We start from the raw sequence: 71,666 nt of genomic DNA on the forward strand, positions 1-71,666 counted from the left end.
TCTCCGCTGAGCGATTCGGTCTCCCGCTGAGCATAAATGTTTTTCCACATACTTTGTTACCCAAAACGTGTTTGTCCCATGTTTGACACTCGCTCTGACCTTCCATCCACAATAGCTAACCCGACATGTTGCCACAACGAGAGTTTTCGTTGATTTGTATAATCTGAAAGAAAACTTACCCCTCACTGCTGCCAACCGCAGCTCTGAAAGCAGTGCACCCTTGCTAACAAAACTCTGGTTGACATAGATACTGGTACCATTCGATTTTCCTCCTTCAATAGCATTTGTCTTAGCATATGTCTTTTGGATTTCTTCAAAACAAATATTATCATCATCTTCCTCGTCCTCATCTGGAACCTTTCCATAAAGACTGTAATCCCCACCATTCTGATCCGTTTCACCAACAATAGAATTATCAGCATCCTCCTCCCCATTTTCCTCCTCCCCATCTTGATTTTCATCTTCAACAAACTCATCATCACCAACATCTTCTTCCCATTCACCATCTTCATCATCATCACCAACATCTTCTTCCCATTCACCAGCTTCATCATTATCACCAACATCTTTTTCCCATTCACCAGCTTCATCAATATCCCTTTTCTCTGAAACCGTTTCGACCTTGCTGCGGCTTGATACACAAAGACATACTCTATGGGTTTTGAGTATCTCCAGCAAGTTTCGAACTTGTCTATCACTTGTAACATGAATGGGAAGACTGCCTGGAGCCATCATCATTTCTGCTGGTAATGAGTAGCTAATCTCCACACTCACTGTTCTCATGTCCAGGTTATAATCTTCTTGAGCCATTGCAACAAGTTCAGCATGTGTTGAATCTTCATTCAATAAAAACAATCTTGCTCCTTTGAGATCATCAACCACAAAATCCCAACGGAAATCTCTCAACAACCATTCTCCATACACTGCATGTAACTGAAAAATCATCTGCAAATATTCAAAATAAAACACATTAGTAAACATAGAGAAAATGAAGAAGTTCAATAAACATTGCCGCAGACGACTTAGCATTAAGTCGTCCAGAAGACTTAAAGGTAAGTCGTCTAAAGAGGTCACTTTTGCAATTGAAAATTAAAAGGGACGACTTAATTCTAAGTCGTCCGGCTTTGTTTGTTAAAAAAAAAACTTCAGACGACTTATATATAAGTCGTCTACGAGAAACGGGCTAGTTTTGCATTTGACCGAATCGTGTCAGATCTTTGACTATTTCTGGACGACTTATAATTCAGTCGTCTCTGGGAAAGTTAAAATTTCAATATTTTATGAAAACTTGACGACTTACGTGTAAGTCGTCCTAGGTTAGTTTTGTAATTGAAAAATAAAACTTGAAATTTAACTTTCTCCAGACGACTTAGATGAAAGTCGTCCAGCTAAACGACTTAATTTAAGGTCGTCCGGGATAAGCAAGGTTTGACCAGAAAATTGGGAAAAATTCTGGACGACTTTGCTTTCCCCGGACGACTTTAAATTAAGTCTTCTGGAGGGACGACTTTATATTAAGTCGTCTGGTTAAAGTTAAATTATGAAGTTTTATTTTTCAATTACAAAACTAACCTAGGACGACTTACACGTAAGTCGTCAAGTTTTCATAAAATATTGAAATTTTAACTTTCCCAGAGACGACTGAATTATAAGTCGTCCAGAAATAGTCAAAGATCTGACACGATTCGGTCAAATGCAAAACTAGCCCGTTTCTCGTAGACGACTTATATATAAGTCGTCTGAAGTATTTTTTTTTAACAAACAAAGCTGGACGACTTAATTTAAGTCGTCCGTTTGACCAGAAGACTCATCAGTAAGTCTTCTACATACAGATGACTTACTAGTAAGTCTTCTACGCGAACAGATCTTGAAAAAAAATTCAAATTCGTACCTTAAACTAGGTGAGATGACTTCGTTTGCACACAGGATCTTCTCCAACCACCCAGAACCTCAAACGAAAGCAACCGTAAGTCAAAACGAAAGAAATATGGCTCTGTCAACCATAACCCATATTTTGAATCAAAAGCTTGAGTTTTTTGGATGAATATAGAGAGAAAGTGAAAGAAATGTTGTTTTTAGTTCATAACAATTGAAACAGAGAGAGTGTAAAGAGATTTACGTGCATTAAAGGGCATTAAAAGCTCCAAACAGTTCGTACAAGGTTGTTGCCACTATTCATTGCAGTGGCAATATTGTAAATACTTGAAGAAGATGAGGTTGAGACAGTAAAGAAGCCATTTTCAAAAAAAAAAAAAAAATGTTAATGGCATTTTCGTAGATAAAATGCAGGTGTGGGGTTAAAATCTCAAAAAAAAGGAGTCAAAAGAAAATGTTAGTTTTCTGTTTGACTCCAAGTTTTGAGTCACTTTTGCAAAAAGCCCATGTATATATCCGATTAAATTAAGTTCCTTGCGTCATATGGTTATGGTTAGATTAAAGGACATACTCATGAAAGAAAATTGTAGCAGAAACTATAACCATCAATATTTGTAAATAAAAAATAATTTCAATTTTTGGTTTGTGAAGAAAATATAAAGATGTAAATGATATATCAAAAAACATACACAAAATTTGGGTTGAAAACAACGTGACTGAAGAGAAAAAATGTACAATAGAAATGGAGGGCAAATACTTTTGTATTCAATTATGTTTTATAAGAATTTAGAAAATGAAAACGAATACAAAACCAGTAAAAATGAGCCAATATGTATAAAATTATTCTCTTTTCACTCCTTTATTCCTTTTTAGAAAAAGGGCTATCACTCCTTTTTTTTTTCACTGATGTTTTATTAAAGAAAAAAGCCTAATCAAACTTAGTCCAACATAAGAAACAAAAGACCCAACAAAACGGGCAAACACTATACAAAACCATTTGGGCCATAAGTCCAAAAGAAACCCGATGAGGAAAGATGTGACAGCTGCCCACCGCGTGTACGAACGCCCTGCATCCTAAAACACGTGTCAAGGCGAGAGTCAACCATCTTCCACCGGCGAAACAGAAGAGAGGCGACAGATCTCCGCCGTCAGCGGAGCCAAAGCCGTTGAAGAAAGATGCTCAAACAAAGCCATTTTCACGGTTACTCAAGTCCCTCACCGGACCAACGTTTCCACCAAAATCAATCGTCTTCAATCGTACCTCAACCATCGATCTTCCTACATGCAAATCAGACATCTTTTAAGATCTGAGTAAGCCTGAAGATGAAGCAGCTCTTGACGAGGACGGAAGAGACAGACGAGGCCGAGGAAGGAGAGTCGATTGTGAAAGTTAAGAACATAAACGTCAATCAACGAACCCGGGATAACCCCGGTGAAGAGCCGCCGTCGACACCGAAGGAGCGCGACGCGGAATCGTAAGCCGGCGAAGCGGAGCTGAGAAAACCACCGCAACCCAGAGACAAAAGCCAGTCGTCCATCGTCGGAGGAGAAGGCGAGAACGCCGGAGTCTGAAGCCGGTCAGATGAAACCGAAGCCGGAGAACAAAAACGACGGTCTCTCCAACTCCCAAAACAAACCCTTCCCTCTCTGAAAGATTTTTGATTGGTAAGAGAGGAAGAGAGTTCTCTCTCGAACTCTCTCTCTAAGAGAGGGGAGAGACCCCATGGGCTATCACTCCTTTATTCTTTTATTTGTTTCATAATTTTTTAAAAATATTGATGTTTCGATTGGTCTTGTTGAATTTGACAATAATAAATTCCTTAACCATTATTTGAAAAGTGATTTTCCACATATCTTTTCTACAATTACTTTCACAAAAACATGTGACATAACTATTAAAATTGATTACATGACTTATGAAAAATATGACATGGACAGTTACATTTAATATTAATTTATATTATTTATAAACAATTTAAAATATAGTAATAACTCATACATTATATTTAATGCTGATTTATATATTTTGTAAACTTTTTAAAATATGATAATAACTCATACATCATCATCAAAATAAATATATTGAAATATGGCATTATAAATTTTAAAATATTATTTAATTCTATTTTTTATAACTATAAAATTTTATTACTAAACTTTTCAAAAATTTCTACAATTTCTAAAATTAAAAACATTTAATATTACAATCATTAGTTTCTTTTATATATCTTCAAAATTTACAAATACTGTTTAGTTTTAATTTTTAATAATTATAAAATTTTATATCAATTTTTTATTTATTTTACACAAGTTGATTTAATATATTTAACAAAAATAAATAGACAATAATCTACTTGAAAATATAATTTAAAATATATAGATAAATATAATTCATAATCAACAAAATTATTTTATCTTAATTTTATGTTCAAATAAATCCAATTTATATTAAAATATTGGGAGGAAAATAATAAATCTACAATATTAATACATTTTTATTTTAAAATTTAATTTAAATGTAGAAAATTTGTTAAGGAAAATACCTAGTATCAATTATTTTGGTGGATTAAACTGTTAATCAACAAAACAGAGTAATTATTCTCTTAAATCATCAAATCAACAAAACTCTCCTACACAGGGAGTCAATCATACTCAATTATCTCCTACACAGGGAGTCAATCATACTCAATTATCCGTACCATCGATAGTACTGGCTATACCAGGTAGATGGTGCTTTACGGATGGATCTGAAAGAAATCAGGATATATTTTTAGGGCAAGGATGGTATAATACTCTGGAAGGTTTTGATGTATTAATGGGAGCAAGGAATATAAGAGCGAATCAGTCGCCACTACATTCGGAGATAGAGGCTCTCATATGGGCAATGGAATGCATGAAAAATCTCAGACAGTTCTCGGTTACATTTGCAACGGAATATTCTCAGTTGGTGAATATGGTTTCGGAACAAGAGGAGTGGCCAGCATTTGCAAGTTATTTGGAAGACATAACATTTTTGAAGAGAAGTTTCAACAGCTTAGAGATCATTCATATACCACGGACACAGAACTCAAGGACGGACAGCATCGCACGTAGTGCAAGGAAACAACTGTCTTTTATTGTTCATATGGATGCAGAGCTACCGGTGTGGTTTGCAGAATCTACGTGAAGCTGCTTATGTTGCTGACAAATAAAAAAATAATAATTAGTCCGCTCTAGAATTGACAGCAAATTTTATTATTATATTTTGGACCTGCTGCTTGATATGTGGTATTCACTTTTGACAAATGTTTTTAATTGTATTTAGGGATTTTTGGTCTGCATTTCAACGAATCTAAATTATTATTTTTTTATGAAGTGTGAAATTTATTGATCAGAGTAAAAAAACAAGCATTTACAAGTGAAAAAAAAATTCTAAAAGCTATACACAGAAAGTAAATGCTCGTATAAAACTATGTATAATCGAAAATCTCAAACCAGCGTTGCATCAGACCTGCTAGCTTGTGATCCGGCTTGTATCGAAGGGAGCTGATTCTGTTTCGTATGGCCTTGTCTATATTCGGACAGTTTTCTCTGTTGTCTGGTATTCTTTCTGATTCCTCCGATCGTCCCTCTCCTTTCACATGTAATATATACATGTCTGAAACACCATTTTGACGAGAGTCTTGTCCATGTTGCTAAGAGTATTGCTAGTAACAAACTGCAGGGTGAGAGACCAGTCAGGATCAATCCTACTGCCACATAATCTGCCTGTAAGTATATCCCAGACAGTATAGGTAAAAGGACAAGCAAAAAATATATGATCTCTCATCTCATCCCTTTCTCCACACATCACACAGCCTTGTTGAATACCCCAAGCCCTCATACGAACCCCTGTCGATAGTCTATCTTTTATTGCCAGCCAGACTATAAAAGAGTACCTAGGTATTCCTTTGGGAAACCACACGCTCTTGCTCCAAACCACTTTGTCTCTCCTTACCCGTATTTGATCACATGTTTTACTAGATGAGAAGTGCGTCTTATAAGTGTCCTCCGCATGCTTCCATAAAACCTCATCTCTACCATGCTCGTCGAGTGGAACCTTTTCATTCTGGATGCGATCATGAAGAGCATGAAAATGCCTAAGAGCATGAAAATGCCTAGGGTTGGGCAAAAAACCCGGATCCGAAAAACCGAACCGAACCCGATCCGAAAAAGTAGTACCGAACCCGAACCGAAATTAATTAAATGTCCGAATGGGTCTAAAATTTTGGTATTTAAAGAACCGAAATGGAACCCGATCCGAACCGAAATGGAACCCGATCCGAACCAAAATATTTCGGGCACCCGAATATATCCGAAATAGATTTATAAACCTATATATTAATTATTTTTTAGATTTAATGTATATTAAAAAATATCCAAAATATATTTGATACTTTTAACTTATCCAAAATATTTGAAAATATATACAAATAATCAAAAGTAAATGTCTTAAATAGTTAAAGTATACTCAAAATACCAAAAATACTTAAAATATTTATTTATTCTCTATCCAAATATTCAAACCAAACCAATTTATATGTTAAGTTTAGGTATTTTGACATATGTTATTCAAATTTATATGTAATATATTATTTTGTTTATAGATTTTGAGTATTTTAAAATATATAATGAATTTTAAATTTTTAAAAATAATTTAAATGGGTTATCCGAACCCGAACCGAACCCGCAAAGATCCGAACTGAACCCGAACCAAAAATTAGAAATATCCGAATGGGACTGAAATCTTTGACCCCGAAAACCCGAAACCCGAATAGACCCGAGCCGAACCCAAATGGGTACCCGAATGCCCACCCCTAAAAATGCCTACTTCTTTGTCCCTTCCAACACAGCTGTGTAACTGCATCACTTACTCTAGCAGTACGCGCAACTCCGAATAGTAGGTACCAACTGCACCCGTTATATCCATAAGCCTCCCCATCTGTAGCTAGTCATCGTACCTGAAAAAAGCAGTGTGACCATCATTTATCTCAAACCAGATGAATTGATACGCTAGTGGTCTCAGTTTTAGGAGCTTCCTCCAAATCCAAGATCCTCTCCCATCCTCCTTTATATCCCCAAAAGAATTCTGTCGCAGCAAGTAATGTTGTATCCAAGAAACCCAGAGTGATTGTGAGTTCGAAAAGATCCTCCAGATTAAGCTCCGTGCAAAGACCTTGGACGAGACACGCAGCTTGCGGATGCCAAGACCACCCTCGTCTTTAGGGCAGCAAAGATCCTCCCAAGCCACCTTAGCTTTATGAGTCTGAGTAGGGGAACAAGGCCACAAGAATGCACTGCACATACTTTCTATTGTATCCAAACAAGCTTTAGGAAGAATAAAGGCTTGACTCCAGAAGTTTACAATACTAGAAATGATTGATTTGATCAACTGTAACATGCCATCATAAGATAAGTACTTATTCCTCCAAGAAAATATTCTTCCCCTAATCTTGTCTATCAGTGGCTCATAGTGTTGTTTTGTTAACGCTTTGGTTGTAAGTGGCATGCCCAAATATCTAACTGGCAGACATCCTACTGTGATCCCAAGACGCATAGCTTCACTCAATAGATCTAAAATTTCTTTGACAAGATTTAACATTTCATCAAAAAACTTTCATAGATTAGTCTTATAGAGGTTGGGATGGACAAAATATATGTGGAATTTGCTTTGATCAATTATTGTTTTGATGTGAACCAAAAATTCTGGATTTCCGTAATTATATGGAACAAATCCAATTCAAATATTTGTTATGAACAGAGTAAATCACAAATATTAGTATTTAAAAATGAATTTTTGTTCCGATATATACATCCATAAATACATGTATATAAAATATTATAATATTATATGATTATAGTTGTTATATTTCTTTGTAAGCTAAACAATATTTTATTCACTAAATTATTTATTTAATTATGAAAGTTTATAATGTCAGGAAACTTGTTTTTCAATTGTGAAATATTGTTATTTTGTATTAGATTTCGTTTTCCTTGATCTTTTATATATATATATATATATATATATTTAGTTAAAATATATATTCATTGTATATTCGGTCCTTGAATACTCGGATTGTTACAAAAGGAATAATATCGAAAAGATGATGATTCATTCGAGAAGGATTGATCACAAATACATTTTCTGATATCCTTCCCATGGCCACCCTACTTTTGAGAACTATTAACCGGTATACCCTAAAAGCCTAAACCATGTTTCCACCTTGAACTTTAGTTAGATGTGATAGAGTATCTCTCTCTCTCTCTCTCTCTCTCTCTCTCTCTCTCTCTCTCTCTCTCTCTCTCTCTCTCTCTACAAGCTTACCCTCCCGCCTCTATCTAAAAGACTTCAGAGTAGATCTAGGGTTTCCCAGCGGCCGCCGCCTCGTCCCTTAGGCGGTCGCTGGAGCTACTCCTCCATCTCTGTTTTCCGCTTCTCCCTGTCATCTGTTGTAGTCTTTGCTTTCTCGTTGAGGCGAGGTTGGCCTCAGCAGTGGGCTTGAAAAATTCTGATCCGGCGGTTCTTGTAGAAGATCTGGCGTGTTTCTGACGGTGGGTATGGGGTTTGAGGATGGCTTCTCCTCCCGCTATGTCCAATTCCATTCTCGCTTCAGGATCTCTGTCTGGTGTGTTTTCTCTCCCTCGACGGTGTTGCCATCGCGCTTAGTGTTGTGTGAGATGCTGGGTAAATCTCCTCGGGGAGTGTGGCTGCAGGGTCGCACTTTCTCCATTAAAGATCTGAGGTCATGGGTCTGTGGATATGTGGTCTTTCAGTTATGTATTGGAGACTAATACTAGTTGAACCGGTTTCCTTTCGCTGGTTCACTCTAATTATTGAGAATTGGTTTAGTTTGGTTTAGTAGGAATACTTGTATATATACATTTGTAACGTTGACCGTTGAGACTAATGAGAAATATCTACATTTCTTAACAAACTCTTTCTCTTATCTTCTCCATCTTCTCTCTCAATCCTCGATCGTAATATGGTATCAGAGCCATCGAGCTCTTCTTCCGCTTGATTCTCCGTCCGATCTACTCATCTCCGATCATTTTCTACGATAATCATCATCTCCGATGGTTTCGGTGAAAAAGATTCCTCAAAGATCGACTCAAACACGAGCTTCTACGAGCTTAGCTCACAATCCAGCTCGGATCTCCTCTCGCACCGGCACAGATGTCTAATCTCCTCTGCCTTCTCCTCCGATCGCAACTACTCAGCCGATCGGAGCTACTCCAACGATATATGTACCTGTCTCGACCGATCCGACTCAGTCTCCTCTGTCTATGCACAACGCCGATCATCCTGGTTTACAACTATTCTCTCTTTGTTTAGATGGATCTAACTATGATGATTGGAATGCTGCTATGCGTATTGCCTTAGATGCAAAGAATAAGATAGGATTCATTGATGGTTCATTAACTCGACCTGAGATCTCAGATCCTTCTTTTCGCTTATGGTCGCGATGTAACAGCATGGTTAAATCGTGGATCTTAAACTCAGTCTCTCAACAGATATATCGTAGTATCTTGCGCTTGAATGATGCTGCAGATATATGGAAGGATCTTCATGGCCGTTTCCACATGACGAATCTCCCAAGAAGATTTAACTTGACGCAAGAAATACAAGATCTTCGTCAAGGATCCATGTCTCTCTCTGAGTACTACACGAAGTTGAAGACACTATGGGATAATCTGGAGAGTTCTGACGAGCCAGATCTACCTTGTGTTTGTGGAAATGCTGTGAAGATACAATTGAAAGCTGAACGTGCCAAGATAGTAAAGTTTTTGGCTGGCCTTAATGAGTCTTATGCCATCATTCGGCGTCAGATTATCATGAAGAAATCTCTGCCATCTTTGGTCGAAGTGTACAACATCCTTGATCAAGATGACAGTCAGCGGGGATTCTCTTCTGTTGTATCCCCTCCAGCAGCATTTCAGGTCTCTGAAGACTCCTCTCCTTTGATTGATCAGTCTATCTCTTATGTTCAGAATGGTCCAAACAAAGGTCATCCTATTTATTCCTTCTGCAAGCGAGTTGGTCACATTGCTGAACGTTGCTATAAGAAGCATGGATTTTCCCTAGGATTTGTCTCTAAATTCAAGCCTTCTGAGAAAGGTGGAACATCTACTAGAGTTGCTGCTCAAGTTTCTCTCTCGAACTCTCCCTCGTTAGCTGCTCCAGATCCAACTCACACAGTTGAGAATATGATTGGCAGTCTCAGCAAAGACCAGATACAGCAGTTTATTGCCTTGTTTAGCTCTCAGCTACAGGCTCCTTCAGGTTCTCCTCAAACCGACGCTGTTGCTTCAACCTCTGGTATCTTCTTTTCTCCTCTGACTTACAACTTTGTTGGCATACTTAAGGTATCTCAACATCGTCTATCCAAGCAGAAATGGGTCATTGACTCTGGTGCAACGCATCATGTTGCCCATGATAAGAACATTTTTATCTCCTTGAACTCTTCTCTTACGAGCTCTGTTAACTTGCCTACTAGTTCCACTATCAAAGTCAGTGGTGTAGGAACTATCAGACTGAATGATCACATTTTACTCCATAATGTGCTATTCATTCCCGAGTTCAGATTGAACCTTCTCAGTATAAGCTCTTTAACTGATTATATTGGTTCTTCTGTGACATTTGATCCTTCTTCTTGCACGATTCAGGATCCTACCAGGGAGTTGACGATTGGTCAGGGTAAAATATTGGGGAGCCTCTATGTCCTGGATACTCAAGCATCACCCATCTCGGTCCATGCAGTGGTTGATATTGGTATTTGGCATCAGAGGTTTGGTCACCCGTCTTATAAGAAGCTTGATACAATCTCTGGAGCTCTAGGAACTTCAAGATTGAAGAATAAAGGCAAATCTTTTTGTCATACATGTCATCTTTCGAAGCAAAAGAAGTTGTCTGACATCTCTCATAACAACATTTGTAAAGACAATTTTGAGCTTTTACATATAGATATTTGGGGACCATTCTCAGTTGAGACAATTGAAGGTTTTCGATATTTCTTAACAATTGTGGATGATCATTCCAGAGCAACATGGGTTTATCTACTCCGAACTAAAGATGAAGTCATACAAGTTTTTCCTGATTTTGTCAAACAAGTTGAGACGAAGTATGGAATCAAATTAAGATCAGTACGTTCGGATAATGCGCAGGAGCTGCTATTTGCTAAGTTTTACAAAGATCAAGGTATTACTGCATATCACTCCTGTCCAGAAACCCCAGAGCAGAACTCAGTTGTTGAACGGAAGCATCAACATATTCTCAACGTTGCTCGGGCTTTGATGTTTCAGTCTCACGTTCCACTTCATTTTTGGGGTGATTGTGTACTCACTGCAGTCTTCTTGATCAATCGAACACCTGCTAAGCTCCTCCAACATAAGACTCCGTTTGAGATTCTTACTGGTACGTCTCCTGACTACTCTCAGCTCAAGACTTTTGGTTGCTTGTGTTACGGGTCTACATCACCTAAGCTCTGTCACAAGTTCCTTCCTCGTTCTAAGGCGTGCATATTCTTGGGTTATCCATCTGGTTACAAAGGGTACAAGCTTATGGATTTGGAAAGTAACAGAGTGTTCATCTCTAGGAACGTTCTGTTTCATGAAGATTTGTTTCCAATGAAGAAGAACTCCCCTCTACATGTTCCTGAATGGGTCACACCACACTCTGAGCCTTCAGTTCGTAATACTACTCCATCATCACATACCCCTCATTCCACTTCTCATCTTCCATCAGAAATTTCTAAATCCCGTGTTAAGAAAGTTCATGTTCATTTACAGGATTATCATTGCTATGCTCTTGCATCAGATACTATTCATCCCACTTCAAACTCTCTTTTACTCAAAAATCTATCCTCTCACTTCGCATACATCAATTCCATCACTAAAATTCTCATTCTTACTTCATATGCTGAGGCTCAGAAAGATAAAGAGTGGTGTGATCCTGTTGATCTGGAGTTTGGTGCTATGGAGTATACTCACACATGGGATGTTACTAGTCTACCGAAAGGGAAGAAGTCAGTGGGTTGTCGGCTTCTCTATTCTCTGAAGTTTAATGCTGATGGAACTCTTGATAGAAGAAAGGTTCGTCTTGTGGCTAAGGGTTATACACAGAAGGAAGGGTTGGATTTTAATGAGACATTTTCACCAGTCGCAAAGATGGTAACCATCAAGCTTTTGTTGAAGATTTCTGCTTCAAAACGTTGGGTTTTGCATCAACTTGATATCTCTAATGCATTTCTCAACGGTGAGCTTGATGAAGAGATCTATATGAAGTTGCCAGATGGTTATGCAGACAGACTAACGAAGAAGGGGGACTCTATTCCACATAATGCTGCCTTGAGACTTAGGAAATCTATTTACGGTGTGAAACAAGCTTCACGTCAATGTTTTCGTAAGTTCTCTGACTCGTTGCTTATGATGGGGTTTCAGCAGTGTCATGGAGATCACACTCTGTTTGTCAAGAGCCTTCATGATGAGTTTGTCGTTGTGTTAGTCTATGTCGATGATATAATCATTGCTAGCACGAGTAATGATGAAGTTTTGCGTTTAACGAGTGATCTTAAGAAGTGTTTCAAGCTTCGAGATCTTGGAGTATTGAAATATTTCTTTGGTTTGGAGATAGCTCGAAGTGAAGCTGGTATTTCTCTGTGTCAACGTAAATATGCTTTGGATCTGTTGACATCTGAAGACATGTTGGCTTGTCGTCCATCTTCTGTTCTAATGGTGGCTAATCTCAAACTCTCCAAGACAGAAGGTGACCTTCTTGATGCTCCAGAACGGTATCGACGACTTGTTGGACATTTGATGTATCTTACCATCACACGTCCAGACATAACTTTTGCTGTTAACAAGCTTTGTCAATACTCATCTGCTCCGCGTCTTCCTCATCTTCATGCCGTTTACAGAGTTCTTGAATTCATTAAGGGAACTGTTGGTCGGGGATTGTTCTACTCTGCTGAAGATGATCTTACTCTTAAAGGTTTTGCGGATGCAGATTGGGCTTCTTGTCAAGATAGTCGTCGCTCAACTAATGGGTTTACGATGTTCATTGGTTCTTCCTTGATTCATGGCGATCGAAGAAGCAACCTACAGTCTCACGGTCCTCGGCTGAAGCTGAATACATAGCATTGGCGTTAGCAACTTGTGAAATGATGTGGTTATGTCAATTACTTCGTGACTTGCGCATCTTTCGTCTTCCTATTCCAGTGCTCTACTCTGACAGTACCGCTGCTCTATACATTGCCATTAGTCCCGTCTTCCACGAACGAACGAAACATATCGAGCTTGATTGTCATACAGTTCGTGAGAAGCTCGATAAAGGTGTCCTTCGAACGCTACATGTTCGTACGGTAGATCAGGTGGCGGATATCCTAACTAAACCATTATTCCCTCATCAATTTCAACATCTTATGTCCAAGATGAGCATGATTGATATACACAGCTCATCTTGAGGGGGACTATTGGAGACTAATACTAGTTGAACCGGTTTCTTTTCGCTGGTTCACTCTAATTATTGAGAATTGGTTTAGTTTGGTTTAGTAGGAATACTTGTATATATACATTTGTAACGTTGACCGTTGAGACTAATGAGAAATATCTACATTTCTTAACAAACTCTTTATCTTATTATCTCCATCTTCTCTTTCAATCCTCGATCGTAATATTATGGGTTCTAGTATCTCTGGTGGCCTCTGGCGGTAGTGCGTGGAGTGCTTCTGCGGGTGAGTTTTCAGCTCGCTTGTTGACAGCTCTTATGGCGGTGAACGGTTTGGTAGTTGTTGGCTATGTCTGCATCTGGTTCATCCGCGCTTGGGGATGTTGACTCCTTCTTGAAGTCGTTGCGGTGCCTGGTGTGTGGCGTTCCTTGTCACCAACTCTCTCTCCTTGGGTTTCTCAGCGGTAGTTTTTTCTCCGAGGAAAGGGCTGTGGCCGTCGATAGGAGACTAGTGTTAATTGGGCCTTCGGTACTCTTGCTGGTTCGAAGGTTACTTCGTCGGATGAGGTGTGTCCATCCGGTCCCATTACTCTATACGGGTTTTGGATTAAAAGAATGTACACGGTCCCGGTTTCTGTTGGTTGGAGGCGACATTATTCACCTACTTTCCCGAACAACGGCATTGGTGGTTGCAAACTCCTCTTCATTTCGCCGGTTAGGTAATGTTGGACCGGTTTGCAGGTCTGAGATTGTAATTCTTTGAGCAGCTGTTGATAATTGGGTTTCTCGGAAGTTCTAGGAGCCATATCATCAAAGTTTGAAGGCACCTTTCTCTCGGTATCTTGCGGCAACCGGTAGCTCGTTCTGCTTATGTCTATTCTTCAGGTCCTTCACTGTCTCGTTGATGTCTGGTTCTCTGTCATGGTCTCCTCTCCTTTCGATTTGTAATTTTTCACTGCTTAAGCTTTGTGTTTAGCTTCATTTCTTTTTTTGCTACTTGTTTCTATGTAACTTCTCTGACAAATCAAAAATCTGGTAATAATATTTAATATTTTACCTCCAAAAACTTTCTTGTTTTATTTTGATGACCCAAGTATTCGAACGCCCCCGAGAGAGACCAGACTAGCGCCTAATGAACGTCCATCGGAAATCTGGGCATAGCTCGCCGGGGAGTCCGCCGAAGGCATTCAAGGGGGCTGGTGATCACCCAATGTTAATCCACCAGTGGCCACACGCAGCTTAGACATGGGCTTCTCCGTATTGGGCCAAAAGATCATTTAAGATAATCACCATAAATCCACCAGCAGCCGCATTTCGAACCATGCACTTGTCAGGTAAGACCCTAAAGTTGATCTCACTTACCACTAGACCACTAACACGTGGTTAAATTTTCTTATTTACCAATTAAACACCTAATTTTCCACGTATTTAATCATTCTTTTGAAAACGTATTATGACTACCTTATGATCCTCCAAAGTAAGTTAAAACAGTATATAAATATCGGAAGTTTGATATTGTGTATGATCATGTGAGACATCACGTATTTCAAGTTATAAAATATTGAAACTTTTCAGTAATGAATAGTTATCAGTTAAAGGGCATGCAGCTGAAATGTTTCGCTTATTTATTATTGCATCATTAAACGGATTAAAATCAAGCATAATATATGTGTTAATAGTGCTATTGTTGAAAAAAGAAACAAATTTATAAAAGAATATAGGTCTTGTGAATTTTGCTTCTCGTTTATGACGTATAGACTGCAAAAGATGCTGGACTAAGGGCCGGCTGGTTTAAACGCAGCGGTTGCGGTTGCTGGTGCGTAAGTTTGCGGATGCGGATGCTTACGGTTTCAAGCGTTATTAAGTGTTTTGTATGACTGGTATATCGTTTGAAAATTGTTGTGTTTGCTGGATATTTGTGATTGGTTGATTATAAGATATTGCAGCGGTTTAATAATAAATTACTCAGATTAACATATTATAACATTATAAAAAAATAAAAAATCATACTATTGTAATAAAATATAATAATATGATTAATAAAAAAAATTATTTATAAAAAATTTAAATTAGTTGAAAGTTATAATTTTAATAAAATTTGTTTTGAAGATTTATATTAAAAAATATTTTATTTCGTTTTATATATGTTTATATTTTTATATGTGTGTGTATATAAATGTTTAAAAATTCTAATAAATAGTTAGTTTAATTTTTTTATAAAACAAATTATGATATTGTTCGTGAGTTTTAATTAATATATAAAATATGTATATATTTTTATTTATAATATTTCTATTTTAAAATTTTAATTTTAAAATTTTAAAATATTTTTAAAATAATTTTATATTTATTTTTTCACCCGCAACCGCAAACGCTAGCTGGAACCAACTTTTGATTTTAAGCGGTTCGGAGCGGTTTGTAGCGATTTGTTGCGGTTTGTATGATTGTTTCGAAACGCTGTCAACCGCTACCAACCACAAAAGCTGCGTTTGCGGGTCGTAGCGGAAAAATCAGTCAAACCCTAAGTATTGATTTGTTTAAGTGAAATATCAACAGTCCACGAACTAACATCACCTGGAAACGGCGTAACATGAACGAAGGTTCATGTGCTTTGCGTTTCAAAGCCAAAATTTTACTGGTGATGCGGATGAACTTTGTTACAGGTTCTTTGTGCGAGTAACAAAATACAAGTGACGGCTAAATGAAAACATATATGCGAGTGAGAGAAGCAACAAAAAAATCCGAGATTTAGAGAGACTCAAAAAGTTCGTGGAGTTTTTCGCTCACTAAGACATGCCTTAGCCTCATTGACCATATAGAACGTTTTCTTCTTGTTCTTATGTAAAGACGTACCTTAGTCCCATCGACTTAGAATATCCTAGTTTGGGATCTTTCCCTTCAAAAATTATGTCTATCAAAATTTTGTCGGAGAAACATCAATTCTGTCTTATTTTGACCTTATATTCTTGAAATTTGTTTTGTTATAAGCATTAGATTAGGGAAAAGAAAACTCATTCATAAATTCTTAGAGAAATTACTTAAAATGACTCTAATCAATTAGCGTAACTCGTATAATTTTGAAACAAGGTAATAACTCGCGCTCTGCACAAAATGAGATATCATTGGAAACTATATATTATATATTGGATAAAATTATTCATTACATATGCATGTTTAAATAGGAACGTTATTTGAAAAAAAATTACCAACCTTCCATTGTTTCATGACATCAATCGTTTACAAAAGTTGTCATTGTGTTTTTAGTTATAGGCGTCATGGGAGTTATACTGGTAAAGTTAGTATTGTATCATATAACATAATTTAGAAAATTGCATCCACAAACTTACCTTTTATACATCAACAGATGTAGAAAATAATTGATGAAAAGAAAAATCAATTAATTTAAAGTCTGAATATTAGAAATTTGAACCGACCAATACTCTTACTTGGTACAAGTAATAAGATACATGGATGTCAATATTTAGAACTAAAACTTTGAACCGACCCATTTATGTTTCAAATTCATCACAACAAATACATAGCTAACCGGTTTCGCTATAGCAGGAATTTACTTTGATGTCATATATAAAACAAATATAATTAATTGAATCAAGTATATAATGATTGTTTATATGATTAGAACATGAAAGTAATATATTTATTTATAATTTTCAATACGGCATGTGACTAATCTCGATAAGACTATTGCTAAGATTAGAAAATGTAATATATTTATTCATGTAATACGGCATGCGACTAATCTCGATGAAAGTAATATATTTATATTTGTGCGGCATACATGTAGACATAAATAATGCGTTCTATATAATCTTAATATACAAACATATATGTTAATGTATTAGCTTGATAACATTCGGAAGCATATGTAGACATCTCGCATTCAACTATAAACCTAGGAAACATAGCCTACATGTAATTATTCTAGTGAAAAGAGGATGTCTAGTGAAAGGCTGTGAGAATGACTCTAGTGTTAACATCTAAGCAATGACATTTTGGTTAATCCTAATATATAAAAGGGATTGTGCTAGAGCTCTCGGCCTATCCACGTATGCATGAAAAATTAACCAATAGAAAGACTTGATTTTGACACTTGATTTTGACAGGTCACCATGACTGAAATACAATGCACTTTCTTATGGACTCTATTATAATTATCAGTCGGCTCACAGCAGCCCAGGTAGAGAAACCTGTTTAGTTTCACGCTTTCGAGAGTATCTCCTCCTCCAACTCTTCCGCTTCATCTTCTCCAGTGTCATGAATTTTTTTTCCCGTAACCTTCTCAATAAATGATAATCTTAAAGCCATTTTTGAGTGTTTCTTGTAGAAGCCGAAAAACCGAATTGAGGATAAACGATTAGATAAAGACAATGTTAAAGAAAATAGACAAAATGAATCCCGATTTGAAAACGGTTTTGAAAAATGACCATGGTGTCGATATACTATCTCTTTCCTTAACTCTTAATATTTGCTCCGTAAATGCGACGAATATGTACGAATTAGAGTCCCACGATAAAACCATTGGTAGACTGTCACGCGGCACTCGTGAACCAGCCTCTAACGAACTAATACTCTACAAAACACTCTCGAACCTATAGACTTACGCTTAGAGATTTTTTGCTGTTGGATTTCGATATGAAAGCAGTGAGCAATGAAGAAGGAGGAGAGTCGATATTTAAAGAGGAGTGGTTTTTCGAAACTGTTGCAAACGTTTTCCAAAAATCTCTCAAGGATTTTGGAGTGGAACGTTCCGCAGCTTTCTCCGGAAGTTTCTCTCTTGTTGATTCGTTCTAGATTTAAACATTTGTCAAAAGATACCAAATAAAATTATTTACATGTGTCGATGTTAAGATTCTTAATTGTTATTTATTGCATATAAAATAAAACTATATGTCAAAGAAATTGGAATACCTATATCCTTGATTGAATAACCCCTTATATTATGTCCTTCATAGATTTGAATTATGCTGATTGTCGTGTACTCCATAAATTTTTTGTTGTTTGTTCTTTTTTTATTAAAAGAAATGAATTAACTTGGCAAATATGTCTTTACTTGAAGTTTCATTTCAAAATTGAACGCATGCAAAGGCTCTTTAAAAAAAAAAAATTGAACGTATGCGTCATATTATTGCTGAATTGAGTGCTAAAAAAGTTTCCAAGGAAGATTAGCACATGACCCTTTTATTGTATTATTAAAAGATTGACGCATAAAAGTAAAAACACATTTTTTACGGTTGCAGCAAGTCATATATGAAACACTTGCTTACAAATTCACCTAGGAAAAGAAAATGATAAAACACACTAAAAACAAATTAGAAACTCTTCGTTTGGAGTTGCTTTAGTGAAAAATCTCCAACTGGAACAGCTTCTTCATGTCCGTTGTAAGCGTTCCTGTTTTCTCCATCACATGGTTTGTTCAGTTAACTTTGATAATTGCTACCATACCATCAACCTAACAGAAACAAACTGATATGTGATTGCTACCTGCCGGCCATAGTAAATTAGTAATTCAAAGCTATGCTCTGGCCAAGAACACTGCTAATAATTCAGATGACATCAATATTCTAGAACTGCAACATAATGTCATCCAACCTCCTTTCTAAAAGAAAACATGAGAAGCATATACATACAAAACTACCTCAATGATGTAATGGCTGAAATCTTCAGCGGACTTTTTGATATTAGTGAGATAATTTTAGTGAAGATAACCTTTGTCGGTGGAGGCAACCAATCCTCACCCCCCACCATTTCAAGAACTTTCACATCTTCATCTTTCTTAACAACCTATATATAAGCAACTCTTTTGTACTTTAAAAATATAAAATAAATGTGTCATATTTATAGTTGTAGATTTGCACAATGGAAGCGAGAAGGGCAAACATCACGAGAGGAGTGGGGAATCTGTATTAATGAGATCGTTAATGACGATGACTGAATGCAGTAGAGTTTTGTAACGGTCCAGGCGATTCGACATAGACAGCGGCTACCACCATAGATTGGCAGGAAATACTCATCCCCGTAACCCAGCCGGAGCTTCTTTGTCGGTTTTAAACGACAATTGCTTAAGAATAGTGGCAATCCTAGAAATCGCTTCTCCATGAAAGCGTAGAAAATGAATACATGAGTTGTGGGCTCGCGTGATCAATCTTTGTGAGTTAAAAAAAAACAGAAAGGATTAATGGGATTAAACACGAACAAACCATAACTCACACCGTCTCAAAGAGATTCAGAAGAAGCTTAGGCGTTGTCGAGTCGCCGTAAAACGAAGATGACGAAGTCCATTTGCTCGCGAAATTAGAATTAGGGTTTCTGTTTATGGGCCGTCGGTCAAACTTAACCATACGAATTATCAGCCCAAAAAACATTGAATATATATAAACTTAGCGTTAAAAGCCCACCAGATATGAGAATAAATGAAGTGCTGCGTTTTGTGTGGCCGGGACACGTGTCGACACTACGGTCCTCGACTTTCTGACCTGGATCCTAGGTGGCAGCACATGAAAGAGGTAAACATTTTTTTATTTATATAGATAGATTTAAGCCAATTTTAGCATTCTTAGAGTGTATTTCATATGATAATTTTCAGATAAAAACGTTTAAGTACTTCAACGAAAATATTGTCTTAAATTTGTTCAAAATTTTAAATAATCGTATTTATAAATAAAAAATAAAATTCAGTAAAAACTAACTAAACTTATTACTGTACACCACTGAAACAAATCATCATATACTTTTTTGGGTCAAAAAATTATCATATACTGTTAAACTAAAAAGTTAAATTATGTTTGTGGCTTTGATTACGTTCAATAAATTACTAATGAATAATAATGGACAGATCTAACAACTTTTTATAATATTAAAATTTTACTTCGGGTCTATCATGTATATACCTTTAGATTTTCCCATTATTTAATTATTATGTTATACCCAGTAAGTTTGTGTAAACATCAATTTAGGGGGCTTATTCAAACAAGAATTTGTATGGAATTTAGTGATTTTAAAAGTTGATGGACTTTTAAAAGTTAAGTAAACTTAACAAATAGTTTACATAGATTTCTATTGATTGTGATTGATCTTCATAGATTTGCATACATTTTGTTTTTTTTTTATAAATCCTATTAAGGAAATATGTAAAAGTTTTTTTAGAAAACTTTCCAATTTTTTAAAAGCTCTCTGTAAGTAGAGATGATATACGGGTCAGAGATGATGTACAACAAGTCCCTGAGAAATCTTCGTGGCCGAATCAAGTCACAAGATCGATCGAGATCAACTCTTGAGGATAATCTATTGTAGCCATCATGGACCTCATGTTGCTACGTACAATTGGAATCGATGTTCCTTAGTAACACTAGTAGCAATGAGTTGAGCCACCTCATTCCTTCCTTCACCCACGTGATCCAATTTCCACTACGAAAAGACACAAGGAGATGATGAATGTTTCAGAAATGATAAATGAGTGTTGGGTACTTTTCTGTCGATGGCAACGATAGGAGCTGCGCCTCGAAGAATGAGTTGGTAGAAAGAAGGATCGTCAGCCATGAAAGACAGCTTTTCACCACTATTGCTTACGCTATTCTGCCAAGATGATGACACTCAAGCATTGATGCTTCTTGTTATGGTGTAAGAACATCATCGCTGCTTTTTTTCTTTGTATATGATTTTCTTCTTGTTATAGTTTTGAAATAAATGGGCAAATGTTAAAATTATTACTTGTTTGTGTAACGCTACGGAATCAAAAGTGTGTTTTCTATTATATGGATTTTAAAACTCTTATGGGTATACATCAGATTTTCAAAAGTTGAGTCTCATGAATAAAAAAATAAAGAATTTATATCTCAATAACAATAGAGTTTGATAGAATTAAAAAATCAATCATAAGTAAACTTTTTGAATAACAAAAGATTTTGAATGGATTTTAAAAATCTTTAAACCAATAAAAATGGAGTTTACTAAGAGTTTAAAATTCCATCTACCAATAATGATGGATTTTCAAAATTTTATAATTCACCTAGACTCTAACTACCAATAACCCCCCCCCCCCCCCCCCCCCAGATTAGAGCATCACAAATTGATGCAATTTTAGAAGGTTTTATAAATTTTAGAAAATTTCTAATTTCCTTTCCACTATTTTAACTTCATCTTAGCTGTTTAATAATTAACTCAACAGTTTAAAATAATAATGGAAGTATGTTTAAACAAATATATGATATATAAATAAGAGACAATATGAATTATTAAATGTAGAGAATTTGATATTTTATTAAAGAGTTAAACAAGATTACTAAACGATTAATAGAAACTTAAACTATGCTTATATATATAATATAAATTAATGCTATTTCAAATAAGAAATATAGTCTTTCAAAATATTTCATTATAATTTGTCAAATTTATATAAAACAAATAAACGATATAGTTAGACTTTGATGTTTAAATTTAACATTAAATAAACATAATTTTAATAGACATATAAACCGCGCTATTAAATGTAGAGAATTTGATATTTTATTAAAGAGTTAAACATGATTACTAAACGATTAATAGAAACTTAAACTATGCTTATATATAAAATATAAATTAATGCTATTTCAAATAAGAAATATAGTCTTTCAAAATATTTCATTATAATTTGTCAAATTTATATAAAACAAATAAACGATATAGTTAGACTTTGATGTTTAAATTTAACATTAAATAAACATAATTTTAATAAACATATAAACCGCGCATAGCGCGGTTAAATTATGCGCGGTAAAACTTCTAATCATACATAATTGTAAAATTATGGACAAATTTCATGTTTATCACTTTCATGGTACCACTTTTCACCACTAAAGAGATATTTTCAAAAATATCTTCTTCATTAAGTGGCAAAAGACTATTATAACCTCGTTCTCTATATATAATAAATCATTATTTGTTGAACAAAAAAAAAATTTAAATAAAAAAAAATTAAAAAAATTAATGTTTTCGAATTATACTTTTTCAAATTTGAACTTTTTTATAACTTTTTTTTTGAAATTCTTTTTTTCAAAATTTCTTTTCGAAAATCAAAAATTATGTTTGAAACTATTTTTAACAAAAAAAATTATATTTTTAGGCATTTATTTATATATTTATTAGAATCGTAAATTTCACATTCCAAAAACTTTACCTCACCCCTCACCTCTCAACTCTAGACACTAAGTATAGAATAGTTAACCCTAGGGGTATAAGTATATTTTACCCTTCATTAAAAATAAGGGTAGATGTGGTTAGTATAAACATAAAAAATAGTATTATGAATGTGCTATTTGTGAGAATTTCTAAATTATTTTATAACTATGTTCTTCAAATAATAAAAACTAGGTGTTTGTCCGCGATTTCGTGGATGATAATATTATACAAAAAATACATGTTATGTTTATAATGTTATAATTGTTGAATAATAATTGGAAATATTAAAATTTTAGCGTTTAATCGTTTGATAATCAAAAATTTCAGTATCAAAGATATTAAACAATATTTAAATCTAAAATTTGCAGATAATTGATTGTAAAAGTAATTTTTATTTTAACACTGAAAAAAATAAAAATCTAAACTATCAACTATTGAAATTGTAAGATTTCACCTATGAGCGTATATGTAACAAAAAAAAAATCACAAGTAAATTATATTTTAATATATAAATAAATAGTGTGTTATAATTTTTTATGATAATAGAATTACTTCTATTTTAATAGATAAGATAATAAGTGTGAAATAGTTCTATATAATTTATAAATCATTATAAATATATATTGATTCAATTATAATTAGATCTAGAAGCATTTACCATTGTGTATCTAAATGAGATGTGCTCAAGATTTATATAAAATATTTGATAAAAGTCTCATAAATGATTTAGAAACCAAAAAATGTTTTTAAATAATTTCAAAATTTTGTTAAATGATTTATTAATCTCGTGTGGGTTCTAAAAAACATAAAATTTATAATAATGCCTTATATACAAGACTAATTATTTATATATGAATATACAACAATTATATTTATTTCTATAAAAATATATAAAAATATTTTAAATAATTATAAGTAAATAATTTATAATAAAAAAAAATTGATGAAACATTATATATTATTTCTATAATTATGCAATTAGTTACCATAAATTATCATTTATCATATTACTTGTGTTTTTTGTAACTTGTATTAGTTAGTTCTAGAATTTATTTTTATTTTTAGATTTGATTAAAATAAATATTTAATAAAATCATCGACCAATTTTGAAACTTCAAACTAGAATAACTCTTGAAAGATGCAAATTTACGATTTTGTGATTACTAATAATTAAACCATAATTAAAAATATATATATTATAAGAAATAACAAAACGGAAACAAAAAAAAAAGTTTGGACTCTCTCTCCTAAAAGCTCCAACTTCTCTCTAGATTTTTCACAGTGAAATTGCTCCGGTGGCCGGCGTGCATCACGCCGCCGGTGCCCATCTCTTTTCTTTTTTTTTTGTCTATGTATAATATATTCGATCTATAGATGGAAAAATTTCTGGGAGCGGACGTTTATTTCGCAAGGCGACTTTTTGTTACGTTGTTAGCTCAAGCTTGGGCTTCGTCTTCTAATTCTCTTTAAAAGCATGAGTTTTGTTATGCTTCTTCGAGCTCCCTTGATTCAAATTGAAGTGTGATGTTTTTGAAATTGATTATTCCTTGCTGGTTTATGTCTGTTCTTCTTTCAGTCGAATATAAATCTTACTTCTATTGTATTTAGTTAGTCGTTATGATTGGGAGTCAAGTGTTTCGTTGGAAGAATGAACAGATTGAAGGTTTTAGATCAACCAATCTGATGTCGGATTAAGTAAAGCTAGGGCTTCTCTGTTGAAAAGCGTCCGGGCAATGGATCTGTACTCAAGTTGGTTGGATTTTATATCGTGCTTATAACCAGCAGTGATATAAACAACTGAAGAAACTCAGAGATATATGGAGTTGTTGAACCAAACGAATTCGGGAAGAGAGGCGCTAAATTCTGTGGAGATAGACTCAGGAGAAGCGTAACGGCGGCGGAGAATTGGAGAGGAGTAGAAGCAGCGGAGATTGCAACTACTGCATGAAGGCCGCGTGTCATAATGTTTGCAGTCGTACGCGTGTAGGTTTGATACTGAGTTAGCAAATCTTCATTTGGGCTTTAATGTTATTATACAGTTTATTTGGGCCTCGATAATATAAGCCCTATTCGTTGTAATATCTGGCCTTAGGGCCTTTTAATGAAAGACGACAAAAAAAAAAAAAATTGTTTCCCTTTTGTTTTTTGTAGGGTTTCTCCACCGAACGAACGCTCTTCTCATCATCTCCATCTTAGACGGTCCTTTTTTCCGCCACAACCGGCTTCGTCTCCATCTGCCCTATAGACTATGTCTCCGACATCCTCCACTTGAACCCACCTTTGTCTCTGTGTTTCCCGACAAACCCGAATCGATTTCACCTCAGTCACTTCTGGCGTCAGTTGCAACTTACTCTAATCTGTGAGTCTTTAATCTATGCTATTTGAGTTTTTGTTATTGTAGATTAGTTGATTGCATGTGGAAATTTTGGAACCCTAATTCCCAATTTCATCTAACCTTCGACTTCAAATCTGTTAGACATAGTTTGGTTCTGAATGAGAATTGAATTTTTTTTTTTTTTTTTTTTGTCGGAGAATTTTTGAGTTGAAGGAAAATGAGCGACGAATGACGTTATTTAAGATATTTCTTGAAGCGGGGGGACCAAAGGTTTCAGCTTGAGAAGACGATGAAGATTCTTCCTGGTGGCGGGGCTGATGAAAGTAAAATACGCATTGAACAACCAGAGGACATGTCGTCTCACCCAGAGGTGGGTTCATTTACGGGTGGAGTTAGTGCTAAGGGCTTTGGAAGTGAGATATCCGTGATGTCGTTTGATAGTGAGACGCTTCAGAGATACGCTACTATCAGATCAAGAGAAGCAGTTGGGATCATTGAGAAGCACACCGAGGCGTCGTTTGGTAAGCCTGAGATTGTAAGCACACCGCAAGGCACGGGGTATTCACCCAAGGATGAGCAGATAAAGATCAGCTTTGTGGAATGAAGAGGCTTGTCTTGGAGGCTGTGACTTTTTTTGGGTCGTTTCTTTGGGATGTTGAGAGTCATGTAGATGTTAGGTACCAGTTTGTATTGAACTAGAAAAATGGTCTGTAATGCAAATGACTAACTTATGTAACATTAAGAAATATCCGTTTTAAAAACTAAAAAATAATTAAAAGTTACATTTTAAGTTAGTTTTTATTCTCCACCAGAAGGTCTCTACCCTCTGCCTTCACCACTTTATTTATTAGTTTGTATTCTCCTCCAGAACACCAGATTTTGTACGATGAGCTTTCCAGTAATCTATTTGTGCAAAACAACGAGCATCAACTCGTTTGAAAGGAAGGACATATAAGAAACTGATATATGGTGTAAAAATTTTTCCTTTATATATCATCTCTTAGAATGGCTTTGAGATCCGAATCACAGGAGCTAAGGCTACGTGAATGCAGCTGCAATTTATACAAAACACTGAGCCCTTTATGTCATGCTAGACACAACTCTTGACTATCTTAAGACCAAACCATATCAAATGTCTTAAACCTCATGGTTACAGATTTATACTACACACAATGCTATTAACAGGTGAGGATTTAGTATCAAGCTGAGCTTCCAATACAGAGAATGATCCGTCGTTTGCAAGGATCAAGAAAAAAAATTCATGAGCGTGAAAGGGAAGGCATATACATACATTATTGTCGGGCCAGAGTTGATAGATCCACCAGAACAGCCAAAATTTGTTACTTGATCATTGTCCATTTCAAATAGCCATGTTTTTCAACTTTCCACAAAAGAGAATGATGTAATCTATTTTTCTCAAATGGGATGAAGAAAACGACGAAAGTTGCAAAATTTAAAACCTAATTATGGTCTTAATTACATAAGAAATAAATATGAGTTATTCTAGTAATAACACAATAAACTAGAGAGGGATGAACGTTTATGACAATTAGCTTGTTAAATCTAGATTTCAATCTGATTTCGGTTCAGTTTCTTCAATTTTTCAGTATACAGTTTATAAAAATTAGCTACCATATATTTGAATCATATCTAGTTTGGTTCGGTTTATATATTATCGATTTTCGGTTTATTCGGTTTTATACTAAGAAACCATAATTATATTTATCTTTATAGCAAATTTTAGTTTGCATGATTAGAAATCAAATTTATTAAAACATAAATACATATTCCTTACTTTAAGTTTTAAATATAATATTTTCTGTTTTATTTAACTATTAAAATAAAAGTAAGAAAAATAGTAAAATCATATTATTATATAATTATATTTTAGCACAATATTTACCGTTACAAAATGATTTGTATTTACTTTGATGAAAATGAGAGAAACAAAATAACATTTTTAGCTTAAAACAAAAAAAAATTATTTAAATCAATGTTTAAATTATGAATATCATATTTATAAAATAATTTATGTATATATTATTAATTTTATTATGAAATATTTATATATATATACACATATATATGTATACTAATATATTTAATTAATTGGTTTCTTCGGTTGGATCAGTTAATATACCAAACTATATTCATATACTTCGGTTTCTTAAAAATAATATCCATTCGGATTATTCGATATCACCAAATCCAAAACACTTTTTATATTTCGGTTCAGTTTGGTTTTAATTGGTTTTGTTTTACCTGATTGAACATATAATGAACGTTTCTTGAAGGCAAAACTACTCATGAAGATCACAAAGACTCGTTCTGTAAGAACATGAAGAGTTTTGGTAATCCAAAGTAAATGTTTTTACATTTCACTTGTAAACGTTATTTCATAGGTAACTACTCTGTTTGAATGTGTTTATATATCTTTACTTTATCAAACTTTATGATTTGTTCGGCGAAAAAAAAAACTCTATTAGATATGGCCTTTTGCGTGTAAACTGAAACCCAAAAGAATAATAACAGCAGAGTTTTCTACTGCAGAGCTTCAATATACAAAACATAAAGAAAAGGCCACCATGCATCCAGCCACACGACCGCTTCTACTGCTGAAAGTAGCTCGAACTTCTACTGACCCAATTGAGATTTGTTCCTATCAATAGCCACATGAATCTTCAGTTTTAAAAACTCCAAAATGGCTCATAAAGTGAGACTACAACCTACGTTTTATGATACTCGATGACATAATAAGAGATCTCATCATTTTGAGCTCTAAATAGGCATGTTGATCAGATCAAACAACACAAAAACGCTTCAGAAGTAGTAATGAAACTGGTGCTAACCTCAACAGACTCAAGAAGTTCTTCCATTGTGCTTTGTACATCGTCAGTAAACTCAGAGATAACTCTGTATAGTCGTATTTCAATACTTTTGTGTTCTGCAGTTTTTTTAATAGAGACATATGCTTTAACATTAAAGCCAAAAATGATGGCTTCAGTCGCTGATGCTAAATCAACATCATTGTTGCTTACATCCGTAGGAAAGAAAATTTCCATTAGGAAGTGGCTATGTCTGTTTGAAAGCAAAACATCACAAAACCCTCGAATCTCTCGACCCCCACGAAACCCTCCTCCAAACTCCCCACCATTGTCGTAACCTGCAACGCCGGCTCTCCATTCCGCCTCGTCACCTTCATCTCTTTCACAAACTGGTCCTCTGATCTCTCCATCTCATCCACAATACTCAAAGCTCTCTACCGTTCTCTCATCTCCCTCTATTTTCCCAAGGCGGAATCTTTGTTAAGACGATGTGTGTACATGCTACGATGATGTTTACGATGAGGTTGATTGAAGATGCCGATAGGTGCTAATATGATGTTGGATGAATCTAGGTTAAGATGATTTTGGATGAATCTAGGTTAAGATACTTTTTCCTAGCAAGTATAACGTTGGAATAACATTTTTAAAAATTAATTATAGTAACCCCATGTAACCAAATTGGCATGATAAAGAGATGGCATTCATTTTGTAATTAATACAAAATTGAAGTTACCTTTTTTTTAAAGATATCCAATTAATATATAAGGGATTTGTGTCATTCTAGCAAACTTCCTGAATTCTTATTGTTTTTAACTTTTCTTTTTTTTTTTTTTTTTGAATTATACAGAGGTATCCTGGCCTCACAAAAGTGATCCAGACTAGTCACGTGTTGCCACGTGTCGGTCCTCTGTCCCTGGCGATGCCGAAATGTTAATTCCCCAGTGGCCGGGATTCGAACCCAGGTGGCGGTACTCACAGCTGTAAGCCCTTTACCACTAGAGCTAGAAGCCCCGGTTGTTTTTAACTTTTCTGTTGATAATGAATTTGAGATTTCGGTTTTTTTCATTCATTGAGTTGGGATTGACTGCTTCATTGAAAAAAAAAAGATTGTTCAATTGCCTAATTTGACTTAATCTTCCCAATATCTCATCCCAATCGGCTTTTGCACCTGCATATTTTTGTTTGTTTCTCTTTTAGAATATGTCGAGTTTTACCCGGAGATAGCAGCTTTAATACTTTTTAAGATTAGAAAAAAGGACAACTTTATGAAAAGATTTATTAACTCCCTCTGATTTGCTACTGTTAGTCATATAGGTTTTTATCATCAACTAGGAAGCCCCGCCCGTAGGGCGGGATATAATTTACTTGTCATCTATGTTATTATTTTTTTGTACGATGTTGTGTAGGCCTGGGATTTCAAACCGAGCCAAAATTTCCGAACCGAACCCAACCTCGGTTTTGTCAATTCGGTTTTGTTTCGGTTAGTAAGATGGAACCAATCGGCAACAATGCAAATTGTATTCCGTTTTCGGTTCGGACGGTTCGGTTGTTGGGATTGTGAAATCCCGTGTCCAACTCTATATTGTCCGATTAGTACGATATTGTCCACTTTGGGCCTTAACCAAGCCCGCATGGATTTACTTTTGGTTTCCTTCCCAAAAGGCCTCGTACTAATTAGAGTTGGACATCTCTTTATATATTAGACACTCCTTGTCTAAACTTCCAATGTGGGACTTGGATTGACATCTCTCATTCTCCCCCTCAAGCTAAGGACCACACACCTTGTGCCCTTTCCTCTAGTGAATCATCTCGGTGCCTTGTCGCATCTTCGACATTCGACACCCTTAGTCGCAAGGTTACTTTGAGTTGCTTTGAGGATGCTCTTCCCACAATTTCAGGATCTTCTGACTAATCTCTGCCGAACTTCCCTTTCCACCTTGAAGGGTCTCATTCCTACTCGAAGGGTATTTTGGTCGTCTTGCAGATCTTCGTCAAACCGCTCTGATACCAATTGTTGGGATTGTTAAACTCATGTCCAACTCTATATTGTCCGATTAGTACGATATTGTCCACTTTGGGCCTTAACCAAGCCCGCATGGATTTACTTTTGGTTTCCTTCCCAAAAGGCCTCGTACTAATTAGAGTTGGACTTCTCTTTATATATTAGACACTCCTTGTCTAAACTTCCAATGTGTGACTTGGATTGACATCTCTCATCGGTTAGGCCAAACCGAACGGTTAACCGAAATAAAGCTCTATGAATTCCTATAATGTTCTTCTCCCTGAACCATGACGAAGAAGATTCATTACACCACTCAGATGGAATCCTACCTTAACGTCTTCGATGAAGTTTCTTTGTTTGTAAAACGTTTACGGCGGCTAGAAAAAAAAAGACTGCAACTTCCCGAAACGTATCAGGGTAGAAGAAGAAGATACGTTTAGAATTTTTAAAATGAGCCTTGCTGGATTTGTAGTGGGTATATTGATTAATAGTAAAGAACCTAATTAAATCTATAATTTATGGCAAGCCCAACATAAACTAAGGTTGCCCTAATATTAATTTCTTCTCCTACACTTGCGACAAATGTGCCTGAACGGCTACGCCGCTCGATCCAACGCTTCACCTGATAGATACAGCGAAAATAATTTTCAGGTAAGACCTCGTTGCCGTACTCAATGATCTGTCTCTGGACAATCAGTCTCGGCCATTTTTCTCTTCAAGATCCCTCGCGATTCAATAGCTGTAGGTACGAACTGGGCCGATCTAATCTATTACAAACCGAAAATTCTGCAAATTTGAAGAAGATTTGAAACGTAAACCGAATATTTAGGTTCAATTCGGCAACAAATCGTAAAAACCGAACTAACCGAAACCGAACCGATCCAAACCGTAATTAATTTCGGTTCAATTCGGCAGAAATTTTTCAATCCGAAATAACCGACAAACCGAAGTAACCGAACCGAATTATCCGACTAAACCGAACTCGCAGGTTTATAACAGTCACAACCGACACAACCGGTTACTTCGGTTCGTCGGTTATTTTGTGCACAATAGCTGTAGGTACGAAATAACCAACATAATAATTGTTCTCATTTAGGTTTGCATTTGTAAGAGATGTTTAATAATTTTGGTAACTCGGCAAACATTTTTATTTTGTATTCAATTGACAAAGAGTATTTTGTGTTCAAAATGTACCACTGAATATAAAATTATCAGATATATTAGTATAACCATAGTTTATTTTTGTCTATCGTTAAAAATGCCTTGAAATTTTAATTTATGATTTTAAAATTGACAATTAGTTTTGGTTCAAAACATACTCATGGTTAAAAACATATTTATTAAATATATATGTAGGGTTAAAATATTTGGTTTAATTGTTAAAGAAATAAGTTTAACTTTTGTTTTTATAAAATTGTGTTAAAATTTTATTCATGATTTTTGAAATTATTGTTATTTTGTATTCAATTGACAAAAAGTAAACCAGTGAATAAATATTTATGGAATATGTTTTCATAAAATGTGTTAAAAATTTGGTATACATGTTAATTAAACAAAAGTTATGGAAGAATTTATAAATCCCTTATATACTAAATCATAAGTCACCTTACCAATAAAATTTTGACACATAATCATGTTTTTTTAAGAAAATATCTAATATCAATAAGAGAAAATTGTGAATCGATTTTATTTTTGAAACCAAAATTTAAATCCCTAAATTTTCTGTACCACGTTCAAGTTTTAAAATATGAAATATGTCATCTGTAACTTCCAACCATGCCACGTCTCTATGATTCTTTCGGTTTAAATTTTTATATATAACTTTTTTTTACATGTCTTTTACTTTCAATCGTTTCTTCTTCTTCTTCATTTTTTTTTTTTGTGTTTGGCTGTACCAAAAAATCTATACAAGTTTGTACTTTGTTGATCTTTTTCATATTCATTTTTTCTTTCAGTTTAATACTTTCTAATTAGTTTACGAAAAAAAAATCTTTCTAATTCTTTTTGCATGATCTATCTATATACTACTAAACATGATCATATTTCAATGCTTAGTTCTTCAACAGAGAAAAATTCAGAGCTTCGTCATGGATCGAGGTAATAATAAGAATATATGAATCTACTATATACAAGTAGGTAGATTTTACAAATATATTTGTTATGGTTTAACTATTTACAAATACGTTTTCTTATAGCAGATTAAAAATCTGTTTATGAGTCTATTATGTTCAAATTGACTATTTTATATCTTTTTTTTTTTTTATCCTTGAAGTTCCAGGTAAATGGTGACTACAGAAGAAGATGATTGAGAAAAATCTAAAAATATGTTATTTTATTTTTAGTTGGCCATCTATCGTTTTTAGTGGTCTTTGTATATAAAGACCTTTGAACAATTATTTCCATTAATTATTTATTCGTAATTTATTTTAGTTTCACCTTTTTCATTATATTAAATAAAGATATTAATATTTACAAAAAAATACAAATACAGATAAATCTGAATGGACCAAATTTAGTATTTTAACTATTTTTATGTGTTGGTATATATATATATATAAACTTTATCGATCAAATATGTATCTCTTTTCCCTAAAAATTAGAAGTTTTTGCAATCAAACACCAACACCAACCAAGTTGCTCTGGTCTGGTGGTATAGGAGCTCCAGCTGGAGTGCCCGCCCCTGGGTTCGAGCTTTGGCCACTGCGGAATTTACATGTGGACTGCAGCACTTGAGACCGAAGACCATTACACGGTGAGCCACATGGTGACGTCCTGGCAGCGTCCATGCTCACTTCGGTCTCTAGTCTGGACCACTTCGGTGGGGCCAGGATACTCGGTTAACAAAAAAAAAAAAAAAAAAAAACACCAACACCAAAATTGCTTCTAAGAGTGTTTAGTTTTAATAAAACAGAAACATTACGAATTTGATAATAGAATAATTTAAATGCAAGCAAACACTGGCCCGTGTGTAACAGGGGGGATCATACTAGTCTTTAAATAATTCGCTGAAATGTCGGTTTCCATACACCTATTAGAAATAATTGTACTCAATTGTTCAAAGTTCCAAACAAATATTCAGTTTCAAACATATTACACCACATTCAAAATAAGTTTCGAACCCATGTTGTACTAACTTATTGATCAAAGACGATCACATCACAAGTTTACAACAATAACAGAATAGAGAAAACAACTTGCACTAAAACTCTTAAACACACATATAGCTCAAGCTGAATTAGATATAGGCCCTGTTCGTTTGTGTGAAATGATCCATCTGGGTGAAGATGCAAATCGATGTTCGTTTTGTGCATTATAATGCTACATCCAGATGGATCACCCAGCTGAATTTTTAAAAACTCATCTCAAATTCTCACCCAAATGAAGGTGAGTCTTGATGGTGCATCTGGATGCAGATGCATCTTTTCCAGTCCAAAATGATAAATGACAAAAATGACCTTTTAAAATTAAAATATTATTTTCAAACCCTAAATTCTATTTTTTGCATATACATTTTTCTGCTATAACCAAAAAATGCATTTTCTCGCAAAAACTGAAAAATACACTTTCCCGCCAAAACCGCAAGATGCGTTTTTTCGCAAAAAAAACGTAAAACACACATTTCTATAAAAACACATTTTTCGGCCAAACCAGTAAAACCACACTTTTCGACCAAAACCGAAAAATCGCATTTTCCCGTCAAAACGAAAAAAACGCATTTTCCCGCCAAAACCCAAAAAACGCATTTTCCCGCCAAACTCCAAAAAGCATTTTCCGGCCAAAATCGCAAAAAGCATTTTTTCGCCAAAACCGGAAAACACAATTTTCTTGCCAAAACCGGAAAAACGCAATTTTTCCGCCAAAACCGGAAAAATGCATTTTCTCGACAAAACCGGAAAACACAATTTTCCGCCAAAACCGGAAAACAGAATTTTCTCGCCAAAACCGGAAAAACTCATTTTCCCGCCAAAATCGGAAAACACAATCTTCCCTCCAAAACCGGAAAACAGGATTTTCCCTCCAAAAATGGAAAACAGGATTTTTCCGCCAAAACCGGAAAAACGCATTTTCCCGCCAAAACTGGAAAACAGAATTTTCCCGCCAAAACCGGAAAATAGAATTTTCCCGCCAAAACCCGTAAAACGCATTTTCCCGCCAAAACCGGAAAACACAATTTTCCCGCCAAAATCGGAAAATGGAATTTTTCCGCCAAAACCGGAAAAACACATTTTCCCACCAAAACTGGAAAACACATTTTCTCGCCAAAATCGGAAAAACGCATTTTCCCGCCAAAATAAAAAAAAATGTATTGTCCCACCCAAAACCGGAAAAATGTATTTTCTCGTCAAAACCGCAAAAATGCTTTCCCCGCCAAAACCGCAAAAATGCTTTCCCCGCCAAAATCGCGAAAATGTTTTTCCCGCCAAAATCGCGAAAATGCTTTTCCCGCCAAAATCGCGAAAAAAAACTTTTCCCGCCAAAATGGCGAAAAAAACTTTTCCCATCAAAAACATTTTTCCCGTCAAAAACATTTTTCCCGCCAAAACCGCAAAACACACTTTTCCCGTCCAAACCGCAAAACATATTTTTCCGCCAAAACAACAAAAATGCACTTTTTCGCCGAAAACACATTTTTCTTCAAAAACCGCAAAAATATTTTCCGCCAAAACCGTAAAACTGCTATTTTCCGCCGAAACGTAAAAAATTATATTTTAATCATTTTATTAACAAGTCCAACTGGATGTAGATGGAAGTTAAAAAATGAAAAGCAAACGAACGTGGTTGCATTCAGATGATTCATCTGGATGCATGGACGAAATGAAGAAACGAACAACGCCTAGATGGAGCATCTGGATAAAACATCTAGATGAACCATCTGGATGCATCTTCCAGATGTACAAACGAACAGGGCCATAAAAAGGAACCAAAATACACTCAGCTATTTCACGTGGAGAACACGTACGTGTTTCAAGTGCTACCTTCAGTTCCTGCACATTTACAGAAACAACAATTGCATTGCACACAATCATAAAAAGAATGTCCATACCTTTGCTCTATGAGCAATTAATTACCTTGAGTTTGGTGGAAGAGCAGAGCTGGTTCTTTCAGTTTCTTTTCTTCTCTTTCCATACGTATCAGGTTCTGATGCTTCTTCTCCTTGAATCTCATCGTCAAACTTCGTTCTGATTATAAGAAGAAGTTAAATCCATCTGCAAAAACGAAAACAGTCACAACCAGTTATTTATAAACACTACAAAACTTAGTCTTTTATCTATAAAGAGTCTGTGTGCATATAGGACATACCTGAGTGAGAACGAATATAACATTTTTTCAACGCAACTTTTATTATAAAACAGATACATATGATCTGGGTTATGAAAGATCACTAATGTAGCGGTTACCAGCTAATAACAAATAGTCACTTTAACTAAAGTCTCTTAAACTGGATTCATAAGGCTTAGGCATGGGCATAAAATCCATAATCTGAAATCCGAACCGAACCCGAACCAAAAAACCTGATCCGTACCCTGTCTGAAATGTAAAAAATACCCGAATAGATCTTGTAAGGTGGTACAAAACATATCTGAACCCGAAGTGTTATTAACCGAACCCGAACGGATAACCCGAAAAACCGAAAAAACCAAAAAATCCGAAAAGATAATCAAAGAAACTGTTCCGAATGTCCAGACTAATATACAATATAATTATATGAAACATGAATATATACTTCAAATATTCTATTTCATATTTATTTTGATATGGTATCTAACAATAAGTATTTAAAATTTAAATAACTACTTTAAATACTTAATTATATATACATAAGTATATATTTCTTATGTTTTGCTTTTAAATTTTAGATTTTATTTCGGATATATCTGAACCGATCTGATATAACCCGAATCCGAATGATATATGATTACTTTATGGGTTCTATGATGTGATACAAAATCGACCCGAACCCGATGTGTTATATCCGAACCCGACTCGTACTTGCAAATTTATTAGAATGGAACCTAAGAGGTGTTATAAAAAAGAACCAAAATCCGAAAAACCCGACCCGAACGCCAACGGGTACCCGAACGCCCACGCCTAATAAGACTGTTAAAAGACTCATCTGATAAGAAGACACAAAAGGTACGCAGAGAAGTTCATCATCACCAAGAACCGAACATAAAACCAAAATTTTCAATTTCAAGCAAAGCTTTGAACTTTCTAAAAAAAAAAAAATTTTGTAACATCTAAACATAACTAAAGCTAAGACATGAACATACTGAAGAATCAGACATGTTATATCTTCAAATCAGAGTAGAAGATAACGGAGGTAGCCATTTTTGTCTCTGAAAGTTTATAAATGCAATGATTGAAAGGATCAAAGTGATGATTTGCAGGGTATGAAACTTACATATTCACTACAAGAACACACAAGTTTAGCGAGGAAACTTAACGAGGAAAACTAATCTTCGTAAATTTATGTCGACTTTACGAGGAATTTACGAGGAAATATAAAATCAACGTTATTTCCTCGTAAAATAACGACGAAATCATTTCGTCGTAAAGTCGATGTAATGTCACGTGGCTTTTATGAGGAAATATTCTTTCCTCGTAAACTCAACGTAAATGTAGCGTGTACTTTACGAGGAAATATTTTACATCTACTTAGCGAGGAAATTTTGAATCCACCAACTTTGTAGATGTAACACGTTTTTTTTCCGGCAACCTAACTAAATTTCGTCGTAAATTTCTAGCAAAACTACAACTACCAAATTCAAAAATTTCCTATAAATACGGACGTTTGAACATCATTTTAAACACACCAACAAGAAAAAAAAATTTCGGGCTCCGGGAATATTTTCGAGTTGCGGAGGTGGATGTATATGCATAGAGATGCTAACGGGAGAGTGACGAAAGAAGACCTTGCGGGGCTGGAGACATTTATGATTCAAGCAGATTCCACACCGCTCGCCCAAGAAAGCGGTAAGATGTTCTGTCCTTGTTAATTCCACGTAATCAGAAATCATCGTAAAGACCTCGTAACCGGAAAACGCGGGCCTTGCTATTTCCTCGTAAATAAAAAAGCGGGCTTCACTAATTCCTCGTAAATGAACGACCAATTAGGGACTACCGTTGTAATATTTAAAAAAAGAAGAGAAGAAAGATACTAGAATCACAAGTGGGAAGAAACAAGGCGAGACCTACGTAAGTCTAGCCTTGTCTCCGCCCACATGTGTTCTAGTATCTTTCTTCTCCTTCTTCTTTTTTCAAATCTTTCTAATTTGAGAAGCAAACTGGTGAGTAATTATCTCTGTTTTGAGAAGCAAATTGGTGAGTTTATCTTTGATTTGAGAAGCAAACTGGTGAGTATTTATAGGAAATTTCGAAAGGTTTTACGACCAATTAGCTTCGTCTCATTCCTCGTAAATAAAAAAGGGGGCCTCGCTAATTCCTCGTAAATGAACGAGGACGTTACGAGGAAACCAAACACGGGCCTCGCGAGTTCCTCGTTAAAGGGAAGATGGGTTTGGGGTTTGGAATATATGAAGTAGAAGATAAAGAAGATGGGGTTTGGGGTTTCGTATTTTAGGGATTTAAACGTAATCCTCGTAATTTACTCGTAAAATAACGAGGAAATAACGACAAAATTAAAAAATAAAGAATGCATGACTCGTTAATTCCACGTAATCAGAAATCGTCGTAAAGACCTCGTAACCTGAAAGAACACCGGCCTTGCTATTTCCTCGTAAAATAAAAACATGGGCCTTGCTATTTCCTCGTAATTTAACGTGGGCTTTACGAGGAAAAAAACGCGGGCCTTTGTAATTCCTCGTAAATTTACGAGGAAATTACGAGCATATCTTATCTCTTATATATACTCGCGAGCGCTCACACTTTCATTTCGTCTCAACTTCCTCTCCACTTCCTCTCTATTTCGTAGCAATGGTAACTCTCTCTAATTCCTCTCTAATTTGATTAGTTTTGGATAGATTAGGTGGATAGTGTAGGGAATTTAGATAGGTTTACGAATTTTAAGTTAATTAGTATTGATTAGGTGGTTAATGTAGGGAATTTAGCTAGATTTATAGAAATTGTTAATTATAGAATTTGTTAATATTATGTTGATGTTAACTTCAAAAATTAATTTTTTTTGCAGGGCCTTCGAAAGAACATGCTTACTCCCCATTACAGAGAGTTGTTCGGTGAGCCTGGTAGTCGTTTAGACCCGCCTTCTTTGGCTCCCGGTTCTTCTTCAGCTCCCGATTCTTCGGGTCCGGAGACTGTCCCCGAGACTCAGTCTTCTCAGAGAGTCTCTCGGTCGCCTTCTTCTAGTGCACCATCGGTTCCTCATGTGCCTCCTCCTGTGCCTCCTCCGATGGCTCTTCCGATGCCCACCGAGATTCATCCCGATTTGATGGTGCCTCCGAGTGCTCCTTACTCGCAGTACACTGTCGAGGACCTTCTCGGTCAGCCAGACAGAGAAGGTTTACCAGTCACAGACCCCGACCGACTGGACAGAACTTTGTGGTATGTTACATTAATTATTATTTTTTAATTCTTTTAAAATTCTTTTATAACATTAAAAAATAATTTATACTTTAAATTTGTTTTTTTTTCAGGTTTGGAGTTGGCGGATGTCTTGCATCGGACGTAACCGACACGATCAAAAGTTACTTCTCCATGCCACATCCGAATTGGAAAAAGACGCCGATCTACGTCAGAAAGACGTGGTTCAAAATTTACGTTGTAAGTTACTATTAATTATATATACTTTAATTTTTTCATGATTTATAACTTTTTTTTTTAAAACTAATTATTAATTTAATTTTTTTTTACAACAAAAATATCATTGGTCTATGGGGGTCTGAGCTCACCACGGATGTGTGGGATGGTCTCATCCGTTATTGGCGGGATCCTGACGCCATTAGAATCATTCAGTCTTGCTCTGCCTCCCGTAACACGATAGATGAGAACGGCCACGGGCCGATGCTTCACTCTACGGGGCAAAAACCCACGCCGGTGTCCGTTTGGAAATGATAATTAAATATTTTATTTAATTATTTTTTTAATATATATATATATATATATATATATATATATATGTCGGAAATGCAACAATTCGAAATTGGCAAATCGTGAAAATGTTTGGAAGCATTTAATAAATAGAGGTTTCAAGCCAAATTACTATATTTGGTTTCAACATGGAGAAGGTTATAATTATGATCAAAATGAAGCTAGTAGTAGTAATAGCAATTTTCAGGAAGAACCGGTTGATCATCATTTGCATAATGAACATAGTTACCATCAGGAGGAACAGGTGGTAGATTATGATAAGGTTCATGATATGGTAGCTGATGCATTCGTAGCTCATGATGAAGATGAAGAACCTAACATAGATGCAAAAAAGTTTTCTGAAATGTTAAATGCGACGAATCAGCCACTTTACAGTGGTTGTCGAGAAGGTTTCTCTAAATTGTCGTTGGCTGCTAGAATGATGAATATTAAAACTGATCACAATCTACCTGGAAGTTGCATGAATGAATGGGCAGACTTGTTTAAAGAGTATTTGCCGGAAGACAATGTGTATGTTGATTCTTATTATGAGATTCAGAAACTGGTTTATAGTCTTGGGTTGCCTTCGGAGATGATAGATGTTTGCATCGAAAATTGCATGATCTACTGGGGAGATGATGAGAAGTTAGAAGAATGTAGATTCTGCAAGAAGCCACGATTCAAGCCGCAGGGACGTAGACGTAATAGGGTACTGTACCAAAGGATGTGGTACATACCAATTACAGACAGATTGAAAAGATTATATCAATCTGAGCAGACAGCCGGAGGGATGAGATGGCATGTCGAGCATACTCAGACGGATGGTGAGATGACTCATCCATCAGATGCAAGAGCCTGGAAACATTTTAACAAAGTACATCCATAATTTGCTAGCAATAGCCGGAATGTGTATCTTGGATTATGCACAGATAGATTTAGTTCATTCGGAATGTCAGGGAGACAATATTCATTGTGGCCAATCTTTCTTAATACAACCTGCCACCAGAGATGTCCATGCAACGGAAGTTGCTATTCTTGACCATATTAATACCTGGTCCGAACCATCCTAAAAGGTCTCTGGATGTTTTCCTATAACCACTGATAAAAGAGTTGAAGGATTTGTAGTCAACAGGGGTGAGGACGTATGACTGCTCAATGAAGACGAATTTTACGATGCGAGCGATGCGTTTGTGGACCATAAGTGACTTTCCTGCCTATGGGATATTGTTTGGATGGACTACACATGGGAGATTAGCTTGTCCATATTGTAATGGAACGACATATGCGTTTCAACTGAAGAATGGTAGGTAGACAAGTTGGTTCGATTGTCACCATCGATTTCTTCCCATTGCCCATCCGTACCGAAAAAACAAGAAATTGTTTAGGCACAAAAGGGTTGTGAGAGACACTCCTCCTCCATATCTAACTGGAGAACAAATTGAAGCGCAAATCGACTACTACGGAGCTAACGAAACAGTTTGTTGTGGTGGTAATTGGCATGTCCCCGGTAATATGCTTGATTCTTACGGTGTTCATCACAACTGGCACAAGAAGAGTATATTTTGGGAGTTGCCATATTGGAAGGATCTTCTTCTGCGCCACAACCTCGATGTGATGCATATAGAGAAGAATTTCTTTGAGAACATCATGAATACAATATTGAATGTACCAGGGAAGACAAAAGACAACATAAAATCGAGGTTGGACTTGCCGGATATTTTTTCAAGAAGTGAGTTACATATAAAAAGCAATGGACAAGTTCCCGTTCCGATATTCAGATTGTCTTCAGAAAAAAAGTCGGTGTTGTTCAACTGGGTCGCATCAGAAGTGAAGTTCCCCAATGGGTATGTTTCAAATCTCTCTAGATGTGTTGAAAAGGGTCAAAAGTTCTCCGGGATGAAGAGTCATGATTGTCATGTCTTTATGCAACGACTACTTCCCTTTGCATTTGCGGAGCTACTTCCAACAAACGTACATGAAGGACTTGCAGGTAGTATATTATAACGCAATAATTTTATAATAGTTTAGTTTGCAATAATATATGACTAATAATGTGTTCAATTGTTTTTGGAATATACAAGGCATTGGAGCATTTTTCAGGGATCTGAGCACACGCACTCTTAAAGAAGAAGTCGTGGAACAGCTTCAGGAGAACATTCCCATCTCATTGTGCAACTTGGAGAAGATATTTCCTCCGAGATTTTTTGACGTCAAGGAGCATCTAGCTGTCCATCTCCCATATGAGGCATTGCTTCGTGGACCTGTACATTATGGATGGATGTATCAATATGAGCGAGCCATGAAATATTTGAAGGGAAAAGCAAATAACCTCGTAAAAGTTGAAGGTTCTATAATTGCTGGAAGTTTGACAGAAGAAACTTCTCACTTCACATCGTACTACTTTGCGTCAAAAGTACGTACCCGGAAAATAGCTCCAAGAAGATATGATGATGGTGGTGTCGCGCCAACATATGAAGTTGCTGTTGTTCCAGACATCTTTAGCCAGATTGGGCGACTCGGTGGGAAATCAAAAGAGGTTTGGTGGTCGAGTGAAGAAGACGCTCATAGTGCACACACCTATATTCTACTCAATTGCGAGGATCCATTGATGTGTTATTTTGAAAGGTAGCATATATGAACACTTCTAAACACATATAAGTATAAATTATATAATTGCCAAAGATTAATTAATATAAAATGTGATTTTACAGCCTATTTGTTTCTCAAGTCGAAGAAACATTCTCAGGTATATCAACAAGTGACGTAGACCAAAGGAAAGATCAGCACTTTATTAAGTGGTTGAAGAATCATGGATTCACTCAAACTCTTAATTTTTTCAGGTCGATCAAACTCTTTTTTCATACATGATTTGTATTTCAACGTTCTCTTTATTTTTGCAAGTTGATTATGACGACGACGGAGATTATCCTAAGTGGTTACACAAAGTAATTCAATCTTCACTTGTAAAGGTCACCACACCACATATGTATTTCACACGAGGCTATACTTTTCACACATATGAGTATGGTAGACAGCGGGCGACCATTGACTATGGAATATGTGTGAAAGGGAAAACAGATTTCTACGGGATCTTGACGGAGATTATTGAAGTCGAATTCTCAGGGATATTGAAGCTGAAATGCGTCCTCTTCAAATGTGAATGGTTCGACCCCATCGTCAACAGAGGTGTTCTGTTTAACAAGTTCGGTGTAGTTGATGTCAATGATGGACGAAGGTACAACAAATTCTTTTTTTGCCATACATGAGCAGAATAAATTAATTTCTATGTTTTCTTTATTTTTGCACGTACAACAAATTCAAGCCTTTTCATCTTAGCTTCACAAGTAGACCAAGTTAGCTTCCTTCCATACCCTCAGATGAGAATATCGGGAATAAATTTGTTAGCCGTGATCAAAGTTACACCTCGAGGACGAATCATCAGTGGAGAAGACCCACCATTGCAAGAGGAACAGATAAATGAAGTCGAGGAACCTGAACAAGAAATTGATGACATCCTTCTCATTGATCCGCATAATCATGAGTACGAAGATCTTTCCGACGATGCCACGTATGAAGCTGTTGAAGACGAGTTTAATGAAAATGATGATGTTTCTAGTGATGACGAGAATGTCTATATATCCGATAGATGTATTTGTTTTTAATAAGATTGATTTTCAGACTTAATGCATGTGATTTGATGGATGATTTGATGGATTTAATCATGAAAAACTATTTATATAATTTGATTTTGTGTAAGGTAATGGGAGTTTGTATTAGAAATAAGAGATTGAGATTATAAGTTAAGGAATTGTGGTTTTAGAATTTGGGGTTTGGAATGGAAAGAATAGATTGAGGTTAAAGGGAAGATGGCTTTGGGGATTGGAATATATGAAGTAGAAGATAAGGAAGATGGGGTTTGGGGTTTCGGATTTTAGGGATTTAAACATAATCCTCGTAATTTCCTCGTAAAATAACGAGGAAATAATGACGAAATTAAAAAATAAAGAACGCGGGACTCGTTAATTCCACGTAATCAGAAATCGTCGTAAAGACCTCGTAACCGGAAAACGCGGGCCTTGCTATTTCCTCGTAAATGAAAAAGCGGGCCTCGCTAATTCCTCGTAAATGAACGACCAATTAGGGACTACCGTTGTAATATTTGAAAAAAGAAGAGAAGAAAGATACCGAAATCACAGGTGGGAAGAAACAAGGCGAGACCTACGTAAGTCTAGCCTTGTCTCCGCCCACATGTGTTCCAGTATTTTTCTTCTCCTTTTTTTTTCAAATCTTTGTATTCTGAGAAGCAAACTGGTGAGTAATTATCTCTGTTTTGAGAAGCAAATTGGTGAGTTTATCTTTGATTTGAGAAGCAAACTGGTGAGTATTTATAGGAAATTTCAAAAGGTTTTACTACCAATTAGCTTCGTCTCATTCCTCGTAAATAAAAAAGCGGGTCTCGCTAATTCCTCGTAAATGAACGAGGACGTTACGAGGAAACCAAACACGGGCCTCGCGAGTGCCTCGTTAAAGGAAATATGGGTTTGGGGTTTGGAATATATGAAGTAGAAGATAAGGAAGATGGGGTTTGGGATTTCGTATTTTAGGGATTTAAACATAATCCTCGTAATTTCCTCGTAAAATAACGAGGAAATAACGACGAAATTAAAAAATAAAGAATGCAGGACTCGTTAATTCCACGTAATCAGAAATCGTCTTAAAGACCTCGTAACCTGAAAACGCGGGCCTTGCTATTTTCTCGTAAAATAAAAATACGGGCCTTGCTATTTCCTCGTAATTTAACGTGGGCTTTACGAGGAAACAAAACGCGGGCCTTTGTAATTCCTCGTAAATTTACGAGGATATCTAATCTCTTATATATACTCGCGAGCGCTCACACTTTCATTTCGTCTCAACTTCCTCTCTACTTCCTCTCTATTTCGTAGCAATGGTAACTCTCTCTAATTCCTCTCTAATTTGATTAGTTTAGAATAGATTAGGTGGTTAGTGTAGGGAATTTAGATAGGTATACGGATTTTATGTTAATTAGTGTTGATTAGGTGGTTAATGTAGGGAATTTAGCTAGATTTATAGAAATTGTTAATTATAGAATTTGTTAATACTGTTGATGTTAACTTCAAAGATTAAATTTATTTGCAGGGCCTTCGAAAGAACATGCTTACACCCCATTACAAAGAGTTATTCGGTGAGTCTGGTAGTCATTTAGACCCGCCTTCTTTGGCTCCCGGTTCTTCTTCAGCTCCCGGTTCTTTGGGTCCGGAGACTGTCCCCGAGACTCAGTCTTCTCAGAGAGTCTCTCGGTCGCCTTCTTCTAGTGCACCATCGGTTCCTCATGTGCCTCCTCCGATGGCTCCTCCGACGATGCCTCCTCTTGTGCCTCCTCCGATGGCTCCTCCGATGCCCGCCGAGATTCATCCCGATTTGATGGTGCCTCAGAGTGCTCCTTACTCACAGTACACTGTCGAGGACCTTCTCGGTCAGCCAGGCATAGAAGGTTTACCAGTCATAGACCCCGACCGACCAGACGGAACTTGTGGTATGTTACACTAATTATTATTTTTTAATTCTTTTAAAATTATTTTATAAAATTAATAAATAATGTATACTTTAAATTTGTTTTTTTTCAGGTTTGGGGTTGGCGGATGTCTTGCATCGGACGTAACCGACACGATCAAAGGTTACTTCCCCATGCCACATCCGAACTGGAAAAAGACGCCGATCTACGTCTGAAAGACGTGGTTCAAAATTTACGCTGTAAGTTACTATTAATTAATTATATATACTTTAATTTTTTCATGATATATTTTTTTAAAAAACTAATTATTAATTTAATTTTTTTTTACAGCAAAAATATCATTGGTCCATGGGGGTCAATGAGAGGGCGAGGAAAGCGTTTTACGCGAAGGGGAAAGTTCGCTTGTTGGACACGGTCTCCAACTGGAAGGGTGACTGGATCGTGAAGGGGTATGAGCGTGGCAAACCCGTTGAGCTCACTATGGATGTGTGGGATGGTCTCATCCGTTATTGGTGGGATCATGACGCTATTAGAATCGTCCAGTCTTGCTCTGCCTCCCGTAACACGGTAGATGAGCACGGCCACGGGCCAATGCTTCACTCTACGGGCCAAAAACCCCACGCCGGTGTCCGTTTGGAAATGGTAATTAAATATTTTATTTAATTATTTTTTTAATATATATATATATATATATTTTTTTTTTCTAACTTTCTTAAATTTTTTTTAGGCCAAAGAGACGGAACATCTCCCGTCTCTTTTGCAACTTTACGAGAGGACCCACAAGAACAAGGCGGGCCAATTTCTAGATGGCAATTCCGAGCAAATCTTCAACGACTTGGTTGCTCGGGTTGACGACCGCCAGACCCAGCTAACCCAGCAGTCCACCGACGGATTACCCGTCACCTTATCCACACTTGAAGTGGATAGAATTTACGAGGAGGTAAATTTTTTAAAATTTTAATTTTTTTTATTATTCATTTAATTTAACTTTAAAGTTTTACTAACAATAATTATTTTTTGTTTTTAAGGTTGTCCCTAAGAAAAAGGGACGTACGTTGGGGATTGGTTTCGTCAACGATGTTCCAAGAGCGACATCGTCTTATGGTCAGAGACGGGATGAGGAAGTCACTGAGCTGCGTAACGAGTTGGCCGCGACAAAAAATGCATTCACAGCTCGTATGGGTGGAGTTGAGGGCTTCTTGGACGTTATAGCGGCCACAAATCCGGAATGGGAGTCCATATTGAGGAACATGCGACAACAATATCCCATTCCAGGCGAGTCATCCGGCACACACAACGAGGGGGATGTTGCGAGGAGAAGTGAGGAATTCTACCAAGCGATGAACGACCCTTAGTTCTTTTTTTCGGTTGTTGTATTATAAATTCAAAAATTATTTATATATAAAATATTTTCGTATTGATTTTTATTTTAAATTATAATTTTTTTAATAAATTAAATAATTTTAATTATTTTTTAATTATATTTTTAAATTCTGTAAAATAAAAAAAATGGAAGTAAATTCGTAGCTAAATTTCTACTTATTTACATGGAAAGTTTACGAGGAAATTACGAGGAAGGTTAAACGAGTATTTTACGAGGAAATACTTTCGAGGTATTTACGTGTATTTTACAAGGAAATACTTTCGAGATATTTACGTGTAATTTACGAGGAACACCTTCTTAGGTATTTACGAGGAAATATAGCGACCTCCTTACGTGGAATGATTACGTGGTCTTTACGACGAAATGATGTACTTCGTCTTTACGACAAAATGTTTTCCTTGCTAAGTTACGACGAATTGGCGAGGAAATATGCGTTACGACGAACGAGTTACGACGAAACGTGTTTACTCGCTAATTCTTCGTAAAGCCTCTTTTACGACGAACTCACAAGGAATACCGCCGTCGTTAATCTCATGTTTTCTTGTAGTAATTTATTGTTGAAATAGTCGAAGACTCACTCAATCGATGTAATGGGATATCCATTGAATGAGAGATCGTGAAAGACGTAAATAGATATTGTAAATGAGGGAATTGAAGAGGTGCTTCGATACAGCCATAACTCGGACCGTTTCAGATGGCGAGGAGAAGCTAAGTCGTCACCGAGTCTAAGCCGCACGAAGAAGAGAGATGAAGCTCGTCTCTTCAATCCATCAGAATTAGGGTTGCGATCTCAAGCAACTTAGCCTGGATACGGTTTCTAAATTAAAAGGTCAACAACACACATTGAATGACCAGGCCCATTCTGAACCAGATTAAATGAAGCGCCGAGTTTCGCTTGGGACATGTGTCAGCTCGAGGTTAAACGACTTTGTGACATGGATCCTAGGTGACACCCTAAGAAGAAAGTAAAACACTCTTATATATATATATACTAGGGTTTGGCCCGCCCTACGGGCGGGATAGTAAACTCAAACATGAGTAAGGAATCAATGTGAAACAAATTCATGAAAGTATATGCTACAATAAACTTGTTGAGCCAGGATTATACTTGACACAATAAATGTTTGCTTTCATATCAATATTAAACAAAATTGTTTCTCGCCTTCTGCACAGTGGCGGAGGCAATGCATTGGCATGGTGGTCAAATGACCCATGTGAAATTTGGAAAAATAATGTAATGTTTGTTAAATATTTTAGATTGACCCTAGTCAATTAGTTTGATTGACCCCCTTGAATTTAATCGAACTTGTTTAACCCAATAGCAAACTATACAAATTAATTACTAGCCCAATAAAGTATATAAACCATTACAAAATTAAAATAAACTAAGCCCATTAAAATAAATAAACCCAATTATCATTGTTAGACTAAGAGATCTCGTTATCCTAATACTGAAAACCTAACTCTTCTCTTTTATTTTATTTTTTTCTATTGTGATACGTGAATCAATTCATGAAGCTTGGTTGAAAGTCTGAAACCTGATCCAATTTGGTTTTAAAGTCAAGGTAATTATTTTATGTCTTTTAACTTTATGAGTAGTTTTTCTTCTCTAAATTCTAAATTCACTGTATGTTCTAGATTTTTTGATTTAATTTAGAAAGTAAAAGCTATGGAGACATAGAGAATTAAACCCTTCTTAGCTTTAGTGGGGCGTAGACGAATATAAAATTATGCTAGGATTGTTTTAAAGCTTGTGAATGAAACGGTTTATTGGAGAGGAGGGCTAGATTAGGCTACGATGTTTTAAAAGTTTGATTTACTTATCAGTAGTATAAATTTTGTTATTCTGATAAAAAATGTATTTCATTTTATTTTATTTATGTAGGTATTATCATAAACAATGGATCGATTTGTGATAAGAAAAATTCCACCACCGAGGATCAGTGTGGATGATTTGGCATTTGATCCAGCTAAGCGGAAAAAAAATCAAGAGTATGATCATAATCAAATAGACGAGGTACGCCGCATATATTTGACTAGAGGACCTTGTCAACCTCGCGGTCATACTTAAAAAAAAAAATCAATACGAGGTGTATGGCGACGTTTTAATCCACAATGGTTTGACCAGTATTCTGATTGGTTAGAGTATAGTGTAGAACAAGAAAAGGCTTTTTGCTTGTTTTGTTACTTGTTCAGAGTTCAAGTTGGAAAACAAGGTGGGAGCGATACTTTTGTATCAACGGGTTTTTCTAGCTGGAATAAGGTTGATAGTTTCAGTAAGCATGTGGGAGATCATTCTAGTTTTCACAATGATGCTAAAAATAAATGTGAAGATTTGATGAGACAAGGTCAGTCTATCAAACATGCTTTACATAAGCAAACTGATATTGTGAAAAGTGATTATCGAATCCGCTTGGGCGCTTCAATTGATGTTTGTAGACACTTCTTACATCAGGGTTTATCTTTTCGTGCGCATGATGAGAAAGAAGAGTCAACAAATAAAGGCAATTTCTTAGAGCTTTTGAAGTATACAGCCAGGCAAAACGAGGCTGTGAAAAAAGTTGTGTTGCACAATGCTCCTAAAAATAATCAGATGCCATCTCCTCCTATTCAAAAAGACATTGCACATTGCTTTCCAGAAGAAGTAACCAAGTCTGTTATCCAGGAAATTAATAATGATGTCTTTGGCTTGCTAGTAGATGAATCTGCTGATGTCTCAGATAAAGAGAAAATGGCTGTGGTTTTCCGTTTCGTTGATAAATTTGGGCTGGTAAAAGAAAGATTCATTGGCATTAGTCATGTTAAAGACACATCTTCCTTGACTCTCAAGTATGCCATTGATGCTTTATTTGCGAAACATGGGTTAAGTTTGAAAAAAGTAAGAGGGCAAGGTTATGATGGAGCAAGCAATATGAAAGGAGAATTCAATGGTTTAAGATCACTGATTTTGAAAGAAAGTAGATCTGCATATTATGTTCACTGCTTTGCTCATCAGCTTCAGTTGGTTGTCGTGGCGGTTGCAAAAAAACATGTTGAAGTTGGAGAATTTTTTGATATGGTTCATGTTCGATTGAATGCCGTTGGAGCTTCTTGCAAGCGAAAGCTTATACTCACTGAAAGTAATCGCAAGAGAATGGAAGAGGGGATCAGTAAGGGTACTATTAAGACAGGAACTGGGCTGAATCAAGACCTTTCTCTTAAAAAACCTGGAAATACTCGTTGGGGATCACATTACAAGACTTTGTTGCGTCTTGGTGAGATGTTTCCCTGTATTATTGAAGTTCTTGAACATATCCAGACTGAAGGCATGGATGGCAGCAAAAGACAACAAGCATTTGGTCTCCTCAAATATTTTCACACATTTGATTTTGTGTTTTATCTACAATTGATGCTTGTTAATTGTTATCCTGGGACTCACTAATAATTTGTCAAAGGCTCTACAGAAAAGAGACCAAGAGATCTTGAATGCTGTCTCGTTGGTTGGATCTACAAAACGACAGTTACAGAAGCTTAAGGACGAAGGATGGGAGAATTTTGTGGCAACAGTTTATTCTTTTAGTGAGAATAATAAAACTGAAGTTCTTGATATGGAGGAAGAGTTTGTTGATTCAAGCAGGCCAAGGAAAAAAAAACAGGCATCACCAACTTGCATCATTATAAGGTGGATTGTTTTTACACGGTCTTAGATATGCAACTTCAAGAGTTTAATGATCGTTTTGACGAGGTGAATTCTGAACTACTTGTTTGCATGGCATCCTTAAGTCCAATAGATTCTTTTCGTCAGTTTGACAAGTCAATGTTGATGAGATTGGCTGAGCTTTATCAAGATGATTTTAGTTCTATGGAACGAAGATCTCTTGAACAGCAACTTGACATCTACCTTGACAATGTGCAAAAAGATGAACGGTTTACCAATCTAGAAAGCCTTGGTGATCTTGCTCGTGTATTGGTGGATACAAGGAAACATCTTTCTCATCCTTTGGTTTATCGTCTTTTGAAGCTATGTTTGATTCTTCCTGTTGCGACTGCAAGTGTAGAAAGGTGCTTCTCTGCAATGAATATCGTGAAGACTACTTCACGTAACAGTATCGGTGATGAATTTTTAAGTGATTGTCTAGTTTGTTTTATTGAGAAACAAGTGCTTGAGACGGTGACAAATGAGACAGTGATAAAGAGATTCCAAGATATGAGTGAGCGTAGAGTACATCTTTAAGTTTTAGTGCATTGTAATATTTTTTCGATAACATTTATGCATTTTTGCAATTAAGAAATTTTTATGACCCACGTCCATATTTTTCCTGGCTCCGCCACTGTTTCTGCACCAATTTTAACCTAGTTCAAACACATATCACAACAGGTTAACTAACTATAAATGTGCCAACTTGTATTTATATAGTGTTTCTGCTGCCAGATTTAAAAATCTAGAGAATACAGAAGACTCACGTAAGTCAAAATCACATACAACATGAGTTTCTGATAAAGCTAGCAATGGCATTCTCATAACATCCCTTAAAAGGTCACGACTTCAATGTATTATATATGAGCACCCCACATGTATATAATGTATTACTGATCAAGCATGCATTCTCCAACTCATGTGTCCCATATTATTATTGAATGTTGCGGAGCTGTCTTGTATGAGTTACCTACACCATATTTACGGACATAGCTATCAGTTTACAGCCCGATATTGAAGGACCCATCATTTTGTTATCGAGTAAACGCTATACTGAATGGTTTAGCATTAGTTTTGGACATCTGCCTTGTGGGGGCTTATCTCTATAATATTATTTGAGAAATCTTAGAGTAGTCAATTACAAATTTAACTTTATAAATTATAGATTATGTATAATTTGTCGTTACCATTATTTTATTTCCTTTTTCCTAATAAATTAATTATTGGGTGTTTAATTTTAATTTTCTTTTTTTTCTTCTGAATTTTACCAAACCTGCATAAATAATTAAAAGTAAATAACTATAAATATGTAGATTTTATATATATTTCCAATATCATCTTTTTCTTCATATTTTATTATACAAAATAAATAAAAAGGAAACATTTTTTTTGTTAAATTTTAAAATATATATAGATTTTATACCCGAAACTTAGTTACATAAAAATGTTTTAAGGTATTTGTCTTTAAAAAGAACAAATATATTTTCAAATCTAAAATTTTAAATAAGAATAACTTCAACAAAAAATTAATCAGTTCTTAGATAATTAGATAATATATATATTAATAGAAAGCCTCAGTTCAAAAAAAAAGAAAGATAATATATATATATATATATATATATATATATCTATATCTATATTATTAAAAAAGAAGTACCCATTTGAAAATGTTCTTACTTCATTAATTAAACTCCCTATTTTTTTGCTTGTTATTTTCAGTTGCATTTATGAAATATCATAAAACGAATAAAAATGCATAATTTATTACTTGTCTTTTCATTTACATTAATGAAATATGCTTAAATAAATTTAAACTTCCTATTTTATTGTTTGTCTTTTTCAGTTACCTTAATGAAATATCCTTAAATAAATTTGGACATAGTGTCATTTAATCAAAAAAAAAAACTCATGAGTTATCCTTACATGCATAATTTTAATAATGGAGATTTTAAAAAACGTGCATCATTAAAATGTTACCTAAAACATGCAACACTAATATATAACATGCATCAATAAAACTAGAATTTGACTCACACAATTTTACGGATATTATTTTCAGCTGATTAAATTAAAAAATGTTTATTTATTCAAAAAATATTTAAGAATGACTATGTTTTTAAAAATTATATGATATTATTTGCTCATACCTCATTTGTCATTTGCTAAATTGTTAGAAATAAAATTTTAGCATAATATAACTCAGTTGTCATTTGCTAAATTTATGGTTTTTATTTATATTTTTTATTATTTAATTATAATATTTTCATTTTATATTTGAAAGAGAAATGAATTTTCTTTCAAACAATATTTTTGTAAATGTATTTTTTTAAAAATAATCAATTTAAATTGTTATTATCATTGAATATAATTATTTTTGACATAATTTGAGTTTTCGTTTACATCAAAACTTATCATATTTTAGGATAATTTTAATTTAAAATGTAATTTTCATATTTTTCAAACAAATTCTAAAAATATTTTTTAAATATTTTGTTATCATTTTTAAAAAAATATTGAGTTGCATTTCAAATAAAAAGGTAAAGATATTAAAAAAATTCTAATTAAAATATGTAAAATTTAATATAGTTTTAAGGAAATGGTCAAAAAACAATTACACATAAAAAAATCATGATTTTTGTTAACTGGGCGGATCATTATTTATATGATATCACATTCGAAAAAAAAATTTATGATTTTACAATTATCTAATTAACTATGTATACTCATTTTTTTATATTTTTTTATATGATATCACACATTCGTAAAAATATAGATAGTTTAAGATGTAAAAAAAAATATTTACTTAATGAATATAATATGAATGAATTTTACAAATACATCATTTAATAAAATAAATAATTAAAAACTAAAAATTCATATCCGCGCTCAGGTATATATTATTCTGTGTTGCATATAAGATGAGTTTTGGACGGCTACAATGCAGAACGTAAGCAAATAAGTGGGCTTAACGGCAGAAGATAAATAAATTGGAGCTTAATGGGCTTCGACTGGGCAAATTGTAAAAGTAACGAAAATTCTCGCATGGATCATGCCATATTAAACTGATAAACAACACTTTTTGATGGTTGAAAGTTCAAATCAGCCCCGATGGTTGATCTAGTCTCGGCTTGACAATTTTTCGAGTTTCAAAGTTTAACTTTTACACAAAATTTCAAAGTTCAAAGAATAAGTGTTTTTTGTCAAAGAGATAATTATAAAAAGAATGATTATCCAAAGGAGAACAGATGTCTTTCATCTGTAAAAACAGTCACCAATCATCTCTTGGTGATTTTGTCTTCTTCTTTCAAGTTGGTCAGAATTAACCGACTTTACCCATCTATAAATAGTACTTCTTTCTTCTTTTGTAAATGTGAGATAAGCAATAATAATATATTTCTCTTACTCTCTCAGACCTTTTACACAAAACACAAAGCTACTCTCTCTCTCGTTGACTCACACCAAGAAGAAAATACATATATAATAAATCAGTCCTTTTTCTATCTCTCTTTATTTTATTTAACACGTTATCAGCACGAGGCTCTGACCAACTGAGATTTATCAATCCGAAAGTTCTTAAACCAGCCGAGTTATCATGTCGAATTTAACAAAGCTCAAAATTAATGCCCTGGATATTACGGGAAATAATTATATGACCTGGGCAGTGGGTGCAAAAATGCACCTGAGAGGAAACGGGCTTTTGGAAACCATCGAGAGTTCGAAAACGGTGTCGGATGAGAAAAAGGCTAAAGCCATGATATTTTTACGACACCACATCCATGATGGTTTAAATGATGAATATATTACGAAAGAGGATCCTTGTGACCTCTGAAAATCTTTAAAAGAGAGGTTCGATCACCAGAAATATGTGATCTTACCGAAAGCTAAACACGAGTGGATCCATCTCCGGTTCCAGGATTACAAAAGTGTTAGTGAGTTTAATTCCGCGATGTTCGGAATTACTTCGAGGATGATGTTATGTGGAGAGAAAATAAGTGATTATGATATGATCGAGAAAACTCTCTCCACGTTCCATCCTGAAAATGTAATCCTGCAGCAACAGTATCGGGTGAATGGATATACCCGTTATTCGGAGTTGATGCAAGTCCTCCTTGTAGAGGAACAGAATAATCAACTCGTGACTTTAAACCATCAAGCTCGTCCCACTGGATCTGCTCCATTCCCTGAAGCGAATGTTGCATCATCCAGTTATGATAATAGAAGAGGACGAGGTCGTGGACGTGGTCGAAACCGTTATCATGGTCGTGGAAGAGGACGAGGAAGAAGATTTCGTCTCTATGATGAAAGAAACAATAAAGACTTCCACGAAAATGAAAGGAATGAAAAGGGCCAGGATGATAAAAGGCAAACGGGAAATGTTTGCTACAGATGCGGCATGAAAGGTCATTGGGTACGAAACTGTCGTACGCCAAAACATTTAGCCGATCTGTACAGAGAATCCCAAAAGGGAAAAGAGAAAGGAAGAGGTGAAACAAACTTCATCTCTGATGAACCTGAGCCATCCTTTCATGGTTTGAATGATGATACTCATCTCGACGTATAAGACTTTCTGGTTGAGCCAGAGAGTATCGATGAGTGATGTAGATCGATGTGATATAAGTAGACTGTATTATAGTATCTATATCTTTTGTTGTAAGATATATGTTATGTTTGTCAATGTTTAATAATATGTTTTATAAATATTTTATATTCAGAAAATGCCAAACTTTGAGACTATGGATGGAGATCTGTGTTTGGCAGATAGTGCGTCAACGCACACGATAATTAAAGATAAGAAATATTTCTCCAGTCTCAAAATAAAAGATTACGCTGGAAGCGTAAGTACAATATCTGGTAATGCAAAGATTATTATGGGCTCTGGAAGAGCGGAATTTTCAATGCCAGGGGGGACAATATTTGAAATAAATGATGCATTGTATTCCCCCAAGTCTCATAGAAACTTATTAAGTTTTAAGGATATCCGAAGAAATGGATATCATATTGAGACTATGAGTAAAGATGGCATTGAATTTCTTTGCATTAAGTCCGAGAGGAAACATATATTGGAAGAGTTAAGAATGTTATCCTCTGGACTATATTGTACGAAAATAACCATGACTGGGTCCTATGCCGTGGTAAACATGAAGTTTACTGATACATTTAAAATTTGGCATGAGAGGCTAGGACATCCTGGTTCAGTCATGATGAGAAAGATAGTGCAAAATTCGAATGGCCATCCGTTGAAAAACGGAAAAATTTTGCAAACGGGCGAATTTACATGTACTGCATGTTCTCAAGGAAAACTTATAACTCGGCCATCACCAGCAAAAGTAGGCAATGAATCACCAATGTTTTTAGAAAGAATACATGGTGATATATGTGGGCCGATCCACCCACCGTGCGGGCCATTTAAGTATTTCATGGTATTGATTGACGCATCTAGTAGATGGTCAAGTGTGTCTCTTTTGACGACACGAAATATGGCTTTCGCAAAATTCATTGCCCAGATAATAAAGCTGAGAACGCAGTTCTCAGAGTATGCCATTAAGAAAGTAAGGCTTGATAATGCTGGTGAATTTACATCACAAGCCTTTGATGATTATTGTATGTCAATGGGGATTGATGTGGAGCATCCAGTTCCCCATGTGCATACACAAAATGGCATGGCCGAGTCATTGATAAAACGGTTGCAGTTGATTGCAAGACCGTTAGTCTTGAGAACGAAGCTCCCAATTTCTGTATGGGGACATGCTATATTGCATGCGGCTGCACTGGTTCGATTAAGACCGAGTGCATATCATAAGTACTCCCCATTACAATTGGCATCTGGGCAAGAGCCAGATGTATCCCATCTCCGTGTCTTTGGGTGTGCGGTCTATGTTCCGATAGCTCCGCCACAAAGAACAAAAATGGGCCCATAAAGGAGATTGGGAATATATGTGGGTTATACGTCACCAAGTATAATAAGATATCTGGAACCAGTAACTGGTGATATGTTTACGGCAAGGTTTGCCGATTGCCATTTTAATGAAGATGAATTTCCAGCGTTAGGGGGAGGAATTGGTAAAATTCCTCAAGAGATTACATGGTGTACACCGTCGTTGTTACACCTTGATCCCCCTACGAATCAAAGAGAACTGGAAGTTCCGAAAATTGTGCATTTGCATAATTTGGCAAACCAGTTACCAGATGCGTTCACAGATACAAGAAGGGTTACGAAGTCATGTATACCCGCTGAAAATGTTCCATCAAGAGTTGATGTTCCTAAAGAACAAACTGATGGAAATAAAATGAATGAACCTAGGGTTCAGTTAAAGAGGGGGAGGCCAGCGGGTTCTAAAGATAAAAACCCCCAAAGAAAAAGAAATTGGATGAACAAAGTAAGGTTCTAGAAGAACCTGATATTGAAAGATGTCTGAAAGAAGACATAAATAGAAAGGTTCCAGAAGAACCTGATACTGAAAAATGTCTGAAAGAAGGCATAGATAAAGATGATCCAGATGACGAGAAGGGAACAGAAAAGTATGAGATTTCCATCAATTACGCCCGAGATGAAAAGTTATGGATCAGAAATAAGATAAAAGATGTTGATGGAATGTTCTCCTTTTCTGTGTCCAAAGAGATCGATCATGAAAATGATGATCCCGATCCAAGGTTCATTTTGGAATGTCAGAAAAGACATGATTGGGAGGAGTGGAAGAAGGTCATTCAAATTGAATTACTCTCCCTAAATAAAAGAAATGTCTTTGGACCTATAGTCATAACGCCTGAGAACGTAAATCATGTTGGGTATAAGTGGGTATTCGTGAGAAAAATGAATGAGAAAAATGAAGTAACACGATATAAAGCCCGATTAGTTGCCCAAGATTTTTCTTAGAGACCGGGAATTGATTTTGAGGAAACTTATTCCCCGGTAATGGATGCAATTAAGTTTAGATTTTTGATGAGCCTAACGGCGTCTAAAAATCTTGAAATGCATCTCATGGACGTTGTGACTGCATATTTGTATGGATCGTTGGATAACAATATATATATGAAGCTCCCTGAGGGATTGAAAATGCCTGAAGCATTGAAAGAAAAATCCAGGGAGATTTGTTCGGTCAAGTTACAGCGATCACTTTACGGATTAAAGCAATCCGGACGCATGTGGTACAATCGCTTAAGTGAATATCTCTTGAGTAAAGGATATGTGAATAATGCGATATGTCCATGCGTTTTTATAAAGAAATCGTCATCTGGCTTTGTGATAATTGTTGTATATGTAGATGACCTGAACATAATTGGAACTCAAAAGGAGGTTGATGATGCTCGAACTCATATGAAAGAGGAGTTCGAAATGAAAGATCTCGGCAAGACAAAGTTTTGTCTTGGGCTCCAGATAGAGCATCTCCGAGAAAGGATATTTGTGCATCAATCAAACTATACGAAAAGGATATTGAAACGCTTTCGTATGGACAAAGCGACTCCTTTGAGTACTCCAATGATTGGTAGATCTCTCAATGTTGAGAGTGATCCTTTTAGGCCCTACGAAGATAGCGAGAAGATATTAGGTCCTGAAGTACCTTATATGAGTGCTATTGGTGGGCTTTTGTATCTTGCAAACTGTACCAGACCCGATATTGCCTTTGCTACTAACCTCTTGGCAAGATATAGTTCTGCTCCTACTCGCAGGCACTGGGACGGAATAAAGCATGTATTCCGTTACCTCCAAGGTACAATTGATTTAGGGTTAATATATTTTAGAAAACCTGAGTTTGGTATGGTTGGTTTTGCAGATGCAGGATGCCTATCAGATCCTCATAAGGCTCGATCGCAAACCGGTTATGTTTTTACAATTGGTGGAACCGCGATTTCTTGGCGGTCCCAGAAACAAACTCTGGTTGCGACATCTTCAAATTATACAGAAACTATTGCGCTTCACGAAGCTTGTCAAGAATGTGTGTGGCTTCGGTCAATGAGTCACCACATACAAGAATCAAGCGGAATGGTCAACGAGAAAGAGCCGACGAAAATATTTGAAGACAATTCGGCCTGTGTTGCTCAACTCAAGGAAGGCTACATTAAGAGCGACAGAACAAAGCACATCTCTCCAAGATTTTTCTCGTACATAAGGGAGCTCGAGAAAAATAAAAAAGTGGACATCGAATACGTACGGTCATGTGAAAATCCGGCTGACTTGTTCACCAAAGCTCTTCCAACTACAACATTCCGAAAACACGTCTACGGTATCGGAATGCGGCATTTGCATGACCTTTGAAGAAAAAGCTAGGTCCACTATTCTAAGGGGGAGATTACGGACAGTGTACTCTTTTTCCCTTGTCATGGTTTTTGTCCCAATGGGTTTTTCCATGACTAAGTTTTTAACGAGGCACTACGTAATACAAGTTTGGACAATCAAGGGAGAGTGTTAAAGAGATAATTATAAAAAGAATGATTATCCAAAGGAGAACAGATGTCTTTCATCTGTAAAAACAGTCACTAATCACCTCTTGGTGATTTTGTCTTCTTCTTTCAAGTTGGTCAGAATTAACCGACTTTACCCATCTATAAATAGTGCTTCTCTCTTCTTTTGTAAATGTGAGATAAGCAATAATAATATCTTTCTCTTACTCTCTCAGACCTTTCACACAAAACACAAAGCTACTCTCTCTCTCTCTCGTTGACTCACACCAAGAAGAAAATACATATATAATAAATCAGTCATTTTTCTATCTCTCTTTATTTTATTTAACATTTTTCTTGTTCACTCTTTATTAATCTTCTCTGCGTTTGAATTCGTGTGAAAAGTATGAAATTGAAATTGAAACTGAAACTGATGGTGCAATGGCTCGTCGTTGGTTCTAGTGTACGAGAACTCAATGGAATGTTTAATTTCTAAGCAAAGTAACTTTTATTATATTTTGTAGACTTTGAGTTGATATGTCCAACAACCATTGACTTTCGTGTTTTGTATTTGTGTGCGCAAGGAATACGCATTTCTTTTCTTTTTTGAGAAAAAGGATACGCATTTCCTTGTTTCTTGAGAAATAGTATTACTGTATATGCCATTTTTTTTTAATTTTTTACTTTTTAAAACAATTTTTGTCTTTCAAATTGAATACGGAGACACTTGTTGCTGGAGGAATACTTTTTTTTTTCTTGCAATGTCCTAAGTATCCTCAAACTAACTACACTCTCTCCTAACTACAACTTCTCTGACTAAGATGTCACTTCCTCTTCTTTAAAAAATAAATGGATGGCCAGTTTCTGATTTATGAGTTTTCGAAAACCAACATATTTCTCTCTCCAACTTTACTTTTTGAAATTCAGATCTAGTTTTCCAAATTTGACAGTCCTTTCTTCATTTATTAACCCTAATAGAACACCAAGAATCCAGAGACCTCGATGCGAGTTTGATTGTGTAATCTCGTCTCCACCTTTTCTTATCTCATCACCTTTCTCATCCATTCTTTGCCGCCCATTTTCGGAACTATATCTAACCATGACGAAACCAAAATCAAAGATGAAAGGGAAGATTTCCGAGCAACCAACTCCACCGGAAAACGATATCAAAGGTTTTGTCTTCATTCTATTGTGTATTATGAATTAGGGTTCTTAGATCTAAAAAATATTTTCGGCTTACATCGATGATTAATCACCGTACCTTTTTTCTAAATATAGGTACACTTCAGGCGGACCTCCGTCTCCCGCCGAGACTATTTGCAACTGATAGGTTCCCGACCAAAAGCCTCAACATCTACTCACTTTATTAGCTTTCGTTAGTGTCGGGATTCATTAATGTTTTGATGCTTGTTCTGTTTCTGGTCACTAGACATTCAGTATCCAAATCAAAGCATCAATCTTTTTAATGATACTCGTAATTATTTTCATTTCAGTGTCTGATTGTGTGCTACAAGCCTGAACTAAAAGAGCGTCTGCTTCCTCTAAGACCTACTTCAGAATTGAATCTCAGAGATGCTGATGCGTCTAGTTCTTCTGCTTTTGGTAGAACTACCTTCTTGGAGTTGATGTCTTGGATCGTAAGAAACGTGGACAAAGCCTACGTTCTTGGATTCTTGTTGATATCTCTCAAAACACTCAAATGATGGAAGTTGACAAGTTCATTATGATGCGTAGATGTGATCACTTACCCGCTCTCGTCCACGAATCTTTGTCTACAAATTTAGTCCATGTCCACATTTTAAGAAACATGTATTCTTTGCACGTGACCACATTTTCATACATATTTATTATGTCAATGTCTACACATTGTGTGTAAATGTTAATATACACTCCTCTGTTTCATTTCAAGGATCGTTTTAGCTGCACACGGATTAATGACGGATTAAGGAAACAATTAATTTTGCATATTTTTTATATAAAAACATAATTACCTATACACCTAACCATATTTCAACCAAAAAATAAATAAATTGCATAATCAAATTAATAAATTTTGCATTGAAAATCGAAAACGACACTTATTTTGTAACAGAAAAAATTCTCTATTATGACACTTAATATGAAACGGAAGGAGTATAAAATTAAAAATGGATGTTAAAAGATATAATTTTTTTGTTAGTGTCCATAGTTTTCCGTCCATATCCACAACACTTTTATTTATCATACTATTCATACATGAGCTCACCTTTTTTGCTTATTTTAGGTATCAACTCGGCTGTTTGTGATGAATTTACGAAGCACTAAACATTTCACGTTCTGAATCTACATCTCGTCCTATATCCACGTTTTATTCTTTCACACTTTTTCCATCCATGTCCATACACTTATTTTGTATAAATGTTAAATATATAAAATATATATATGATAATGGATGTTAAAATATAGAAGAAAAAAATCTATAATTTATTGTAACAATTAAATTTTTTTAATATATCAAAAAGTTTGAGAAAAAAACAATATAAAACAAGGAGATAAAAAGTAATGACATAAAAATATCTAAGTAAACTTTTTTATGTTTTTTGACCAGAAACGTAAATAAGTCTTGGTCTCCACTAACTAACAAGCATACATGGTCTCCACTTACACCAACTCGTTTTCTTTTTCACTTCGTCCAGCAAGGGGTAATTTAGTCCGAAATCAGCATAACCAAGAGGAAAAGTGTCCCTTCAACAATATGTGTCTTAAACTGTAGAAAAAGTAAAGAAAGTGTTCTAAATGGTAATGCACTCATTTTTTTTTCACCAAAGTATAAGCATTTTTGTCGTTGCAAAAATCTTATGCAAGCATTTGTCAGTTTACTAATCTTTCCCATATAAAATAGTAAAATTAGTGTCAGACTGACAATCCATAATTTCAGTTTTACAAAAAAAATACACATTATGAGACCATTTACAACAAGAGTGTTGAATAATTTATTAAACTGTTGAATGGTTCCAATAAGGATGTCGAGAAAATTGTGAATGCTACGTGGATTATTTGTAGTTGAATCTTTTCAACAAGTTTAAATTTTAAAAGTGGGCGCATATTCACAATATGTCACAAGATTATTGGTTCTTGAAATTGTACACATTTTTCATTCACCCTAATTATTTCAAACATATTATTCCATATTAAATAAATATTATTCCATATTTATTTAATTTATATCAAAATTTATCAATTTGTGTGTTTATAGATCTCTTGTTGGATTTGACATATAAATATTTTTATATCATTATAATTTTCATTTCATTTTTAATATTCTTTGTTTATATTTTTAGATAATTTGTGTAATTTAATATTATTTGTTTATATTTTAGATAATTTTGTGTAAAATAAAATTTAGAATTTTTATAATCATAAAATTTAAAAATTTATAATTATTAAATAAAAATAGATTAAAAAAGTGTTGGACCTTTTTTATATAAAAATGTTGTAAATGTATAAAAAAACAGATGTATTATAAATAATTATATGAAGGTGAGAGAAGATGATGTGGAATGGTAAAAGCGAAGAATATGGTGTTGAAAAAGTTTAACCAATATACATAGTCTGATGGGTTGGTCACTTGGCCTCACATTATTTTTAATTTATTTTTCTTGAAGCAATTTAGCCTAAAAATATAAAAGTCATATACCTAGCTAGAGCATCTCTAAAAAGATTTTCTATTTTAAATTTTAAAAAATTTTATATTTGAAGTTCAAAGCGTTCTTCTACAAAATCAAAATTTCTAAAGTAACTTAAAAACTTCAAAGTTTTTTTTGGAGATGCTCTACAATTTTAAATATAATTTTTTTTTCTATAAAAAAATTAAAAACTTTAAATTTAGAGTTTTATTGAGTAAAACTTCATATTTGAAGTTTCATTACTCAAAACTTTAAATTTGAAGTTTTACTTTTTTTATTTGTATTTTGGTCCTTACAATTAATTACATATCATATTTATGATCTTTAAGTATTTCTCACTTATCATATTAATCTTTAAATATTTTATATCTCATAAATATTTTAAATTTATTTTTTTGTAAATTCAAGTTTTACACATAAAATTACATAAAAAATTATAATAAGATTTATAATATTTTTAAACTATATTAGAAAACAAGAATATTACAAAAAAAAATTAATGAATGTTTTTTTAAAAAGATACATGAAAACATAATTATTACACAAATTTAAAAATTACAACAACGTTTATAGCCTGGTAAATTTGCTCCAGAAGTTCCAAAACCTCCTCAATATTGTCCAAATTTTTTTTTGTGTAACCTAAGATAGAACATTACGAAAATAATTTTATAGAATAATGTGATATTTTATTTGTAGTTTAATATTTAATTATGTATTTTGATTTATAATTTTGATTTTTTTTTGAAAGATTTTATTAATTAATATTGTTGTAATATTTTATATATATATGTGCTAATTATTTATAAAAAATTTATTGATTAATCTTAATTATGACAAATATAAGAATTATAATGTAAAATGAAATGAATTTTTTTTTTGAAGTTTTACTTTTCCAGAAGAACACTTTGAAACTACTTCAGACATAGAGTTTTGCAAACTTCAAACTCTTTGATAACAATTTTTTTTGGAAACTTTTACACATTAATTGAAAATTTTACGCATTTAAACTTAGAAGAGAAAATGACTAGAATAGCACTAAAAAAGTTCTTATCATCAAAATAGGTAAATATACACTTATATCCCAATGGTAAATTAATTTAGACATTAGGATTTAGAGTTAAGTGGTGGGGTTTAGGATTTAAGGTTTAGGGTTAAAGGGTTTAGGGTTTAGGGTCTAGGGTTTAGGGTTTAGAGTTAAAAGGTGAGTTTAGGATTTAGGGTTTAGGGTTTAGGGTTTAAGGTTTAGAGTTAAAAGGTGGAGTTTAGGGTTTATGGTTTAGAGCTAAGGGATGGGGTTTAGGATTTAGGGTTTAGGGTTTAGGATTTAAGGTTTAGAGTTGGGGAGTGGGGTTCTGGGATAAGATTTCAAATTTTGTAAAATAAAAAAAAATAAATTTTTCAAAAAATAAAATGATATTTTGATCATTTTATTAACATAAATTTTAAAAATTGTTATTTTTGTGATATAAATTTAAAAAGTTTCTATTTTGGAGATTTGTCCAACTTAGAAATATTGTTCATATACAGTCCGGTGAGAAATAAATAATAATTTTACTTTTGAATTGCCTAAATGGAGTAGGAAATAAACAAAGTTAAGAGCGTTCTCTCCCAAGAGCATATACCCTACTTATATACTGCATATATATATATAATTATCTTTTCTCTATAAACACTGTGAAGAAGAACATGAGCTCGAGTTGTTGTAATAAGAACATCGAGTTTTTGTAAGATCTCTCTTGATCTGAATTGTTCTTCGTTTTAGATTCCGGGTCAAACCCTTGATCGATTCTCTTACTTAATAACGAACGGCCTTCTCCGTGATCAAAGTTTTAATATTTTATTTTAATTCGACGAAAAAGTCTTTTCCTTTTCTCTTTCTCTCTCTTTTATTCCGACGATGGTTTTAGCGGCGAAGCAGGCTCTCTCCGCTAAGATCGGGTTCTCCAACCCTCTTTCGCGACGGAACCCATCTTCCCCGCTCCAACGATCACCTCTCGCCGCCTCGTTTCCATCGACGGACCTTCGGAAACGCACCGTTTTAGCCGTCTCCAAGCCTCTGCACCTCTCTCCCATGAGAGCGAAGCCTCCGGCGAGACGCGAGGCCTACGAAGCCGATAAGTCGGAGCCTCAGCCGATCGATGATGATGCGGCGGAAACGAAGTCGGAGGCGGCGAAGAAGCTGAAGATCGGAATCTACTTCGCGACTTGGTGGGCGTTGAACGTTGTGTTCAACATCTACAACAAGAAGGTGTTGAACGCTTACCCTTATCCTTGGCTTACCTCCACGCTCTCTCTCGCGGCTGGTTCGTTGATGATGCTCATCTCTTGGGCTGTTGGGATCGTTGAGACTCCGAAAACTGATTTCGATTTCTGGAAAACTCTTTTTCCGGTAAGTGGGTTGGTGGAAAGGTGGAAACTTTAGGGTTATAAGTCAAATTAATTCAGATCTTGCATGAATATTTGTTGTCTTTTAGTTACCTGAGTGATATGCATAGTTTTGTTTGCTTCCTGAGTGAGAGAAGATGTCTTCTTTTGGCTGTGTTTGTGTCATAAGCTGCTGAATTTTTGTTATTATTAAAATTTCATGGCTAGATTCTGAGAATCTGATATCAGCTTAGCTTCTAGTAAAGTTTAGTCTATGTTAAAGTATTGAACTTTATGATATTTTTGATTGTACTAAAAGAGTGGTTTTGGTTGGATTGCTTAAAGGTTGCTGTGGCACATACGATTGGTCATGTGGCTGCAACGGTGAGTATGTCAAAGGTTGCGGTTTCCTTCACTCACATCATCAAGAGTGGTGAACCGGCGTTTAGCGTTCTTGTCTCGAGGTTCCTTTTGGGTGAAACCTTCCCTACTTCGGTTTACTTGTCCCTTATTCCGATCATTGGTGGCTGTGCTCTCTCTGCTCTTACTGAGCTTAACTTCAACATGACTGGTAATATATATATTCTAGATCGTGACAATCGTTGTTGTCTTTGTAATTCTTGTGTGATTTGGGATTGAGAACTAATAATGAATCATTATGTTACTTTCTCTCTCAGGTTTCATGGGAGCGATGATATCGAACTTGGCTTTTGTGTTCCGTAACATCTTCTCAAAGAAGGGAATGAAGGGAAAGTCTGTGAGCGGAATGAACTACTATGCTTGTCTCTCCATGCTATCACTCTTGATTCTCACCCCCTTTGCAATTGCGGTTGAAGGTCCTCAGATGTGGATCGATGGCTGGCAAAAGGCTCTCTCCCACGTCGGACCTCAATTCGTCGGGTAAACTCTTTTAAACTCAAAAGTATCGTTTTGACGTTTTGTTCTGTTAGAAGTAGTCTTGTCCTGTTCCTAGAATATCAAGTTCTTGTCTTTATCTTACAAAATTCTTGTTCTCATCTTAATTATTAAGAGTCGTGATTAGGACAATGAATCCATCTCATTCGCTTCCAAAATGTGTAGGTGGGTGGCTGCGCAGAGTGTGTTCTATCATCTCTACAACCAAGTGTCTTACATGTCTTTAGACCAAATCTCTCCCTTGACGTTTAGTGTCGGTAACACCATGAAGCGTATCTCAGTCATTGTCTCCTCCATCATTATCTTCCGCACCCCTGTCCAGCCCGTTAACGCTCTTGGAGCTGCCATTGCTATCCTCGGAACCTTCTTGTATTCCCAGGTAAACCACACAACACACAAATCTTTAAATGACCATTATACCCCTGTTATCCATATGCAATATGACAAATAAACGTCTCTTGGCTTCATTGCACAGCCACATGATGACCCTTTAGCCGTATGGTTAAAGCTAACTATTACTTCTTCGACATCATCAAGGATCAATATCTTGAAATCCTCATCTTGATGTTACTTTATCACGGTTTTTTTGCGTGTGGTGCAGGCAAAGCTTTGATCGGGCAAGACATGCAGTGTTCCAGTCCGATGTTGAGCTCGTTGATTTCGGCTAAAACCGGGGGAAAGAGCTTGATGTAGATATGCGTCCACAATAATAATGAAGAAATTATGAGAATGGAGACAACAAGGTTTAGTTTGTTAGGCAGTTTCTTTTTCTTAATTAAGCTTTTTGGATTTAAGTATTTGAATTTGGGGGAATACTGAGAAGATCACTGCCTCTTTGTAACTAAAGTGGGAAAATACAAAATTGTCCCCTTGAGAATAAAACAACTTTCTTCAACTTGGAGAATTTTAAAATATATATAATAATATTTCAAGATTAATCTCGTTTATACATATTGTATGTATGGGTTTTCAGTTTATATAGTTTCGTTTGATGGTTTTGTTTATTCATTCAAACACTATAAGCAACATGCTTTTCATTTGTTAGAAATATTCTCTAAGCTTCTGTGACAAAAAAAAATAGCATCTAATTCTATTTTGAAGTTTCCAAAACTCTATATTTGAAGTTTAAAGGCGTTCTTCTCCAAAAACAAAACTTCAAACATAACTTCAAAACTATTTGTATTTTATACTATTGTTCTTATATTTGTTATAACTAATTTGAATTCATAAAATTTTTGTAAATAACTAGCACATATATAAACATATTAAAACAATATTAATTAATAAAATATTATATTAAAATATAAAATTTTAAACAAAATAACTTAATTAATATTAAATTTCAAGGAAAATACAATATTATTCCATAAAGTAATTTTCGTAATGCATTTTAAAGTAAAAATAGCTCTCTTCATTTTTAATTTGTAGATTAGAGATAAAAATTGTTGAAATCGGGAGATATTAATATTTGTAAATACATTAGATCAGAACAAGAAAGTAAAAGAGAAACATAAAATATTGCTAAAAGACTAACTTTTATCGATGATATTAATACTCGTGAATATATTCAATATGAACAAGAAAGAATTGTACGAAAAGACATCATCAACAACAACCATATTCAATTACACCAAAAAAATTGGACAATATTTGAAAATTTTGAAGGTTCCAGATCAAACTTACCTGACTATTAGTGTTGTTGCAATATTTAAATATGTGTAATAGTTATCTTCATGTAATTTTTTAAAAGTTTTTTTGTTAAGTTTCTTTTGTATATTTTTGTTAAGTTTCTTTTGTATATTTTTGTTATCTAAATCTAGTTTTAAATATTTTAAATCTTCTTTTAAATTTTTATTTAATTTTGTGTGTATACTTAAATTTTGTAAACAAAACTTCAAATATTTATGAGATATAATTTTTATAAGGATTAAAATAATAAACAATAAAATATTTATGAATTATAAATGTGATGTGTAATTGTAGGGACCAGAATACAAATAAAAATATGAAACTTCAAATTTGAAGTTTTGAGTAGTGAAACTTCAAATATATAGTTTCACTCTTCAAAATTTTAAATTGAAGTTTTGAAGTTCTTTTTTGGAGAGCAAAAAATTTTATATTCGAAGTTATAGAGTGTCTTTTGTAGATGTTCTAAGCAGGAATTCCAAAGACTAATGATTTAGTTATCAAAGAAAGAATTATTATTTGTATGAATATGTTGATGCTTGGGAATAAAACTGAGGCATTAGATTTTTTTGGTTTATGTGGCAGAAATAAAAAGAGACATGTCTCTTGGGTTTTCAGAAGAGGCAGTGATTAGGTTCAGTGAGGAATATACTCAAGTAGGAAAATTTGCATTTCTTTTATTTATTTATTCATCAGAGTCCCCACTTTTCTTTTTGTTAGTCATAAAGGATCACAAGCTGAACATGACAACAGCAGATGGTATATCGTATATGTTTCCAACAATTGGACCCTTTTCTAATGTAGCAATAGCAACATTTATTATAAAATTTTCAATAGTTTGGGGATCTATTTGTATATAAAATTTTTAAAAAAATTTGGGAGCCTAAAGGATCACAAGCTGAACAATGACAACAGCAGATGGTATATCGTATATGTTTCCAACAATTGGACCCTTTTCTAATGTAGCAATAGCAACATGTATTATAAAAATTTCAATAGTTCGGGGATCTATTTGTATATAATTTTTTTAAAGAAATTTGGGAGCCTAAAGTAAATGTTTTATCGGGCTTGCCCATGACCAGCCCTCGAGATATCCTTAGACACTACACTACTCCATGGAAACCGTCTCCTGTTGGATGGTTTGAATACAACCCTAACGCTAGCTTTCAGGATGTAAATGCACCTGTAGGATCAAGTTGGATCATTCATGACACGAAAGGAAGATTTGTAAATTCGTGACAGAAGGGATATTTTTTTCACTTATTCAAAAGTGTCAAACCTAACCGAGTGGTGGTAGTCTAGTGGCAATCTTTTGGGGCTTGGTGTGTACCCACATCAGTTTTGAGTTCAATTTCCTCTGGGAACTAAATTATCATCATTTGGCCAGTTTGGGCTTGGGTTTCGGCCCAAGTGGTTTACATGGTGGATCGTAACAGATGATCGGTTCATCCCCTGACATTAGTCGAAATGTATTCTAAACTCGGATCATGCAGTGTAGTAGCCAGTCCACTCCATAGCACTAAGTGCGTTCCTCCCGAGGCCGACCGGATCAGCAGATAGGATTTATCGGAAAAAAAGTGTCAAACCTTTGGAAGATTTCAGTCTTCTTCAGGCTCTACAAACGTTATAGAATCGAGGTTTCAACTGGATTATTATATTTACGTCGAAGAGAGAGAGAGGGCAAAGTAGTGACACACTTGATCTCTGATCATTGTATCAAACTTTTTGCTAGTGTTCAAGTGGTACAAATAAGTAACAATCCAGCAGCAGATGTACTGACTCGAACCGTATAATATATAATACACAATATGATCAATGTCTTGTTCAAGAATATCTAAAATATATCATGCTGGTATATGCAATCGTGTGTTCTAGCAGAAACCAAGGAAGTGGCAGCAAACTAAAGAACAGTTTATTCAAACTTTGTTCACTTCTTAGTCCTTTTCTGTTTCTAATTATTTTGGAAACGTCCCGACCGTGTAGAAGTACAAATAGATTACAAGAACAAAAAAGATTTTCACTGTCTTAAACTTAAAAGAAAAACAAACAAACAAAAGGGTCTAATTTTTATCAAACTTCAAGATACTTAGCTACCGTCTGAACATCTTTATCTCCTCTTCCGCTGAAGTTCAATACGACTCTGCTTCCGTCCGGTAACGTGGGACATAGCTTCTCGAGGTGAGCTAGTGCGTGAGAGGTCTCCAGTGCTGGAATGATTCCCTCTAACCGCGATACTCTCTTGAACGCTACAAATCAAAATGAACATAGAAGGTGAGATATGAAAACTACAGAACATTTTTATAATACAGAACAAAAGGCTATTCATTACCTTCCAATGCTTCTTCGTCCGTTACGCTAAAGTATTCAGCCCGTCCCATGTCTTTCAGGAAACTGTGCTCCGGTCCAACTCCAGGGTAGTCCAATCTGTAAGAGACAATCCAAAACCGTGATCACGAGAGACTAGTTATGATGGCTAATGGATCATTAAATATAGAGTTTTTTTATCTTACCCTGCACTGATGGAGTGAGGTTCAATGATTTGGCCATCATCATCTTGCAGCAAGTAACTCATAGCTCCATGTAGAACACCCACATCTCCCTTTGTCAACGTAGCAGCGTGTTTGCCACTATCCACTCCGAATCCCGCAGCTTCCACACCGATCAACCGGATCTCTGTGTCATCCACAAACTCATGGAAGAGTCCCATCGCGTTTGAACCCCCACCAACACAAGCCACCAACACATCCGGCTTCCCTCCCCATTTCTCCAACGCTTGTCTCCTCGTTTCTTTACCTATCACCGCGTGAAAGTCTCTGACCATCATCGGGTAAGGGTGAGGACCCGCCACAGATCCCAATATGTAATGAGTAGTCTCAACATTTGTCACCCAGTCTCTTATCGCTTCTGAAGTAGCATCCTTCAACGTTGCTGTTCCAGAGTGAACTGCTCTCACCTGTAAAACCACGAGGGGTTCAATAAAAATCGGTCTAGGCACCTAGGCGTCTGGCTAAACGAAATGATTTTTCTAGAAGGATTTTTTTTTTTAAAAAAAAATCAATTTTTTGAACATTACCTCGGCACCAAGAAGTCGCATCCTGAACACATTGAGTGCTTGTCTCTCCATATCTTGAGCACCCATATAGATAATGCACTCCAGACCAAAACGAGCACACACGGTAGCTGTAGCCACACCGTGTTGACCAGCTCCTGTCTCAGCGATAATCCTCTTCTTCCCCAAACGCTTGGCGAGAAGAGCCTGAGCCACGGCGTTGTTGATCTTGTGAGCTCCTGTGTGATTCAGGTCTTCTCTCTTCAAGTATATAAGCGGCCCTTCTCCATTTTCGCGGCGGTAATGCTCCGTAAGCCTCTCTGCGAAATACAGAGGGCTTTCTCTACCCACGTAGTCTTTCAAGATCCCCGCCAACTCTCTCTAACAAAAGATTCATTGACACAAAAGACAAAACTCAGACATAGAACAAGAGAGAAACCGAACAAGAGCATCTATACATTTTGCTCAAAGATCCAAACTTTACCTCAATCTGATAACAACAAAGCTATAATCTCAAAGACCCACAACGCAAAATGTTTATTTTCTATTCAAATCACGAAGGACAAGGTACCTGGAAATCATCGTCGGTGGCGAGAGAATGAAACGCCGTTTCGAGCTCGGAGAGAGCGTGCATCAGCGTCTCAGGGACATACTTGCCACCAAACTTCCCGAACCGACCGAACGAATCGGGTCGTTGCCAGAGAGTCGGGTCAGATCCGGCGGACATGAGAACAGGCGGGTCCTTGGCGATGGTGCAGGAGACGGAGAACGATGGCCTTGAGCGAGACGATGGCAGAGGCGTAAATTTGAGAGCTTTGGAGGGGGATCTCAAATGGGTCAATTGGGGAGAGGAAGAAACGGAGGTTCTGAAAGAAGCGACGGTGCCTGAAGCTGCCATTACCGAATGAATGAATCTCTTTCTCAGTCAATATATGTCCGCCTCCTTGAATATCCTATTGTTTCCATAGGAAGGGTTTTTATAGATTCTTTCATTGATATGTTGATAATATTCTTTTACCAAACAAAAAGTAAGTTGGTAGGAATGAAGAAGATGTGATTAGGTTTGTAACACATGGTTTTTTAGAAAAATATTCGAATGAGCCGTCGTTACCTACCATCTGTTTCATTTAGCATACCATTTTTTCATGTCTTTTGTTATAAAATATTTTTTTTCAGTTACCATACATTAGTACTAGGATAAAAGCCACACCTAACACGGAATAAGATGACTAAATTTGTTATTTTGAAGATAAGAAAACATTAGATCTATTTAATTTTGGATACTAGTTTGTTTCGGATTGGTTGTAAAACGCCATGCATTCTCTAATTCCCTTCGGCCACTTTTGTCAGTCTTCTACTTTTTGATCCGAGTTGAACATGAATTCCTTATCACCGAATTCTCATCATAGTGTTCCTCCAAGTTAAAAACGGTTGTTCCTCGGCGTTTAGCAGGAGTGAGTGCGTTAGCTTCAGCTTCTTGGGACGACCCTCCAGACAACATTAAGGACCTCTGTAATACATTTACAAAATTGTACAAATACACTTTAAGATTCATTGCAAGAACCAAAGGTCAAACCAATTCAAAGAAACAATACTTTACCTCTGGTCCATCTGAAATTAAAGAGTTTTCCAAAGACAAAGTATTCACTTCTCCCTTCAATATAAAAAATATTACAAAAATCATAAAAATGGCCGTAATGAATCAAAAACTCAAACAAATAGTCGTTTACAATACCTTTGGTTGACTCAAGTCCTCAAACTCGGTAACCATCTCAATGTTGGCCACAATTTTCAAGACTTTGTAAGTGTCATTCTTGTAGAGAAAATTTTCTTTCTCAATGCCAACCTTGAATAGATAGGTTTTACCTACTAAATCTTTGAGTGCCAAAGGAATATCAGCCGGGTCTTGCATCTGTCAATAAAACATGTAGAGTATTAAAAGACATATAGAACAATGACTGATCATTGTTCACAATGATATAACCCAACTTACCTCATCAATATTAGTTCCAGTTAGCTCATTGCAAGGGTGATGAAGTAACTGGAGTGCAAGATTGTCAAATAGTAAAAAATTTGCATTGCTGGTATTGTCTAGCACAACCAAATGCAACTTGTATCTAACATAAACGACAACATAATTATATTAAGAAAGGCATAATCGTGTTCAGCTAAAAATCTATGAAAATAGTATATAGTAATTAACTTGGCATCAACTTTGGGTTATTCACCTTGCATTTGCCGCAGTAGTAGTGGAATCCCAGTTTATCATCATCTTCTCCATCGTCAATGGTGTCATTA

The 71,666-nt window shown here is 35.2% G+C and overlaps 7 protein-coding genes across 17 annotated transcripts in view; 4 read left to right on the top strand and 3 right to left on the bottom strand.

Annotated features, from left to right (window-relative positions):
• Nucleotides 1–18,519: 18,519 nt before the first annotated feature.
• On the bottom strand, nt 18,520–20,871 carry LOC106394492. 11 transcript variants are annotated; one of them, XR_007328704.1, is made up of 4 exons: nt 19,555–19,696; nt 19,235–19,444; nt 18,993–19,138; nt 18,520–18,806 (listed from the first exon to the last, which is right to left on the bottom strand). XR_007328704.1 is itself a non-coding variant. In XM_048768625.1 (4 exons), exons 1-4 carry the CDS (start codon nt 19,717–19,719, stop codon nt 18,835–18,837), a joined length of 513 nt encoding a protein of 170 aa, XP_048624582.1. In that variant the 5' UTR covers nt 19,720–20,214; the 3' UTR covers nt 18,520–18,834. The 11 variants fall into 11 exon arrangements, 2 of the variants coding, with proteins under 2 accessions (XP_048624582.1, XP_048624581.1); XM_048768625.1 differs by having other exon boundaries at nt 18,520–18,838; nt 19,567–20,214; XM_048768624.1 differs by having other exon boundaries at nt 19,567–19,734.
• A 4,171-nt stretch (nt 20,872–25,042) lies between these two features.
• Nucleotides 25,043–25,639, top strand: BNAC09G31230D (UV-B-induced protein At3g17800, chloroplastic). The gene has a single exon (XM_013831044.1). It carries the CDS (start codon nt 25,135–25,137, stop codon nt 25,447–25,449), a length of 315 nt encoding a protein of 104 aa, XP_013686498.1. The 5' UTR covers nt 25,043–25,134; the 3' UTR covers nt 25,450–25,639.
• Nucleotides 25,640–44,159: 18,520 nt separating this feature from the next.
• Nucleotides 44,160–50,664, top strand: LOC106393621. The gene is made up of 5 exons (XM_048768028.1): nt 44,160–44,271; nt 47,725–48,783; nt 48,873–48,880; nt 49,069–49,192; nt 49,336–50,664. Exons 1-5 carry the CDS (start codon nt 44,160–44,162, stop codon nt 49,845–49,847), a joined length of 1,815 nt encoding a protein of 604 aa, XP_048623985.1. The 3' UTR covers nt 49,848–50,664.
• Nucleotides 50,665–53,256: 2,592 nt separating this feature from the next.
• On the top strand, nt 53,257–53,871 carry LOC125592677. The gene has a single exon (XM_048768029.1). The coding sequence runs from the start codon at nt 53,257–53,259 to the stop codon at nt 53,869–53,871; it is 615 nt and encodes a 204-aa protein (XP_048623986.1).
• A 9,103-nt stretch (nt 53,872–62,974) lies between these two features.
• On the top strand, nt 62,975–65,571 carry LOC106390555 (glucose-6-phosphate/phosphate translocator 1, chloroplastic-like). The gene is made up of 5 exons (XM_013831048.3): nt 62,975–63,743; nt 64,064–64,289; nt 64,396–64,618; nt 64,799–65,012; nt 65,235–65,571. The coding sequence occupies exons 1-5, from the start codon at nt 63,252–63,254 to the stop codon at nt 65,244–65,246; spliced, it is 1,167 nt and encodes a 388-aa protein (XP_013686502.1). The 5' UTR covers nt 62,975–63,251; the 3' UTR covers nt 65,247–65,571.
• Nucleotides 65,572–68,209: 2,638 nt separating this feature from the next.
• On the bottom strand, nt 68,210–70,418 carry LOC106390556 (tryptophan synthase beta chain 1, chloroplastic). The gene is made up of 5 exons (XM_013831049.2): nt 69,940–70,418; nt 69,393–69,749; nt 68,830–69,272; nt 68,649–68,743; nt 68,210–68,565 (listed from the first exon to the last, which is right to left on the bottom strand). Exons 1-5 carry the CDS (start codon nt 70,264–70,266, stop codon nt 68,390–68,392), a joined length of 1,398 nt encoding a protein of 465 aa, XP_013686503.1. The 5' UTR covers nt 70,267–70,418; the 3' UTR covers nt 68,210–68,389.
• Nucleotides 70,419–70,722: 304 nt separating this feature from the next.
• LOC106393622 overlaps nt 70,723–71,666 on the bottom strand; it is a 2,836-nt gene continuing 1,892 nt past the window's right edge. Inside the window, exons 5-9 of the mRNA XM_048768030.1 lie at nt 71,583–71,666; nt 71,362–71,485; nt 71,104–71,280; nt 70,969–71,022; nt 70,723–70,878 (exon numbers count right to left, since the gene is read on the bottom strand). The exon at nt 71,583–71,666 is cut by the window's right edge and continues 104 nt beyond it. Coding sequence (XP_048623987.1) covers nt 70,723–70,878; nt 70,969–71,022; nt 71,104–71,280; nt 71,362–71,485; nt 71,583–71,666 — 595 coding nt within the window. The remainder of the gene's footprint in view (nt 70,879–70,968; nt 71,023–71,103; nt 71,281–71,361; nt 71,486–71,582) is intronic.

Source organism: Brassica napus, chromosome C9, assembly GCF_020379485.1.
Source record: "Brassica napus cultivar Da-Ae chromosome C9, Da-Ae, whole genome shotgun sequence".
Lineage (NCBI taxonomy): Eukaryota > Viridiplantae > Streptophyta > Magnoliopsida > Brassicales > Brassicaceae > Brassica > Brassica napus.

What these genes read in the sequence shown, in the direction of transcription:
- LOC106394492 (XM_048768624.1), bottom strand. Translation starts at nt 19,719, where the DNA reads ATGTTTTTTGGGCTGATAATTCGTATGGTTAAGTTTGACCGACGGCCC. An exon ending in TTCTGAATCTCTTTGAGACG is followed by an intron (nt 19,445 to 19,566) that starts GTGTGAGTTATG and finishes TTCATGGAGAAG; the next exon opens with CGATTTCTAGGATTGCCACT. An exon ending in TTCCCCACTCCTCTCGTGAT is followed by an intron (nt 19,139 to 19,234) that starts GTTTGCCCTTCT and finishes GCTTATATATAG; the next exon opens with GTTGTTAAGAAAGATGAAGA.
- BNAC09G31230D (XM_013831044.1), top strand. Translation starts at nt 25,135, where the DNA reads ATGAAGATTCTTCCTGGTGGCGGGGCTGATGAAAGTAAAATACGCATT.
- LOC106393621 (XM_048768028.1), top strand. Translation starts at nt 44,160, where the DNA reads ATGGTGCCTCAGAGTGCTCCTTACTCACAGTACACTGTCGAGGACCTT. An exon ending in CCGACCAGACGGAACTTGTG is followed by an intron (nt 44,272 to 47,724) that starts GTATGTTACACT and finishes AATCAATACGAG; the next exon opens with GTGTATGGCGACGTTTTAAT. An exon ending in GGCAACAGTTTATTCTTTTA is followed by an intron (nt 49,193 to 49,335) that starts GTGAGAATAATA and finishes TGCAACTTCAAG; the next exon opens with AGTTTAATGATCGTTTTGAC.
- LOC125592677 (XM_048768029.1), top strand. Translation starts at nt 53,257, where the DNA reads ATGTTCGGAATTACTTCGAGGATGATGTTATGTGGAGAGAAAATAAGT.
- LOC106390555 (XM_013831048.3), top strand. Translation starts at nt 63,252, where the DNA reads ATGGTTTTAGCGGCGAAGCAGGCTCTCTCCGCTAAGATCGGGTTCTCC. An exon ending in TCTGGAAAACTCTTTTTCCG is followed by an intron (nt 63,744 to 64,063) that starts GTAAGTGGGTTG and finishes GATTGCTTAAAG; the next exon opens with GTTGCTGTGGCACATACGAT. An exon ending in GTCGGACCTCAATTCGTCGG is followed by an intron (nt 64,619 to 64,798) that starts GTAAACTCTTTT and finishes CAAAATGTGTAG; the next exon opens with GTGGGTGGCTGCGCAGAGTG.
- LOC106390556 (XM_013831049.2), bottom strand. Translation starts at nt 70,266, where the DNA reads ATGGCAGCTTCAGGCACCGTCGCTTCTTTCAGAACCTCCGTTTCTTCC. An exon ending in TGCGACTTCTTGGTGCCGAG is followed by an intron (nt 69,273 to 69,392) that starts GTAATGTTCAAA and finishes GTGGTTTTACAG; the next exon opens with GTGAGAGCAGTTCACTCTGG. An exon ending in GGACGAAGAAGCATTGGAAG is followed by an intron (nt 68,566 to 68,648) that starts GTAATGAATAGC and finishes TTTGATTTGTAG; the next exon opens with CGTTCAAGAGAGTATCGCGG.